The 72089-nt window shown below is 38.4% G+C and overlaps 2 protein-coding genes and 1 pseudogene across 4 annotated transcripts; all 3 read left to right on the top strand.

Moving 5' to 3' along the window:
* The first annotated feature begins 24356 nt into the window (after nucleotides 1-24356).
* Nucleotides 24357-29484, top strand: LOC146367921 (alpha-amylase-like). Of its 2 annotated transcripts, XM_084912370.1 has the most exons (10): nucleotides 24357-24693; nucleotides 24847-25090; nucleotides 25378-25524; nucleotides 25793-25990; nucleotides 26830-27060; nucleotides 27347-27480; nucleotides 27832-28054; nucleotides 28138-28259; nucleotides 28386-28511; nucleotides 29231-29484. In XM_084912370.1, the coding sequence occupies exons 2-10, from the start codon at nucleotides 24923-24925 to the stop codon at nucleotides 29418-29420; spliced, it is 1539 nt and encodes a 512-aa protein (XP_084768496.1). In that variant the 5' UTR covers nucleotides 24357-24693; nucleotides 24847-24922; the 3' UTR covers nucleotides 29421-29484. The 2 variants fall into 2 exon arrangements, with proteins under 2 accessions (XP_084768496.1, XP_084768495.1); XM_084912369.1 differs by having other exon boundaries at nucleotides 24357-25090.
* A 9104-nt stretch (nucleotides 29485-38588) lies between these two features.
* Nucleotides 38589-43325, top strand: LOC146367920 (alpha-amylase). Its single transcript, XM_084912371.1, has 9 exons — nucleotides 38589-38775; nucleotides 39384-39530; nucleotides 39838-40035; nucleotides 40916-41146; nucleotides 41618-41751; nucleotides 42037-42259; nucleotides 42346-42467; nucleotides 42601-42726; nucleotides 43073-43325. Exons 1-9 carry the CDS (start codon nucleotides 38608-38610, stop codon nucleotides 43260-43262), a joined length of 1539 nt encoding a protein of 512 aa, XP_084768497.1. The 5' UTR covers nucleotides 38589-38607; the 3' UTR covers nucleotides 43263-43325.
* A 3398-nt stretch (nucleotides 43326-46723) lies between these two features.
* Nucleotides 46724-52188, top strand: LOC146367919 (alpha-amylase-like; annotated as a pseudogene). The gene is made up of 8 exons (XR_014797564.1): nucleotides 46724-46891; nucleotides 47486-47628; nucleotides 47911-48108; nucleotides 49007-49237; nucleotides 51053-51186; nucleotides 51539-51761; nucleotides 51844-51932; nucleotides 52059-52188. The product of XR_014797564.1 is annotated as an alpha-amylase-like (transcript).
* The last annotated feature ends 19901 nt before the right edge of the window (nucleotides 52189-72089 follow it).

Genomic DNA, 72089 nt, shown 5'->3' with positions numbered 1-72089 from the left:
GCTTGAGACAGGAGACTATCAAAATAAAACAGGAAGTAACACACACACACACTGAGCGACTTAGACACAAGAGCTTGAAAAACACAGGGATGATCTCTGATGACAAGACATAGAGACGAGACTAGGAACATACTGGACATGAAAGGGAACTAACATAAAAACCAGAAATAACAAACTCAGATGCACTAGAGAATACAAAACCTGAAACTAATTAATGCAAAACTTGAATATAAGTATTTTATAAGTTTATGAAAATGAGTAAAGAGTACAGAGCAATCTCAAACCATGATGGTGGATGTACAGTACAGACAGCTACTCTAATACAGAAACTCTTAAAACCGCATGGTTCTGTATACGTACGCTCTAAACCAGTTCTAATTTAACTACTAAATACTTTAGTAACTTCGTCTACCTCCTGTTTAGTCCTTGGAAATTAGCTAGTGGAAATACCAGAACGAGCACAAAAATGCTAAAATATCCCAGAGCTAAGGCAAACTGCAGGTTTTAGACATAATTCTCACTGGATTTGTTGCTACCACTAACCGCTGTCATGTACTCAGTTATATGCAAAAACTCTGTTTGACTTTAAGCCACTTCAAATACGATTTTTCATGTTTTTATTCAACACATCAACAACATCTGGCTGTCTAAGAATGCCAACTCATTGGTTTAAGAGCAGGAGGCTGCTGGGTGGACATACAATGACATAAAAGACCAGTATGAAGATATTTGAGTGATGCTGATCCAGCGCTTTTCCAGAGGAGGTACTTATACTTTGAGCAGAAGGGACAGAACAGCTGGGTGTTTGTTTGATTATTCGTATGCTATATCTGATGTATCTTTCTGTGTAGAGGGTGGGTGAGATGGGAGCATTCATGCTTCTGTATATTTTTTGATATACTCCTGCACGTGCTTGCTTGCTCCCTGTGCATCCAAGTCAATCTGATAAGAAAAGCAACATGTCTGGAATCATTTAACCAGAGCGAGAACTCACTCCCACATGTGGAATCACTCCTTCCAACAGGACTGTCATTGTTTCCAAAGCCTTCTTCCACTATGATTCAGGTAGCATTTTTTCACTGTTTTCATACTTCCTATCAGTTATGCAGGCCACAAAAATGCAAGGATAGGATCCACGTTGAAGATATAACTATTGTGATGACCCAGTTTGATGAAACTGAGAAAGAAAAACATAATCCAATGTTTTGTAGGTTAATAGAAATTTTGATAACATGACACAGTTTAATAAACAGATAAAATTTAAGCAACAGCTCTGCAACTGATCAATAAATGGTAAATGGCCTGCATTTGTATAGTGCTTTTCTAGTCCCTAAGGACCCCAAAGCGCTTCACACTATATTCAGTCATTCACCCATTCACACACAGGCGATGGCAAGCTACACTGTAGCCATAGCTGCCCTGGGGCGCACTGACAGAGGCGAGGCTGCCGGACACTGGCGCCACCGGGCCCTCTGACCACCACCAGTAGGCAAACATGGGGTTAGTATCTTACCCAAGGATATTGGGCATGCAGCCAGGAGGCAGCCTGGGATCGAACCACCGACTTTCTGATTAGTGGCTGACCTGCTCTGCCACCTGAGCTACAGCCACCCCCATACAACAATACAACAATGAATGCTGATATTTTCTGAATTATTAGATCACTTTTCATTTTGTTACTCATAAAAAACATCCCATGTCAGAACCTCTGAACACCTTATCAACCAATGCTAGATTTCCTTTGAGGATCCTTTTTTTTTAGTTCAATATTTTAATCCTAAAAAGTTTTGCAATAATGTGTGAATTTGTCTAACAGTACTTTTGGTGATGGATTTGATGTTCTAGTGAGCATTTACAACTCCAGGATATGTATGTGTATCTGACTTGAAGTAAACCGCATGTGTTTATTGTAACAAATCTGTCATTCAGTACAGCATTGTACTCTCTCCTAAAAATTGGGATCAGTACACTTCTTCATTCCTCAGGTTTCCTCTCACTCTGGTTCACTGGGAACTGCCAATAACTATCAGCAGAAATGATCCATGTTGGTAGGATCATGTCATAGTTAGTATATTTCTCTTATTCATAAAAAGACTAATACCATGTTCAATATTCCAATATCAGGACTACTTTCAATCTATCTTCAGACAGTCAAAGCTCAGTAACATGCATGTGCATACAAACGAATCCTCTGCTTTTATATATATAGGACATATCGAAGAAATAATGTTCTGTTTTTCGGCAAGGAAAACATACTTGGTTCATCTTATTCTTTTGGCTGGTCCCTTTAATGGGTTGCCACAACAAATCATCAGCCTCTATTTTACCCTACACCCAGCAGCTTCCCCTGTCACACCAGCCTCTGCAGGTTCCCTTTCACTACATCCATGAATCATCTCTGTGATCGTATACATTTCCTCCTGCCTGGCAGCTGCATATTCAACATCTTTTGTCCAGTGTATCCACTATCCCTACTCTGCACATATTCAAACTATGTCAGCCTTGGCTCTTCAACATTGTCTCCAAAACGCCAACCTGAGCTGTCCCTCTGTTGTACTCATTTCTAATCCTGTCCATTCTGGCTACTCCAAGTAAAAAAAAAAAACCTTAACATCTTCAGCTCTGCCACTTCCACTTCTGCCTCTGATATTTTTTCAGCATCACCATCTCCAAACCACACATCATATTCGATATTACTACAATCTTATAAACCTTCTATTTTGACTCTTGTTCCTATCCTTCTGTCACAAATCACCCCTGACACTCATCTCCACCCACTCTACCCTGACTACACTCTCTTTTTCATGGCTTTTGTGCATCTGTAGTGCTCTTTCTCTCCTTGAAATCATACTGCTGCTCATTGATTATCACCTCTTTTCCTAATATAGTTTCAACAGCTATTTTCCATATCTTTGTGGTATGGCTCATCAACTTTATCTCCCAGTAGTTACTTCAACTCTGCACATCACCCTTGTTCTTAAAAATCGGTACCACTACATTTCTTCATTCTTCAGGCCTCCTCTCACTCTCCAAGACTGTATTAAACAATACCTTTAAAACATCCACTGCCCTCTTATAGACATTTCCATACCTCCACAGGTCATCTTGACAGTTCCCTTCTTCCTCTTATTAGTTCTCTGCACTTCCTGACTCACTAACTGTCATCTCTCTCATTTTCTTTATTTATTAGCTCCTCAATGTACTCTTTCCACCTTCTCAACGCACTTTCTTCACTCATTAGCACATTTCCATCTCAATTCTTAATCACTCTAACTTGCTGCACAAAAGTTCAAGCTCAATCTCTCTCCCTAGCCAATAGATACAAGTTTTTAACGTCCAGCCTCACATACGACTCACTATAAGCCTTTGTCTCTGACACCTCTCTCTTTGCCATATGCATAGCCTCCCAATACTCCTATCTACATTACTTATCTTTCTGCCTATGTTTCCCTCACCACTTAAATATATTACTTACTCTAAAGAAGCTTTGAAAAACAAAATCTAAATTCCTAACTTATTCAGTGTCTGATCTAATCGAGGATGATATTACACTAGACTTGCCCTCTATGAACCCTATGGATCTCTGTTCAGTAACATCATATTATATTATTAAGGTTTGTGAAAGATATGGCTTTAACTTAAAACCACCTCCACTTAAAACCCAAATTTGCTTTGAAGCTTGACAACCTGATGCACCCCTTTGTGGCCCTGTGTCTGAGAGTTGCAGTTGATTCATACCAGTCAAATCCATGGCTCCCCTTGTGGTGCCATGGGCGGCTAGCCACATAGTTGCCTGTGGTGAACACCACTGCACAGGCAGCACGGGAATAGAAGCTTATTGCTGGCCACCAAGTCAAGCCCTGCTCACCAAATTGATACTTTGGAACAAATATAACATAGAAAATCACATATACGCGTAAACTATGAAGCACACCCATGTGCTACTACATTTGCGGAGGGAGATGCACACGTGACACACATACATATACACACAAAGTTACAGGCTATACTTTCAAAGTTCCTGTTTAGGTGTAAGTGGGTGAGAAATGTGGGCACTTTGTTCAGTCTCTAAGAAAAGTTTGTGAGGAGAAAAAGCTAAAATAAGATTCGAAGATTGAGGGCTTTCTAAAACATTGAAATGACGGAAAAGGGCACTTGCACACACAAAAAAGTGATGTACATACAAAGAATCCTCTGCTTTTATATATAGGACATATCAAATAAATAATGTTCTGTTTGCCAGCAAGGAAAAAATAGTTTCATAGAAAGCTCTTACTGCTTTGAAAAATGTGACAAGTGGACTCTTCAGCCCCTCATATTGTCAGTAAAATTGAAAACTTCACGTCACATCAGTGTCTTATAGCTGCAGCTGTTTAACAGAAGTTGCTGTCACCCACATTTCCTTATATTGGGTGGTTTTGTTTGACAAGCTCTAGATGTGTGCTACACATACACTTAATAATCGTCCGGGCTTAAGTTTGGCTCCAGACATTTGGCTGAAGCTTGATCACACTCAATAAAGCAGCAAATACAACTAACTGACAGACCGCTTTTATTGCAATGTTTTATTGCGCTTCTAACAACACGGAAGTTATGATGAGTTGAACATTGATAAGTGACTGTGAAGTTTTGCACAACAACCTCAGCGCGAAATGAGCTCTCTCATAAAAAGGTTCTGTAAAGTTTTGTGTTTTGGCTTGACCTATTGAAGTATTCATGAGGCTTTGATTGTGCCAGCATTAATTCTGGTGCTTTTAATCTTTGACACAAGAATTGCTGTGGTGGAAGAAGTATGCTATGTAGGTTTAAAGCAAAGCACTGTGAAATTCAGCATTTTGGGCCAGCAGTGTTCGCAATTTACCACCACACAAAACTTAGTTATAACTCCATCTATCTTCTCTACAGTATCAAAAGGTTGGATTTAAATTTTTTGGATGAAATGTTTCGTTAAATATTGGTTCATAGTCATGAAATTAGGTGCAGCTATAAATGTGCAGTCTTCAAATTCAGTTTCCATAATAGTGTCAGCAGGTCAAAATGTCACTTATACTCTCTATATCCTGGATGCTCTAATAAGACCAAAAGTCTACAGCTGTTAGCTTTGAGCAGCTACATATTTGCCAATGTCAAGTCAGGCTGCTGGTGTTAAGGCCTAATTTAGCCTGATATCATTTGCTTTTAGCACCAAGCAACAATGACCAGCTGATGATGATGGAATTGATTTATCTGCTTGGGTCATAAACCAAATCAGTGAAAATAATGAAAATTTGACCTGCAGAATTCCAAAGCCTTTGCTCACATAATTTATAGTACATATTTTATCTTTTGTATGGGAAATATTAAAGTGAATTGTAAATTACAAAGTAAATATAGTTCAGTATTTCATTTTGAAACAAAGTGAAGTGTAGCTGAAAAGTGTATATAGATCAGGTGTGAGTCCTGATCAAATACATTCCCACTAATCTTTAGAATTTTTCTTGTTATTTATTTTCTTTTTTAGTAGCCTTTATATTTCCTTAATACATGTTTGCACCATTTTTCAAAATATAAGCTGGCAAAAAACAAACAAACAACAGAAACAGAGCAAGGAGAAAGAAGAGAGAAAAGGGATAATCTCAATGTAAGTCTCCATTGTAAGTTTAAAGAGTCATTAAATCTGCTTCCCACTTCCAAGCTGCACTGATGGAGTCATGGGTGCTAGATTAGCTACTTGCCCTGCCAGTGCTTGATGAGGTGAGCTTAATTTGGAACCAAGGGGTTTTCTAATTGTGGGTTTGTTTACTGAGCAATTTCGCTCTCATTCAGCAAATCCTAAGACAGACCCCTAGTGTTAGAAACTTCTATGTACACTCAGACATGATGATCTCCTTTTACTGAAACTGTTCTAATGCACACCAAGAGACAAGTCATACGGGGTGAATCTCATTCAGCTGTAAACACTCACAAATCTGGAGCTTCTAATTTGATTTGACTGGTGGTGAATCTTTCCAGAACGCCTCATGGAAGTTCTCCAAAATTAACTTCCTGAATGATCTACACAACCTCTGTGTCTATAGCTATTCTCATACCAGAATAGTACCTGGGCCAACTTTATGATGGCTCTGTGTGGAAAGATATTTGTCCCAGTTTTTAGAAAAAAGAGAAAGAGAAATCCATGTTGAAAACAGAAAAGGGGGATTAGAAAGCATGTATTAACAATAAGGTAGCAACCGGGTAACATGTTAGAAGTAACAAAAACTGTGGGAGTTGCAAGATGTGAAATATGCACAAAAGTATGTAAAAAGCACATTTCTGAGACTAAAAATTAAACTTGTGTTTTTTGGGGATTTCTCTGAACTGTAGTTTATCTTGTAAAGTACTTCTCCATGACTCCAAACGTGTATGAAGAGAAAAGCAAGAAAAGCAAATCAGTATAAGCAAACCATGACAAGTGGTCCTACGTACAAACGTATACTTTTTAGAAATGCATAAGCCCAAACTCTTGTGAACCAGTACATGCACACACTGTTAGTGCCTAAACTGTTAACTTTCTGCAAACTTGTTTGAGAAAAATAGCCTTGTTTTCAGCCTTGTAATTATGTTTTGTTTTGTTTTTACAAAGTCCAACGGGTTTTATAATACTTTGTGTGCAGAAGAAAAAAACTATAGTATTTCCTCAGTTTATAATGAATTTACCAGAAGCATCAAATGATCCTCAAATTTGAAAAGCTGTATATGTGGCTAACACTGAATGATAGGAAATTCAGGATAGAGCGTATTTAAATGCATACCTTAATACAGCGGTCCCCAACCTTTTTTGTGCAACGGACCGGTTTATGCCCGACAATATTTTCATGGACCGGCCTTTAAGGTGTCGCGGATAAATACAACAAAATAAAACTAGTACCAGTACCGAAAAAAAGAAAATTTATTCATAACACACGTGAAAAGACCAAGGAAAACCGAGTAAACGATAAAAACGATAACAAAATAACGCTGAAAACCGATAAAAACCCTGAAAACTATACATTTCACACCTGAGCCTCAACTCTCGCGGCCCGGTACCAAACGACTCACGGACCGGTACCGGTCCGAGGCCCGGGGGTTGGGGACCGCTGCCTTAATACATTTAAATGATTGAAAACTGGTCCACAAGCAGTTTTAAACAAGTAGTTGCCTTATAATTACCTTTCTTTAACTTAACAAACGCCATTTAAACACCCAAGAGAAAGTCATTGGGTTTTCACTTTAAAATACAAGCAGGCTGATCAATTAAATATATAACGTACGAAAAGAAAAAAGCTAAATTTAGTGTCTTAAAAAACAGAACAGCTTCAATTTTTCTTGTCATAAATTCCCATTGCTATGCAGTTCTTCACCATTCTTCTAAGATACATTCCCATATTTTTAAGGTTTTGATTATGGTGGTGGAGAGAGCTGACATCCTTCCAAAACCTCCCGCTGGTGTTCAGTTGAGTTGAGAGTTAGTGATTGCCAAGGCCATGAAAAGATGTTCATTGAATTTTCATACTGATTAAACTTTGTTCTTTGTGGAAGCACATACATTTATTCACTTGCAGTTTTAAGTGTACCATACTCATTCAAACAGTGTTTGACGACATTACAATATGAAGCAACGATGTGCTTTATCACTTTAATACTCCACCCTCTTTCTATCAACCTCCTCTCTCTGAAAAGGAGGGCATTGAGTGATTAATACACCATGTGTTCAGAGCACAGACGACTAAAGGAGGTGCAGTGTAGGGAAGATTAATATCTGAAGATATCCCCCACATAGGACATTAATTACAAGTATTTACACTTTGAAAATATCCAGGGGTGTTCTGTGTGAAGTAGATGGTTATATAGTCACTTTTGAAGAATACTCAGTTAACACATGGGTTAATATGGATCTAAGAGGGGAAATAATGAAAATGCTATCTATCTATCTCTCTGTTCCTGTGTGATGTTTGAAAGCGATACCTTTGTGAAATATCAGACCCACACCATCTACCTGCAATCTCCCACTCCACAGTCAGTCTATCTATGCCAGTGCCTTGCATAGAGGTAATACTTTGCTACTGTTATGGCAGTGCGTACAAAAGCAGCCAGGTGAAGACAGGAACTTGGACAGATCTTGTAAACCCGGATCCAAAGTTTACAACTGAAAACAATTAAAGGCTGTACATAACAAATAACCGGTGCTTGGTGTCTTTATACAAAACCTCATTAGCATTAGATCGGGTTGAGATTTACAGCCAGCTTCATGCCAGCAACACAGCCTGTGATTATTCCTCTGTAAATATGTGCCTGAGACCTACAGCACAGCATCTTTTCCTTTTAAGACTTGTTACTATTTTTGAGGGAAAGGATTGAAGTGTTTAAAAAAGATCATTGCGGTGCTCTAATCCGCGTCCCGTGCCACAGAAGGACATCTGTCCCACACATTGTTGCAAAGGCGTTCATCACGTGGTGAGCATTTAGAGGTGCTTCCTAGTTGCCAGCACCTTTTATTTCCATTCACCTAAATGTTTGCAAATATCACAGCAGTGCCGCTTTGCTCTCAACCTAATTTAAATCAATTTCGCTGTCTGATAAAATTAAACTGGCAAAAAACAAATAAACAGATAAGCAACAGCGAAAGAACGAAGACATATTTGAGGATTTATTCAGCACAGGTCTGATAAAAAAAGGAAAAAAATGAAAGTGTGATACTATGTTCTTTGATAGATGCTTGCCTTTTCTACTCCCCCACTAAGTCTCCTCACATATTTTTCTCTTCTTGCTTTAGGAGAGCAGGTCTTTAGAAAACAAAGGATCCTCTCTATATCTTAAAGCCTGCAGTGACATCATGGAAAAGCTTGAACGTTAGCCAAGAGTGGAAAACACTCAAAGGGATTCCTGCAGCTATTAGAATTCCTGGAGTTTTACCAATACTGATATATCTTAAGGGTGAATTCATATAAAATTCTCTCTGTATCTTTCCCTGATAAATTGTTCATAAAATCAATAACCTTGTTTCATCACAGTGTTGTATTGCCCAGGTATTGCATTTCTTAAGATGTCATTAAATACCAGACGAAAAAAATAAAAATCACAGAAATGAAGGCAAAAGAGCATTCAAGTGTTTCCCAAAAACCATGGACCTGAAAGTTTGCACACCTAAATTCCCTGTTATTGTAGTATAAAAGGTAACAAATGTCTATTGAGGGTAAACTACAAACATTTCAACAAAGTGACTAAAGGGAAGCTCAGGAATTTTCTTCTCAGTAAAACTGTTGCTCAGCTTATGAGCATGAAAGCAAAGCTCTGATTTCCTGCTGACTACTGGAAAAGAGGATCCTAAAATTGACTCCATCTGTAATTTTTATGGTGAACTTTCCAGTCACCGGCAGCTCGAGAAGATTAAGTTCTATTAAAATTCACTTAAAGGCATGCATTGCATAGCATACCACTGAGAAGCTTTTCATGAATAGTCTCATATATGCGATTTTTTGGAAGTTTTAAAGGAGTCAGTTTGGCCACATTGGACAAAGGTGGAGGGATATATGTAAAACCATGGTATACGTGAGATCTGAATTCACTTCACCATGATTGCTGCGTTTAACCAATCTTCCTAATCTATGCATAAAACAAATAAGTGTTAATTAATTAATTAAGTGTTAATTAATTATATATGAAGAAGAACACTACTCACTGTGTGAAAACAGTTTGTCCTTTGTGCATCTAGAGTAAAATAACATTTCCTCTCTAATATAAAATGTATATTATATATTAACTGAAACCCTAATACAGTTATGTAAGAGTTAACTGGCAGCATGGAGACACATTGGATACACATTGGAGGTGTTGTGTTTAAAGGACATGAACATACAGGCAGGGGGGCAGGGAGGATCTGAAGACAGGATGCTGGTGGTTGTTATGGGAAATGTAAGACCCAACATGTGGCTGAAATTGCTAAAAAGTCAGTCACTGCTCACTGTTTCAATTTGATGAACTTTTTGGTAAATTTGTAAACTTGGTCTGAAGCATTGTCCCCGTTGTTTTTTTCCACAACAACAGCTAAAGAATGCTTTAAAAGAATCATTAGTTCAACCTTGAAATCTTGTTATGTTGGCACAATGTTCTGAAACATAAAGAAATAAGTTTTGTGCTTGTATGCACACTCACATTAAGGTGCTGACGTGTTTGGGTGTCTGTGCATTTTAGCAAGTTTTAGTACGTGAATCTCTCCTGGGGGACTTCCGTCGCTGCTGTTATTCTTTGATGGAAAGAGATTTTCTCAACATCTGCACAACATATCATCATGGGGAAAAAAGGATACTAGACTGAAAGTTTCCATTGGAAGAACATGTGGATTTTTAATTTATAGGGCTTTTTCCTTTATGGAATGTGCACTTCTAGTTGAGGACACCTACATTTCATTCACTGAAAAAATTTAAGCGATAATGCGGGACAATGCGGTGACATATATCTTGTCAGAGCAGAAACGCTTGTTGTAACACATGATGGCATTGGTGGATAATTAAGAAACCATGTACAGTAAGGCATGGCCCGTAGATGCTTTCCATCAGAATACTTATCTATGTGTACATATGTTACGGCCCTAGCAGGGCCTCTTCTTGAAATTGCCCTTGTGGGGGTGTGGTCTCTCTCCACCTCCTCCTCTCTTGCTCCACCCCTCTGTCTCTCTCTCACTCTTTTCTCTCCCCAGGACACAGGGGACACAATGCTGTTCATTGGCCTCATTTACCACCTGGGCCCAGTCAGCAATAACCTCTCTGAGGTCATATAAGCTAGGGATGAACTGAGAGGGTGGTTTTCTCTGGTGTCTCCAGATTGTGTGCTAGATGTCGGAAGAGGTCCTATGGTGTGGAGTTGTGGAAGCAGTGGGGAGCTGCTTCATGTGAGTAGTGTGGGCTTGTGGGACTCAGCAGCAGTAAAGCTAGCTGCTGCTAGTGACAGGGTTGGCCTGTGGGCCCCTGGAAGTGCCTCCTCGTGGTGTGGAGTTTTTTGTTTGTTGTTGCGACCTTTTTCTTTTTCTAGTGTTATTGGAAAAACGCAGTTGCTGGCTCTTTATGTTAAGATTATCTATAATAAAAACTATTTTATTTACTAAATACCTCCGTCTGTTTTCCTTTCATTCCGTTCTGGACCTATTTGTTACCAGTCCCCACAGACACTCCTCGTGGGGATGTAACAACATATCAACCAGCATCTGCGTGTGGACATCAGAGAAAGAATTTCATTGTACAGAGAAATAATTTTCTTTGTACACATGGCAATAAACGCTTTGAATCTTGAATCTTGAATCAGAATACTGCGCTATAAATGTGGTTAAAATGTCATCTGACACCTCTTCATCCAGCATGGTGGAGTTTTTTATGCTTCTAACATCAGCGAATGCTGCCCACAAGTTTTGTTTTAAATGTAATCTCGCAGAATTATTTGAATCAGTGGACTGGACTATTTCAACCAATAAGCTATGTGGTATGCATTTACCAACGCCATGGCTGTTAAACTGAGCTGTCTAGCTAAAAGAGAAACTTGAAGTGTAAGAAGATGAGACAAATACATCTTACCCTTTCCTCAACTTTTTTGTGCTTTATGCTTCCCTTCTCTTTTTCCACTCACCCCCTCTGCATTTTTCCTCATTTGCCCCGAACCGCAGCGGCAGCCCCTTCACTGTCTCATACACTCTCACTCCTCTTTCTTTGTTCATTTATCGTTGATTTCAAGACCACGCAACCACCTTTCACTTATCGCTCTCTTTTTCCCTTTCTCACGTAACCTGTTGACACCATTCCCTCCCTCTTTCTTTGTCTAAGTCTTGGCAACACCGTTCATTTCTTCCACTTTCCCATGACAAAACCAAGGGTGGGAATCAAATGACCAACTTCTCTCCCTTCACCTGGTTTCTCAGCTTGAGCACTGAAAGAAAGCTTTGTCCACCAAACCCTTCATCCTCTCCAGAGGTATGTCCTGTGTTGTCTATACAGGAAAAGTATTTTGGTCTTGATGGAATTTTGGGGGCTCATGGGAAAATGTGAGTGACTTTGGGCCTTAACCAGCCCTCTGAAATCTCCTCCCTCTGAGTATAAGGTACAACCACATGGTAGTAATTCAAAGAAAATGTGGCTTTAATTTTTATGATAACATATCCAACAACAAAAGGATGAAGATTACTGGCACAGTAAACCCATGTTTTTATCTAACCTGAAGCCTAAAGCTGAAGCTAAAGAGCTACAATACTAAACAAGAGACATACAAGGGGAGTGTCAAGCCTGTGGAAATATTTTAAAAAATTAGAAACTAAACAGTCAAACCCAGGAGCTGGTTAAGACTGGTGTTTCATCTGGTCATACATCTGTTTTCAAACTGTTTCATGACAAGTTCTGACGATGTTGTGTGACATTTTTCTTTTTACTGCCCTCAAGTGGCTGGTTTTAATTTTGACCCAAACAGCTGAAAATAAATAAATCAATAAACAAACTAATTTGAAAGGTATTAAATTAATTAATTAAGAGAAACAAAGAGCTCTTATTTAGGCTATAAACAAACAGCTTTACCTCACCACACATATAAAGACATTCCTATATTTTATATTTAATGATTCACAGAGGTGCAGCTCAATAAGATTAATAGTATAACAAATCCATTCAATTTCTCTGCAATTACTGCAGTTTTGGCTAATACCAGAAAAATACAAACAGAGGTCATCACAGTATGAGAACTAAAATATGCACTGAAAAATTTGATCTTCATACTCAAGTCCTTATGTGTCAGCAAAATGAGTTATTAGGGTGCGTTTACACCACACACATGCTAGGGCCTTTTCATTTTTACATGCCTGTGACCCACAGTCTCGTCGGGAGGAGTGACCCAGAACGAAACTCAGATGTCTGTTTGACACACTCTCTGCAGGTGGGGGCAGAAAGGCCAGGAGCTGGGTCAGACAGTAAGCAGGTGCGATGAGGAAAAGAGAAGCATGCCTTATTTACAAAAGCTTTAACACACAATAATGCCTAACTTCCTTTTTTTTTAATGAAAAGCACCTGCTGTGTAATAGGTACACACATTTTATTTGGATTTAGGGGCTAAACTTTATGGATACACACTCACTGCTCTCTTCTGCAGCTGAATCTAATACAGTAACTAGATGTGCAAATGTGTACAAAACGTGTGTTTTTGATGATGATTCTCTTCCTTCTATGATACTTTAACCTTAAATCAGTTGATGTTAGTATATATGTATGTGTTGGCAGTTCTCACAGACAGCTGCAACATTGTTTCAGTGAATTTAAACTTTTCTTGTAGCTTTTGTGTATTATGCTTTTTTGAGGCCTTGCTCACAGGCCACTGTGTGGCAGCATAATAGCAGGTCAATATACCCTAAGTGTGCCTCTTGATTATGTATTTGATCACCACTCTGATGAAGAGGAGAGAGGCCAGGAAACTGGACTAGATGAGGAAGTGTCAGAAGCTCAAGATGGCATAGAAAATAATCCAGACCAAGATATGACTGATGAAGAGGAATCCAGTGATGAAGAGTATGGCCAATCTGAGGCTGCTCTTGAATTCTAGTCAAAACATGGAAACCTATTCCCACCTGAGAATCTAGGTAGGCTTTCAGCTGAAACTACTATCAGGATGATCATGGGGCCTACAAAATGTTCCCTGTCCTGGACTGATGACATCAAATCCTGCTTTGAACTGTTGTTGACTGAGTCAATCAAAACCATAGTGGTAAACTTGACCCACTTGGAGGGGAGACTTACAAAGACAATTGGAAGGAGCTAACTGAGAAAGACATCAAAGCATACATGAGTCTTTTGATTTAAGTGGTGTGTACAGTTCCAGAAATGGATTTACCAAATCAGTTCATGGGATGCAGTCTGGTCAGCTGATTTTTTGGGCCGTCGTTTCACTCCAGAAATGTTATATGTTGTTACAGGTGATTCGCTTTAACAACTGTAATACAAGACAATGCCATTGTCAACAAGCCAAATTGATCAGTGATCAATGGATGAGCACCTGGTTGCCTTAAGAGATACTGTCCGTTCAGATAGTATATCCCAAGCAAGCAGTCTAAATATAGCATAAAGATATGGGCAACATGTGATCCCAGGACAAGTTCTGCCTGGAACATTCAGGTTTATACTGGGAAACCTGCAGACGGTGTTCCTAAAAAGAACCAAGCAAAGTTTGTGGTTCTGGAGATTGATGGTGAAGTCTCAGGGACATAAGGAGATAAGTTCTTTATCTTCAACACTCTTGGTCAGGAGTTGTGCCAGAAACAAGAGTAGTTTTGGAATAATTTCCTCTTTACACAGATAAAATATTCCAGGCCAGTTTTGACGAGGAACACAAAAACTTAAGTTATGTGGACTGTCTAAAAATTTTAAATTGCTTGAAAACAAATGTTCATGGTGACTTTGGCCCTAAGTAGTCTGTAATAAACAGTATACTATGCTTCATCATATTATTTCTTATAGTCAAAATAATCCAGAAATTATGTTTTCAGAACTCATAATCCAGGCATATAAACTCAAATATCACAATTAATGGATGAGAAGATTTGATGTCCTGCACGGGAATAACTGTGCCATAAAACAGCCATGCAGAGCGCCTCATTCCTTGGGCAAGAAGGCCAATCAATTTCACATTTTTTTGAAATCCATAGTTCTCCCCGGCTTGCTGCTAAAGACTCTAAACTGAACTTCATTCCCCCTCACTACCTCTCAGACACACACAGAGTTAAATCTGGTTAAAGACGGAGTAAAGTGACACAGAAGATCAGTACTTTTGTTAACCATGAATGGACCCAAACAGTAAAAGTGTTATATAAATTCATATGTTGCTCCTAGAAAATGACTTAAAAGCAAGGAATCTGAGGTTGAAATAATGACAAACATTACAATTATTCTTTTGATAAACACTGAAAATGGCTGCAACAGGCTTGAACACCACACAAGTCTTATGTTTTTACTGTATTGCAAAGAAATTTGAATTTATTGCAACACATTGCAATCATTATGGCACATTTGAGTGTGTTTTTATGATTAAGAAATGATGTGAACCTTTGATAAAAGGTTTGATAAAAAGAAAAGGCACAAAACTGTGATTAAAGTGCACCTGTTTGGTTTCCACGCTGATATATGTCAGTCTCTCATTGACTTGTAAGAAGAAAAACTACATATAAATATTGTACACCAAACTGGCAGAGTGTGCCTGTTTTTTGTTTTCTCATTGATTGAGAGCATGAAGTTGTTCATCCTAGTGGCTCTGTTTGGGCTTCTCCTTACCCAACACAACCCTCCCTTTAAGTATGGAAGGACATCCATCGTCCACCTGTTTGAATAGCGTTGGGCTGACATTGCTTGCATCGTTTCTTGGGTCCTAAAGGCTTTGGTGGTGTTCAGGTATGTTTAGCTGAATGTCTTATGTAGCTTCTGCTAAGGAGAATAATGCAGGCAATATATGCTCACAATGCTTTAAGATAAAACAATAAAACATATATATAACAAGTATATAATGTTAGCAATGTGACATGATTCATGGGAATAACTTGAAAGGCTACAGTTTCAAATCCCACATCACATTACAAACAATTTCATTTTCTTAGTTCGCTTACAGTCACTTTTTTAATGTTTGTCTTGCTTGTTGCTATTGACATATTTTGTCTTAAAACATATGCATTATCACATGAAAAAAGAAGATAATAATAACAATTTGTATCTTTAAACATAACTTTGTAGCTCACACATGGACCTCAGATTAAGTGACATGCCCAGGGTTATCACTTCAAACTTTACGAAGTTTCGTGTTATGTCCCTCAACAGTACAATCAATATAACCTGTTTAGCAACAATCTCCCATGTACATAAATTCCGCGCTGTGTTAACGTCTTTTTTGCCCTAGATTCTGAGCAGCTCTTGTCTCTCTCCAACCAAAATTCACTGAACCAGCAGCAAAAGAAGCAGCAAACTACGCTTCACATTTGATAAATGTCGTCATGAATTCCCTTACTTTTGCTGTTTTGCTTCCACCACGATAAAAATCACACTTCATGCACTGCTCTGTGTGTGTGTGTGTGTGTGTACTTCAAGAACAGTTTCCTGTCTGACATCTCTGTTTCTGCATTATTCATTTGCTTATTACCCACCAGTCTACCGTTGTTTGCAGCGCTATCGCCCGTTGTCTTTTTTCTTTTTCTTTTTCTTTTTTTTTTTACTTAACCTCCTAGGACCTGGTGCCCACATATGTTGACATCACATTTTGGGTTATTTAGACTAAAATACTCAATTTTGATCTAAATGGGCCTGATATCCACCTACGAGGACATTATACTGCCACTGTTCTATCAAAATTTTAAACGAATATCCTCATATGTGGCTCTCATTTTTCTTAGAAACAAAAATAAGGTTAAAAAAAATCTGGTAATTCTTTGTTTTTACATTCATCGGGTCCCAATGTGACCAAATATCAAAGAGAAATTAAAAATGCATGCCGTGGAAGAGTTCGGGTCTTAGGAGGTTAAATGACCTCGGACAGGAAAGCCTAATTTCTGCTATTCAATACTGAAGAAATTTAAACTTTATATTGCAGAATATTTTTAAGGTTATCTGCTATAAAAAGCCAGGCCAGGAAAATGAAAATGAAAATGAAGTCTCACATGTATCAGTACATGATAAATTTCTGACTGTCTGAGGCAAAATTGAGTGAGTAGCCTAGGCCCGACAGAAGTGGATGTAACTGTGGGTAATGAGAAAAGATGACAAGAACTATTGATAACTTTTTTGTTAAGTTAAGGCCCGATCTGTCTGAAATTCATAGCCGGAGCCATCAATCTTTATATTGAGTGAACAAGACCCCGAGATACTTAAACTCCTCCACTTGGGGCAGGGTCTCATTCCTGACCCAGAGTGGGCACTCTACCCGGAGTAGTCCAGCCTCCATTAAATTCCTTCTGAGTCAAATAGCCCTTACACAACCTGGAGGCGTGTTTGGGGTCATTGTCCTGTTGAAAAATAAATGATGGTCCGACTAAATGCAAACCGGATGGGATGGCATGCCACTGCAGGATGTTCTGGCAGTTCTTAAAGTAATGGTGAACTGTCATTTCTCTTTACTTTGCTGATTGGCATTCTTGCCATAGTATGAATTCTTACAATTGTCAAATAGGGTTGTCAGCTGTGTATCAACCTGATTTCTGCACAACACAACTGGTCCCAACTCCATTAAAAAGACAAGAAATTGCACAAATGAACACAAATGAAGGCACACATGTGAAGTGAAAACCATTTCAGGTGACTACATCATGAAGCTCATTGAGAGATGGGTTTGCAGTGCTATCAACAAAGCAAAGGGTGTCTACTTGCAGGATTCTAAAATATAAGACATATTTGGAGTTATTTATCAGTTTTTTCTTTGCTACATAATTCCATATACCTTGCTTCATAAATTTGATGCCTTCAGTATCTACAATGTAGAAAGTAGTAAACATAAAGAAAATCCATTAAATGAGAAGGTGTGTCCAAACTTTTGACTGGGAGTGAGTAATTTCAAACTGAATTTCTATTAGTACTGTGCCTGTAGTATCTTAATGGCCCACCAGGGGGCCTTAGCCCACACTTTGGAATCACATAAACTGGATTACTGTGCGTTGTGTATGCGTTTCATTATACTACCACAAAGTAGGCAGTGAGATATCTTTAGTTTCATGCAACACTGCAATAGCCCATAAACTTTAATATACTCTAGTACAGCACTAATCAAGATTTTGACTTTATCTCTGTTACCAAATATTACAAATCCTTGACTATCATTTTGTCAAAATTCATCATCAATGAATTCATGACCAATGAACCATGAATTTGTGTAATCAAATAGATAAATAAATAAAAATGACAAAGTAACAGGAATTCTGGATTACTTCATGAGAAATCTTTATTTTTTTGTAGATACTAAAAGATTTTACATTTATGTAAAATGTACCTCTAATACTACTAAACTACTTGCATAGTCTATAGTTTCTACAATCTTTCTAAACATGGGGAAGTAGAGGAATTTATTTTTAGCTGGATAACAGATATTTCCTTCAACTATTCATTTATTGTTTTCATTTTTCTTGAAAATATATCCATTTAGAGTGACTCCAGATATGTGTCTCTGGTGGTTAAACTTTTCAGCAATGTCTAATTTATTTATTTTTTTAATTAGAAACTTTAACAAAAACAAAGTAAAAATTCTATGGATAATATCTCAAACTGTATTATATGTGCAGGTACGTGGGTCTGCTGCCGTCTGGTGGATCTTGCCCTGGAGAAAGACTATGTTAGGGGCAAAGTGGCCAAGTACATGAATAAGCTGATTAACATGGGTGTGGCTGGATTCAGAGTGGATGGCTGCAAACACATGTGGCTTGGTGATCTGAGTGCTGTCTATGGTCGTCTGAACAACCTTAACACCCAGTGGTTCCCCGGTGGCTCCAGACCTTTCATCTATCAGGAGGTAGGCTTTCAAACATTCAAGCAGAATATGTGAACATTAAAGCAACAAAGCAAAACAAAAGTACATAATAGTATAAAATATTGAAGATTAAGGTATGCAACAAACAAAACAGTAAAGAAAGTTTCAGTAACAGATGTCACCTAGACATACTTTAGTATCATGTTATTTCTTTCTAAAACACATGAAATTCAACAGCATATATACACTACAGCATCAAACAGGAAAGTGATTTGATTTATTTAAAACCTTCTTTTTTACAGACACTGGATGGTATGAATGTAGTAGTGAATCAGCTTTTTATGGTAGGAATTTTGATCTTTTCACTCTAGGTTATTGATAGGTGAGCCCATTACAGCTAATGAGTACGTCGGCCTTGGAAGAGTGACTGAGTTTAAATATGTTGCCAAACTGGGAACTGTCTTCAGAAAGTGGAACAACGAGAAGATTTCCTACACTAAGTATGTGTTATTTCTACTAGTGTGCGTAAATATTGTATATGATGTGTACAATATGTCATTGCTACGTTCCCCTCAAAACGGTCCAGGCGATTAGGGAAAATAACAAAAAGTGTCTGGGTCAGATAAAGGAGACAGAGAGGCAAAATGGTTAAATGAAAGAGTTTTATTAAAGCTTCTATTAATAACTCAAATAAAGAGATGGACAAGCTGCCATCATCATTTAAAGAAACAAAACAAAACTCAAGCATTGGTCAGTGAACTGAAAAGTACGTCAAAAAGAGATTAGTGACCAAACACATTCCTCTCCACCGAGAAGGAGCAAACAATCACAAAACACAGCTCACTACCTGCAACCACCAAACACGCACGCACACACACACACACACACACACACACACACACACACACACACACACACACAGCTCACTAGCTGCAACCACCAACATGGCTCTGTGGCACCAGAGCTCATCCTTCTCTGGCCGTAAATACCTTTAAATGCTGATGGGAGTCAGCTGTTCAAAAGAAAAAGGTGGCACCTAAGGCAGGAGAGACGATAGGACACGCCCACACATGCAACTTCAGGAGGAGGCCCTGCTAGGGCCGTAACACCCCCTTCCATAAATACAAACCCATGGCTTGTAAAGCACACTGACCTTATCCAAATTAAAATCATAAAGTTCTGCTTTGTCATCTGGATCATAAAAACTGTGAACAGCACGTTTTATGACTGTAATTTGTCCTTTCTTCTATTTAGTAACATGGTCATTTTCCGTAATGTGGTAATCGTGGTTTCATCGTTTTTAACAATGAGGACTGGTAAGGATTATGTTCTCCTTGTTTGTGTGTGTTTGCTGCCGAATACAATATTGTTTTACAATAAAAATAACTTCACCAATCTAAATAAAGCAGTTGCTTAAATATCTTAGAAGCAGGCACATATCAAAATAGAGCTAATAAGTGTATCTCTCTCTCTTTTTATTTTTCTTGCCAAATATGTATTTGTTTGCCAACATGTTATTTTAATGCTTTACGTTTGTAGCAAACAGAATTAAAAATGAGATGGGATTGCAGTTTAATTGTGGCACTGTTGTGGCTTTGTGGCTTTAACATTTGGTTGATCTTTATTTTTCATCTCAGGGATCTGGATGTCATCCTGAATACAGGCATGGCTGGTGGCACCTACTGTGACATCATTTCTGGTCAGAAGGAAGGAAGCAGATGCACTGGGAAGCAGGTCACTGAAGGCAGTGATGGCCGTGCCCACTTCTGGATAAGCAGCAAAGATGAGGACCCCTTCATCGCTATTCATGCTGATTCTAAGCTGTAAATCCATGAATTATTTCTTCAAATAAATCTTTAAAATTCAAATGAAGATTTTTTTTTTTTATATTTTATTTTATTTTTTTCATAATTTTTGACCTGCTCATATTATTTGATCAAGGAGATTCAGCACTCTATCCATAACTTTACTGTGGCCCGACAAAGTCGAGTCCACGAGTCCAAACTCATCTGAGATTTTTAGTAGCGACACCTATGGGATCAAATTGAAAATCCTATATTGCCTCAGGGATGAAAGTATTGTTAGTACTATTGACAGTGCTATTAGTCTGGACCCTTAAAGTGTGATCACCATTTATTCGCGGTTTACATTTAAATTTTTTCATTTTTTCTTTGCAAGAAAATCAAGGCACTGTGCTAATTATCAGACATATCATACATAAATTCAGACACTGGGTTGTGAGAAAATTACAACCTGCTATTTTCCTGCTAGACACAACTAAATAACTCTATCACATTTTAGCGATAGTGACACTATTACACAGCATGTAACTTCCTGTGCATAAGCTTATGTGTAAGGTTAATAAGGAAGATCTGTAGTCACTCATCTGTCTGCTTCCCAAGTGTTGGCATCACTTCCACCCTCCCATGCTGTCAAGCTGATTGTGACATCATGGGTCTAGTCCAATCATTGGCCTTCTTCAAGCCAATCAGCCTTCACCTGGCATACTTTAAATCTCACTGCACATCTGTCATTCTTCCGTGCAGTTGCCTTCCTGCAAACCACCTCTTCCCCACTCACATCACTCATGCTCCATTCAAGCCTCCATCTTCATGTCAGGACTGAAATGCCTCATCTTTGTCTAATGTGACTATTTCAGAGATGGCATGAAAGTGTTTTCTGATAAAACATGAAAACTATTGAAAATAATAATTTATATTGTGGATACAGAGACTTAAGTTCCAAGCTGCACCTTTAAAGTACGGTGACAAAATTCCTCTTTAATATTATATATTTTTTTGTGTGTGAGAAATGTAAGACACTCTTCTATTTGAATCCATACAGTTCGATTTTATATAAAAAGAAGATGTGAACATAATGCAACCTGCTATTTGAACACAGCTAAATAAGTTTACTAAATTGTCAAGGACAGTGAAGCTATTACCCAGATGTTTACTTTTCCACTTTTTAAACTCAAAGTAAATAGTGCTCAGTGTGATTTGTTTCCCACAAATATCTGCCATTACAACACACACACACACACACACACACACACACACACACACACACACACACACACACACACACACACACACACACACACACTAAATACAACCTATACCTATCTGGGCTTTTTACTTTCTTGATCCGGAAAGAGATTCCAGATTGGTAATCAAAATTAAATTTGTGTATATGGCATCTGGTTATTGAAGCGACTGAAAAAGAAGCTTTTAAAAAATTAATTTCCTTTGTCACACACATAAATGTGTATGTTATGTGTTTGTGTCTGTTAATTGTTTCTCTAATAGTTAATCCATCAGTATTCTGGCTATTGTTAATGCTAAAATACATTTATTGTTTATACATAAAATACATTAATGGATAAAGGTTATGCTTGCTAAATTTCTGATTTCTCAGAGAAGCCCAGTGTGATGACTCAAGGATGGGTAGAAAAAGGTGAGTTAAGTGATTTTATAGTAATTTTTAATTTGTTGTTCGCAGATTTAAATAATATTTGCATCGTCAGTGTCTAAGTATATATAAATAAGAAAATAAAATGCAACCTACCATTGGAGATGCTGGCAGTGTTGCCTCTGGCATGACATTTACAGGACTTACTTAATATGTAAATCTAATCACACTGCTCATTCAGTATTCTAAGAAATTATGTTTAACTATAAGTATACTAACTCTTTTAACTTTTACTAATGTTTTGACTCACTAATACTGACTTCTATTTTTAAAAAAATGCTGACTGTCACAAGAGAAAAAGTATTTAAAAGTCTTTAAAAACATTCTTTGTCTTTAAGTAAAAACTTACACCTTAAGGACAATGTTAAGTCACATAGCCAAGGTTACCATTTCCAAACTTTTAAAACGAAAAGCCCAAAGCACTTTTTATAGTAAATTCTGTAAACTAACTTGATTTCCCCCTAATAGTAGAATCAGTATTTATTTTTCCCTGTGTGCTCCTCAGATCTCTCCTCCAAATGAACACATTCTGGTGAACAATCCCTTCAGGCCCTGGTGGCAGAGATACCAGCCAATCAGCTACAAGCTCTGCTCAAGCTCTGGCAGTGAGGCAGAACTGAAAGACGTGATCACCTGATGCAAAAACGTTGGGGTAAACTAAATTACAGTTGCCATTTAATGATTTTAACGATTTTTTAAAATGATTTTCATGAGCATAGATGCTGTCCTCAGAAATCAAGAGAAAACATGCTGATTTTATCCAAATTAAAATCACAGAGTTCTTCATGTGTCAGCTGAATTATTAAAACTACAGATATCATGTGTTATGTTTGCAATTTGTCCTATCCCCCTGTCTAACATTTTATGTAATGTAGTTAATGGACAGCCTCATTCCAACTGATGGAACAACCAGAGCAACCTTTGGACGAGGAAAAGGTGGTTTTATAATTTTTAACATTGATGACTGATAAGGATTTTGTTCTCTAAGGACTTTGTGTCTGACTGCTTCCGAATATTTTACTGCTTTACAATAAAAATAATTTCACCGATCTAAATAAAGCAATTGCTTAAATGTCTTAGAAGAAGACTGTTTGAGAACATATCAAAATATAGTTGATATGCAGATAATCTACCAAAAAGACAAACAATTTCCAAATCAAACTTATTCTACAATTATGAAAAAGTGTAAAAAGAAAAACATCTATATTTTTAAGCATTTAGTTTTTCATTACTCAGAAAGTGAAAACTGTTTCACAAAGAGCACTATTAACTGTATTTTATTATTTTTGCTACTATATAATGCAAAAAAGACATCTGCAAATGCCACAAACTGCAGTTTTGCTGTTACTCCCAAAGAAACCACACTCTATTGGTAACTCCTTCAGATAAGACTGCTGAGTTTGTAAAACACTTTGTTACTGTGGAAAACTTACTGTATATCTAGGCAATTCGACCAATCTGCATTTTCCATTCACCTTTCCACACACCTTTCTGCGCTTTTTATTTGCTTGATCCCGAAAGAGATTCCAGATTGAAAACCAAAATTAAATTTGTGGATATGACATCTGGTTATTGACCTGAGTGAAGAAAAATCGAAGTTTTAAAAATACAATTTCTTTGTCACCATATTTTAGCAAATGCAAGATAAATCTCACAAAATCACTTGAGCTAGAATAAGTGGTTAAAAAAAATCTTTAATGGACTATAATGCTGTGGCTATATTTGAAGTGCATGTTAGTCACATTTGGAAATCAACACACACACACGCACACACACACTGCTTTTTATTTGCTTGATCTCAAACGTGACTCCACATTCATTTTCCTGCTAAATACTAATAATATCAAACTGTCAAGGACAGTCATAGTATTTTATTACCAAAAAACCTTTTCTGTGCTTTTTTTTGCTTCATCCCAAGATTCCAGATTGGTAAGCAAAATTAGATTTCCGTATGCAGCATGGTTACTGAACTGGGTGAACAACTACTAAAAAAAATAATCAAAAACTATTTTTGCACTAAGTTTTACAATAGAGTATATATGCATAAATGTTTGAAGTATCTACTTACAAATGATACTGCTACCTTACCTCATCTACATTTAATCTGACTGTTTTACAGATGGCATCAAAGTATTTTTTGATAAAACATCACAACTACTGAGTAATATCCATCTTTAAATATTATATTTTTCTTAATGTTTTGAGAAAAGCAAAGCACTCTTCTAATTTTCATAGTAAAATTCATACATTTTCATTCCTTTTAAAAGGGGATGTGAGCAAAATACAGTCTGCTATTTTTCCTGCTGAACACAGCTAAACATGTCTATCGAATTGTCAAGGACAGTGGCGCTATTATCCCTGTTTACTTTTCCACTGCGTTACTGCGTTACTAAAACCATGATTTTTTGCGAGAATGTCTCATGACAGTGACGTAAGCGAGTGCGACGTTGGTGACAACAGCTGTCTGCAGATCAACAACGGATCATATATCGAGTACGGAGAGAGTATGAGCGTGCAGCGTTTAAAGCTTGGAAGTACTGACCTTACTTTGAGTTTGATTCCATAAAAAGTGACAAAAACATTAGCGTCAGTTGTGCGTGGGAAGAAAACTTCTTTTTACACCGAAAAAAACCCTAAACAAGCTCCGAGTGCGCAACGACGTAATGGGAAATTCACAGAGAAACTCGCGGATTCTTCACTGACCGCTCACTCTACAGGCTCCAGCACCACCTGTGACCCTGACTTAGATAAGTGGAAAAAAATGGGTGGATGGTGGGATATTATGTTCCTTATGTTTGTGTTTCTAATCTTGCCTCAAGGATTTTCCCCCTTTTTGCTTGTTTTACAAAAGCAAGAAAGTGTGATAAAAATGCACCTGTTTCGTTTCCACACCCAATGATATATGCCATTCTCTCATTGGTTCAGGAAAAAGTGAGTATAAATACTTTGAAAACACGGCGGCAGAGTGTGACTGCTTTTGGTTTTCTCATCGATCAAAAGCATGAAGTTGTTCATCTTGGTGGCTCTGTTCGGGCTTGGCTTGGCCCAGCACAACCCCCAATTTAAGCATGGAAGGACTGCCATCGTCCACCTGTTTGAGTGGCGTTGGGCTGACATTGCTCAAGAGTGTGAACGCTTCTTGGGTCCCAAAGGCTTTGGTGGAGTTCAGGTCTGTATAGCTGAGCATTGGACAATCCTTTCTTTTCCTGTTTCATACACAGACACATGTGTGTGTTATGTGTTTGTGTGTGTTTATTTTTGCTATTATTATCAAAACTATTATCAATATCATCAAACTATGTTTTTTACTTTCTCATTAGAATGACGTCTAAACTATCTTTTACTAATGTTTTGACTCACTAGCACTGAGATTTTTTTTTTTTTTGCAAGGAAGTCCTGACTGTAGTGCCAAATAACAACACTTGTTTGTTTTGTTTTCTCCTTTGCGCTCCTCAGATCTCTCCTCCAAATGAACACATTCTGGTGAACAATCCCTTCAGGCCCTGGTGGCAGAGATACCAGCCAATCAGCTACAACCTCTGCTCAAGATCTGGCAGTGAGGCAGAACTGAAAGACATGATCTCCCGCTGCAACAAAGTTGGGGTAAACTAAATTACAGTTGACATTTAATGTTAGGTATTGCAGACTTCAGACTTCTTCATTTGACAGACGTCTGGACATGTGGAGCCTCGTACAGAACAACAAGTTAATACCAGATTCTGTTTATGACACTTTTAGAACAACATTATAGAAACAGTACCTGGTGGGTTAGAATAAATTCATGAAGATCAACAATTTAGCAAATTAGTATGATTTGAAATGACCATGCAAAGAAAATGAATAAAACTGACCTAGTTATGTTAACTAACAGGTTAACATCTATGTGGATGCTGTTATCAACCACATGTGTGGATCGGGTGGTGGAGCAGGAACCCACTCTTCATGTGGAAGCTGGTTTGATGCTGGCAAAAAAGATTTCCCCAGTGTCCCATATTCTTACTTGGACTTCAATGACAATAAATGCAAGACTGGGAGTGGTGAAATTGAGAACTATGGTGATATATATCAGGTAAGAAATGTCACACAGACAAGTCAAACTTTATTTTAAAAGTTTACTCTTTTAAACATTGACTTAAGCTCTTCATACTGATTTCTATTATTTTGACCTTTCTGGCTGTTTTACACCAAATTCCTTTTTTGACTGTTGGCAAAGTCTACCTACAGAATCAGGAGAGGAGGAAGTAAATTATATACACTGATACATCTTAAACTCTTGAAATTTTCTTATTTTGTTTTTCTTATTTCTTACTTTTGACATGACCAGACCAAGGAAAACTATTGCATGATGAATAATGATACATTTCTAAAAATGTATTTGTAAGATAAGTCTTAAAATACAAATACTGTTATGATAGCATTTTAATTTTAGTCATTAGTCACAGTTTTTAAAAATATCGACTCAAATGAAAAAAAGGTACTAAACAAAACCAGGAAGACTGAAGCTTTAGTTTATTAAACATGCTGTTTTGAAATAGCAAATCTTATTAAGATCAAATAAGTTGTGAAATTTTAAAGCATATATTTTACACTTGATTTTTCTATTACCAAATATTCTAATAATATAGTCTATACTTTCAGATGCTGAACACAACCAGAGTATAATCCTTGTTGTTCATTGAATTTCCTAATTTGAATAGAATTTTCAAAAACAGGCGAAGCTGAAAAAAAAAGTAATCTTTAGAGAAGAGACAATTGTCTCTACCTTCTCATGTTTCTTTTAGAATGACTACATTGATTCCACTAAACGTTCTAATTTAGAATACTATAGTAGAAACATATCAATTCCAGCACAGTGTACAATGTCTTGCTTCTTAGCTCCACGATCTGAATAAATATGAACTGTTGTAGGTACGTGACTGCCGTCTGGTGGGTCTGCTGGATCTTGCCCTGGAGAAGGACTATGTTAGGGGCAAAGTGGTCGAGTACATGAATAAGCTGATTAACATGGGTGTGGCTGGATTCAGAGTGGATGCCTGCAAGCACATGTGGCCTGGTGATCTGAGTGCTGTCTATGGCCGTCTGAACAATCTTAACACCCAGTGGTTCCCCGGTGGCGCCAGACCTTTCATCTATCAGGAGGTCAGTTTTTCTGGACAAACTGTATCTAGAGCAGCCATCAAACAGGATGGAAGAGAAGCATTTACAAATACAAACATTCAAGGAGAACATTAAAGTAACTACTATTTGGAAAGAAAACAAAAGCACATAATAGTATACAAAATTGAAGATTAGGGTAATAACAGAAAGAAACAGAAGCAAAGTGATTTTATTTATTTAAACCCTTTCTAATTTACAGATTATGGATGATATACATTTTGAACTGAATCAGCTTCCTGGGGTATGAATTTCGCTCTTTTCACTCTAGGTTATTGATCTGGGAGGTGAGGCCATTTCAGCTAATGAGTACGTCGCCCTTGGAAGAGTGACTGAGTTTAAATATGGTGCCAAACTGGGAGAGGTCTTCAGAAAGTGGAACAACCAGAAGCTTTCCTACACTAAGTATGTGTTGTTTCTACTAGTGTATCTGAGGAAAATATTACACAATTTAATATAAAAGGTTTTTTTAAAGACATAACAGAGATATGTCATTGTTAACAATACTCTTTGTAAAGGAAAAACAAACAGGTAAAAACTACTATAAAGGTGCAGGGGCCAACCAATTGGTTGTCAAAGTCAAATTCACATCCATCATATGTTGACTTTTTGAGAAGCAGAATTTTACAGGAGTGTAGTTAGAGCAACCAGTGCAAACTCTATCTTAAGTACTGGTCTGAACAAAGACTTAGTAATGATCAGCTATAATAAAAAAAATAAAATAAAATACATTTCTTTTTTCTTTGCTGTATTTAGGAACTGGGGAGAAGGATGGGGTTTCATGGCTAATGGGAATGCTCTCGTCTTCACTGACAACCATGATAACCAGAGAGGCCATGGTGCTGGCGGTGCATCCATCCTTACATTCTGGGACCCCAGGCTCTACAAGATGGCTGTTGCTTACATGCTTGCCCACCCTTACGGTGTAACCAGGGTCATGTCTAGCTATCGGTGGGACCGCAACATTGTAAACGGACAAGTATGTTCACAAGTATAATGCAATATCTAGTGTGTATTAGACGTTTTTTTTGTTGAATTCGTTCATTAACGCTTGTATAATAGGATAAGAATGACTGGATTGGACCCCCCAGCAATGGTAATGGGTCAACCAAGCCTGTTACTATCAACTCTGACCAGACCTGTGGGAATGGATGGGTTTGTGAGCATAGATGGCGTCAGATCACGTAAGTCGATGGACTAGTAAGCACACTGACCTTATGCAAATTCACATTGTTCTGCTTTGTCAGCTACACCATCAAAACTGTAGACATCATGTATTATGATTGTAATTTGTCCTTTCTCCTATTTAGTAACATGGTCACTTTCCGTAATGTGGTCAATGGACAGCCTCACTCCAACTGGTGGGACAACCAGGGCAACCAGGTTGCCTTTGGGCGTGGTAACCGTGGTTTCATCGTTTTTAACAATGAGAACTGGTAAGGATTATGTTCTCCTTGTTTTTCTGTGACAGCTTCCTAATACTTCATTTTAAATTAAAACAAATAATTTCACCATTAAAATAAAACATTTGCTTAAATGTTTGAGAAAGAGACTGCTTGGCCACATATCAAAATAGAGCTAATATGACCGTAATTCACCAAAAAGATTGACAATTTCTACATTAAATTTATTGTAATTAAAAAAAGCTTAGTTAAAAAAATGTCTGTAGTTTTTTAAGCCTTTATTTCTTTTATTAGAAATTGAATTCTGTTTTATATAGAGCAATATTAATTGTATATAAAAATAAATAAATAAATACTATGACAATATACTACTACTAGTAGTAATAATAACAAGTATTAATATATAATTATTAGTTATTATATAATTATTATTATAGGATAGATAGAATGTTATCATATAATCCACAAAAGACATCTGGAAATGAAATGTCTACAAAGTACACTTTTGGTGTTATTCCATGATTGCTGAGTCAGTAAAACTCTCTCAACAGAGAATGAGAAAAATGAACTGCATCCCTTTTCATTTATTACCAGATATGTAATGCCTTCCTTTGCCCAAGTGGTATTTGATTGCTTTACATTTGTTTTATTGTCTTGAAAGCAGAATAAATACGAGAGGGCAATGGAGTTTAATTGAAGTTATGACTTCAACACTGGGTTGTGGTAATTGTGATCTTTATTTTCCATTTCAGGGACCTGACTATCACCCTGAACACAGGCTTGCCTGGCGGCACCTACTGTGACGTCATCTCTGGTCAGAAAGAAGGAAGCAGATGCACTGGGAAGCAGGTCAGTGTTGGTGGTGGTGGCCGTGCCACCTTCTCGATCAGTGGCAAAGATGAGGACCCCTTCATCGCCATCCATGCAAATTCTAAGCTGTAAATCCAGGAATTATGACTTCAAATGAATCTTTAAAATTCAAATAAAGCTTATTTTAAAAACTGAAGATGCTCTTTGTCATTTTTGACTTTTGACTTTTTTTTATATTCAAATAATAGACTGACATGTAAATATGTTCATGAATATGTTCATTTATAATAAATACTCTTCAGGGTGTGAAATGAAAACCCACTCATAATATTTAGTCACAATGTATTTAAAAAAATACATCTCATAGTAATGGTGGTCCTAAAATAAAGTAATGACACATTTTTATTGTTTCTTTCCCTGGTGGGTGGGATGGGCTCAGAAAAGAATTAAAGGGTGAGCTGCAGTATGGGGGGGAATTATATTAATTATATTATATTATTATATTAATATAATTATTATTAATATAATTAATTAATATATATTATATTAATTATAATGGAATTATATCCATTGAGTACAGTAACATAGACAATGTTATCCATTGAGTACAGTAACATAGACAATATTGCACCCTGAAAAGGGGATAAATCAATCAATCTCAGACACAATGCTTCTCTTTCAGCAGCTTCATTGCTAATGATCTAGAAATATAGACATACAAATTTATTAAACAACACTGCACATTCTCTGGTAGTTCTAAGGGAACATCTCAAGACAGTTTTCTTTCCTCTCTTTTCACTTACAGGTGAGTAAAGAATATTCACTATTTACAGTGTTTCTAGTACACTTTGGCCTTTCCTCCTTTACAGATGACATTAAACGTAAGAATTTACAAAAACGTCTTATGAATCAATAAGCATAAACCTAGATCATTAAAGTTAAATATACTGAAAATAAACAAAGCATTCATATAAAAATATTAATAGAATTTTTCACTTCATACAAAATAAAACAAGCTTTAACCAAATCAAATCCGAAATGCACACAAAGCTGTATGTCTTATAGACACTCTTGAAGGATGGTGCTCCATGTTAACTACCAACAGAGCGCTTAGCTAGCTGCTTAATAGTATCCTAACAGTACAGTGAAACATGAATCACCTAAACATTCCTAGTATTCTAGTGGTACAGATTTGCAGATATAGTCAGTACAGCTCAACATATATATTTGTGCAGTTCAAAAGCAAAAATACTCAACTTTTTTCTTTTTCTTTTTTTTTTTGCCTGTCCTGTCCGGCACTGTAGCATTCATAATTGTTGTTTGAAAGCCAAGAGCAGATTTATTTTCCCGAGTGGACCTTATGCTATACTGGTGTACTTAATTGTCGTAGTTTATTAGTTATTACAATCAAAATGGACAGGATTGCAGGATGGGAAAGAGAAAGAAGAAAGAAAGAGAAGTTGGGAAGACAGTAAAAATATAGGAGAAATGGGGTAGAGAGATAGAGAGAGAAAAGACACTGGAAATCTGCTTAACCACCTGCTTAAGAAGAAAATAACACAGTAAGGAAATCACAGTAACAACCAACATGCTATAACTACCGCATGTTGTTGAATGCTACTGCGCAGCATCACAACTAATAATGCATGATATGTTTAGAGGCAGCACCCAACCAAGACAGTGTGTGTCTGTTTGTACACCTGTGTGAACATTTGTGTGTACACCTGTGTGTTAAGGTACCTGGGTCATTGACACAGTGTTTTGAGTTTTGCATTATTATTGAACTTTGATTTTGTTATTATCTATAATTTCTAGTCGTTTGGTTTCTGCGTTAGAGATCTTATTCTTCTGATTTCTGTCTATGTTCCATAGTTGCTCTGTCTCCCCTGTCAGCTGTATCACCTTGCCAAGTCTGCGTCTCTGTGTTATGTTTCCTGTTTTACTTTGAAAGTCCATGTCTCTGCTTCCCTTGTCTCCTTAGGCCTGATTTGTCCCAGCTGTGTTTCCCTCCTGTCTCCCATTTCCTGATTGCTCCATCTGTCTATTTAAGCCCTGTGTTTTCCTTTGGTCTGTGTTGCGATCAGTGTTGGGCAAGTTACTTTGAAAAAGTAATTAATTATAGTTACTAGTTACTTCTTCAAAGTTACTGAGTTAGTAACTGAGTAACACGATTCGAAAAGTAATTAATTACTTGAAAAGTAACTATTGCGCTACTTTAAAAAAAATGTTTAACCCTCTGGGGTCCAGGGTATAACTGGCCATTTTTCACTACTTTTGATTTTCCCTCTACATTTCACCTTTAAAAACTATTTACTTTGCCTTGTTTGGTATCATTCTTTTCAGCACAACCTCATGTGTCTGAATTTAAACTTATGTTTTCATTTTGACATACTGTATTAACACAATTGATCTAAAATCAGACAAAAAACATAAAATCTGAGTAGAAAAAGTTATATTTTTTACTGTAACAACCACAAACATGTTTAATGAATCATATTTCATAACTTTAAATGCAAATATAAAATGTCAATTTTCAAATCATATGCACAAGTTTTGCAAACAAAGTTATTTGCAGCTATTTACTTTTTACCCTTTTTTAAATAACCATTTCAAACTATTTACAGAACAATCACGTGTTCTGCATTCAATAAGATGCCACACAAATTATTTGTGCCACTCCAAATATTTCTGTCCACTATAAAGGAGAACATCACAGCCTAATACCTGCAGGTCTGACAGCAGCAGGTGTATCACTCCTGTTCTCTACCTGGAGACAGCAGTCGCCTCATTGTTCTGATACACAACACAAAACTATCCACAACACTACACACTAACTACACAAGACAACACATTAACTACACACTTCACAGACACTGTGCTAGGCAGCTCTGTAGCTGCCTTGAGGGAGCAAGTCAAGGCTGGCGAGCTTGCTCTTTCTATCTCTACCTCCACTTCTTCGCCGCTGCTGCAGCAGACTGAGCTTTCCACGGCACCACTGCAGCAGCTGCATTTGCAGCATCAGAATCCCTCTTCCTTCACGTCCTGTTCTGACCACTCCTCCCCTGGCTCATGCTTGGCATAAATGTGGTCAGGGTATGAGGAGCCAGTCACCGCTGCTCCGGCACTTTCTGTTTCCTTCACCACTCCTGCTTCCAGGAGGAAGCGTCGTCCGACAGCGCTCCTCACCACGCTTGGAACCTCTGACTTCCTTGGAGCAGCAGGCCGAGACAGTTAATGAGGATTCACCACCCACTGAACAAAGCGTGGTGCCAGGATCTACGATTCCACTAGTGTCTGTTGAGACACTTTCCGTCTCGGTGAGTGAGATTGACTGTCTGGCGCGAGCTCTTACTAAGTCTGGAACAACAAGAACAGACACGGATGTTTCCAGTTCAGAAGAATTGAAGACAGTTTCCTGTGTTTTAAACTACTGAACGTAGGACTCTTCATGTTACCCCACCTGTGTTTACCAAGGCTGTTGTATGTAGTTCTGAGCCTATTATTTCCAGCTCTCCAGATTTTAAAGACTGTTTTTCACCTGCTCAGTTATTAGCTCAGCATTCAGCTCAATCATTAGCTCCGCCGCCTGCTCAGCTATCTGTTCAGCTCTGTACCTCCTGACCCCGTGTCTGTCTCTGCTGGAGGGTCCGAGGGACTCGTCCAGCTGTCTGTTCCCACTGGGGGTTCTGGAGAACCGCTCCACCCGTCTGTCTCTGCTGGAGGGTCAGAGGAGTCGCTCCAGCCGTCTGCCTCCATTGGAGGATCCGCTGACGGCTCTGGTGAGTCCATTCAGCCACCACCTGCACTTTCTATGCTGTCGCCTGCAGCGCCACCACCTGCTCCTTAGTTATTTTGTTGTGTTTAGTAATAAAGCTGTGTTGAGCACACTTTTTTGCCTCTGTGAGTCTGCACTTTGGGTCCACCATTCCTGCCTACTGCACACAGTACATGACACTGTGTGTGTCAGCATGCTAGTATTCATAAGGTTGGTCCATGTAAATATCTAATAGTGGGTGTGGTGAGCCATAGCCCTGCCCCCCATGACATGAAGCATGCATGGAGGAGATCCAGGCATCACCTAGCAGCCATGGTGCAGAAGCCAACGTGGGCTACAGCGACAAGCAGGTGGGCGCACCTGCCCACCCCCTAAGTGGTATCCAAAATACTGTACCTCCCTCCATCCAACCACACACTTCTTCAGGTCAGCTGTGACCTCACCTGCCTCAGGGACTCAAGAACCATGGTAGATGGCAGTATATGCAGCATGTAGATGCAGCACCAGGTCTAGGAGGTGCTGGAAAATGGCTGGGGTTCTGAACAAGCAGAACGAAAATGTGACAAATAGGTATATCCCATACGGAGTGAAGAAGGCCATTTTGTCCTTGGACTCTGCAGACAAGAGAATCAACCAGTCTTGGTTAAAATTGGTGTTGTGAAAAATTGAGCCATGCCAAACCAGTCCAGGAGCTCATCAACCTGGGGAATGGGGTAGGCATCTCAATCACCTTGTGGTCATCGATACAGAACCATATAGACCCATCTCTCTTCACTACAAGAACTATGGGGCTATACCACAAGCTGTACGACCCTTCTATTACCTCTATTTTCAGACAATTTTCAGACAATTCTCTCTGAACAATTTGTCTCTTATGTTCAGGTAACCTGTATGGCTGTCAATGCACCATCATGCATACTGTGTTTCAAAATGGTACTCTATGAGAGTAGGCAGGAGGGAGAACACATCTACAAATCACTGTTGCAATGCAGCAACATCTGCTCTCTGGGCCTGTCTCAGATGGTTATCCCAATGGAGAGAGGCAGGAATGGGAATGGAATTTGGGACTTCCAGCCCCAACTCATCTCTTCCCTTAACCAGACTCAACAGAGAAGCGTTTTCAGCCATTGAGGAGATTGAGGTGTTATACTTGTTTTGGCTCCAACTGTCCAACTGTACCACCATAGTCATCCCACTCGCCATGTGACCACAAAGTCTCCTTGCCACTTGGCAAGTAACTTTAAGCTTAAGGATGGGAGTAATACAATACCTTGTCTCCCGTTGAAAATTTCCTGTCTATCCCCTCTGTTGTACAGGCGTTGTTGACGTTCCTGGGCCTAAAGCAAATTTTCCTGTGACAACTCCCCTGTGCAGCTTTGCTCTTAGGTCCAGGACGTGCTGAATCTAATTTTTAGCTGGGTTTGGATCTTCCACCCAGTTTTCCTCAATTAGGTCTAACGAGGTCTAAAGTGTGCGAGACATGAACAATGTGCCCGAGTCAGTCAATATTGCTTTCGGGATGCCGACTCTGGAGATGACCTGAAACAATGCCTGCACCACACTCTTGGCAGAAATGGTGCACAGCAGCACTTCTTCGGGAAATTGCGTTGTATAATCCACCAGAACTAATACAAAACAATATCGTACTCTGTTGAAATGACCGACAAGCCATTGCCAGTGTGTTCAAATGGGACCTCCATTACCAGTAAAGGGCACATCAAGTGACCATTATTTTATTTTTTTTACCAAACTGTTCTAGTGGTAAATCCTCCATGGAGTGAATCACTGGAGCTGACGGGGTCATCTCCTCCTCCCTATGTGATCATGACCTGCTATTAAAGGTCATGATCACATCCCAACATACCGCCCCAAAAGGTTATAAAACCCCGGCCAATTTGTTCCTAGAATTAGGGGATGCAACAGGTGGGACCTAACTGCAGCCTTTACTCTATACATTTAACCTTAAATTTAATATGCAGTGGCATAATGGGATACTTGAGAACATCCCCATGAACACATATGACCTCCACCTACTAAAACCTCCAACAATGCCCTGGGTTGACACCTTACCGGAATGCTGTACGTCCATCCTGGATCAGGGGACGTTCCCAGAGACCCGGTGATGTGGAACACCTGCCCCACCTTCATCAATGGACACTCCCATCTCAGGTGTCCCAGTCCAGCACTCCTGCCCTGGCGTTTGTGCCAGCCTCCATGGTTCAAGTACTGTGGCTGCCCTGTCCAGGCCACAGGGAAGCAGATTGGCCAAAAAAGGGGTTTGTGGGCCATGGCTGTGGTGACCGCTCTGTTGGGGAGCCTCTTCCTCAGTGCTGGCATTAGCTGCAGTTTACTGGCTGCAGTTTACTGGCTGCAGTTTGCTGAGCGGCTGGCTGTGGCTCTCCGCACCCTCAGTCTGCGCAGCCATGTGGTCCTCTGTGAGGGTGACGGCTGCCTTCAGGTTTTCCGGCTGATGGCAGCGGACCCGTCACTCTAAACTGCTCTAGTGCCACCAGTGCCAGTATCTGCGCTTCTCCCTCCGATGGCCCAGTCTACACAGCTCTTGCGCTGACTCCACACCTCTCCAGATCCTGGTATCACAGATGAGCTACAGCTGCCTCATCATCCTCGTTGGCACTGCCCCTTGAGCCTGCTGCAGCAGAGGCATAGACCACAGCCCTGCCAAAATTATATTTATTAATCATGTAAATTGGACCAGAATTGGACATGACCTGCATGTCTATTCAACGTCCAATGTTTAGTTGGGCCTGATTATTCAGGACCTTGTATGAATTGTGTCGACAGAGGTGGGACAGAGAGCGATTGAAGTCAACCCAGCTTCCCCTGTCATCATTCTGAGACGGCATAAAAAGTCTTAACATCCAGCGTTATGTGTTAAAAATGATCAGAGTGAACAAACAGAGCTTTCCTTTATTTGCTAATAGTAGATCATTTTTATCAATTAAACATGTAATCGATAGTTCTGATCAGTATGTTAAATGAGAAATGTAGTTTGAATATTAAAAAGGACTGTTCTAATGTCTGAATTTTGTCTGTGTACATAATCCTGCTTTGAACTTGGCAGGTTAGCGTGTCCCTATACGAATGTGGAAAGATAAGCAACGTATGCAAATTCCATGATTTTGGATATCATAAAGGTTGAACAAGGAACCATATTTAATATGTGATTTTTCTGATATTTAATTATACTTAACACTGATATGAATAGAATCAGGTATATAAAAAAAGTATGTGTACGTTTAACCGGTATAATAAATAAGAAAATATCTATGCAATGATTCTGAAGACAGGCCTCACACTGAGAGTTTGACCTTGGTGTGTTTGAGTGTGTGTGTGTGTGTGTAACATGGGAGGGAGTGAGCAATTGCTAGCATGACGGAGTTTCTATACAGCTGGGTGGGTGCTATGTTACTGATGTTGAACTTTATTTTGTTCATACGGTTAATTATTAGAGTTGCCAACCATCCCGTAAAAAACAGAATCGTCTGTATTCAGAGAAAATATTACGGGTTTCATATTGAGGTGAAAAGGAACATTTTGTCCCGGACTTCAGCTACAATGAAAAATACACAAAGCTGGATTTATTCTGTGTTTACGCCGCACAGCTGCCTCTTCTTCTCTCATTCTCTCACCCTCCCTCTCCTGTTTCTACTTCAATCATAAAACTGATCAATGATCAGCTGATCGGCTTTTCTCTTTTGTTTATTTATTGCCCACTTTGCGCCAGAAAGAGGAAACCAGCGGATGTCGCGCTAAACAACAGCAGCACGTTTAAGCTTGATCAGCTGTTGTTACAATTTATTTAATATTACTTTCTACTATCAGCTGATGTTTGCTGGAGCCACAGCTGTAAAGCTGCTGGTCAGGATGTCGGTTTGGATATGTGGTGAGAGGGAAACATGAAGATGAAACCAGGAGATGTCCTTACTGAATCATCAGAGCTGAACAGGTGATGGAGAAACAGGTTTACCTTTTAGGTGACATGAATGAGTTGAAGGGAAGTTATGAACTGTTTCTGAGAGACAAATAACACCAGGATCCTTTTTTTACTTAGCTGACAGCTGGTAACTGTGCAGGGGCGGGTCTAGCAAACTGTTGCCAGGGGGGCAGGTAGGGCATTAACAGGGAGAGGGGAAATACTTTTCTTTCTTATTCTCATTTAAAATTTCTCGCTTTTAAAAAAATAATTATCTGAGTCTTACAACAAACGATTGATAGATTAATGCATATATACCATCAGAACAGTGTACATCACTGTCACAACAGCGTTTGTTTTCATTCAAAGGCTTTATGATTTTTCCTATAATGGCGGGCCGGTCTCTAGTCAAATTCCCCGGAACGATTTGTTTTTGTCCCAGTCCAGCCCTGTAAGCAGCTCATCTGCAGTCGTCTGTTACCAAACATCTTCCTATTCAGAAGGCAGAATTTCCGAGTTCTGAGTACAATCGAAAGCACCACGACTGCAGTTTTTGTGTTGGATGTAAAAAGCAGGCTAGAATCATGGCGGCGGTCAACGACGGTCCAGGCGTGGGATTTCTCTCGTGGAAATGTGCACATTATTTTTTTCCTTTCTATTGGTAGGTGGCACAGTGCACTTGTGGCAAGTAAGCAAGCTAGAAGACTGGCAGTCTGGCTGGGTATCCAGTTACGGAAGCAACACATTAACAAGAGAATTCTGAGTAAAACCAAAGTTACTTTCCTTAGTAACTATTTACTCTGAAAGTAACGAGTAACTTGAAGTAACTGAGTTACTTTTGATGGAAGTAACTAGTAATGTAACTAAGTTACTAATTTAAAGTAACTTACCCAACACTGCTCAACACAGAGTTTTAACCTTATAAGAGCCTGTTCAGCCAAATGGTCAAGCACATTTTGAGTCACTATATTTCAATAAGAAGAATAAAAAAATATAAATGAATAAAGAAAATATTAGAAAGTAACATACATTTACAAAAATCACTTGACCTTGCATCTGAGTGTCCTATTATGTAGGGGCCATGGTGGTGTGGGAGCACTGTAATCTGATAGCAAGAAAAGTAAAATCCAGTATTGGGCCTCCAGGATCCTCCCATAACTCAAAGACATGTATAGGGTTATGTTAATTGGTACTGACCTGGACCTGAATGTGGGCATGAATGGTTGTCTGTCTGTATGAGTCAGCCCAAAGACAAACTAGTGACCTGTCCAGTGTGCACCGTACCCCTGGCCCTATGACAGTTTGGCTAGGCTCCAGCACCCTGTGACCCTGAATTGGATAAGAAAGAGAAAATTGTGTTAAATGGACAGATTTTATGTGCGCCTTGTGTTTGCCTTTCTAATCTTGCCTCAAGGATTAACCCACCCCACCCCCCTTTTTTTCCTTGCTTTAAAATATGCAGGAAAGTGTGATAAAAACGCACCTGTTTGATTTTCACATTGATATATGACAGTCTTTCATTGGCCTAGAAAAGGAAAAAGCCAGTATAAATACTTTAAATGCACTTTGGCAGAGTGTGACTGTTTTTTGTTTTCTCATCGATCGAAGGCATGAAGTTGTTCATCCTGGTGGCTCTGTTCGGGCTTGGCCTTGCCCAGCACAACCCCCAATTTAAGAATGGAAGGACTTCCATCGTCCACCTGTTTGAATGGCGTTGGGCTGACATTGCTCAAGAGTGTGAACGCTTCTTGGGTCCCAAAGGCTTTGGCGGAGTTCAGGTATGTATAGCTATATATCACATGTAGCTTCTAGATAGGTAGGATAATCCTCTGTCTTCCTGCATTCTTTTACTACTTGAAAACAATGTGAATGAATGAATGAAACAATGAATGCATTAATGCATTATCACACTGATTACACAATACAGCCTACCTTTTGAGGTGTTGGAAGTTCAGCACAAACACTTCATGGAACTTGTATTTTCCGTTCTCATTAGTATTATATCTAAAATTCTATTTTCACACACTTTACTCAATTCAGTTTTTACTCACTACTATTGACACATTATGTCTTTAGAAAAGTATTGATTGACAAAAAAACTAAATTTGTATCATTAGACACAGATTTGGCGCTTCCACACCAGTTTCAATAGCATGGCCAGGTTTATAATTTTAAACTTTAGAAAGCTTTTCCAGCTCATGATTTTGTCACAAGAAAAATCAAAACCACTTTTTGTGATAAACTGTGTGCTGACCATCAACAGTAGAATCAGATTAATCTATTTAACACAAGCCTCCACCTACATAATTCTATTTAATACAATTATAACATGGTTTTTGTTTCTTGTGGGGTTTGTTTGTTTGTTTGTTTTTTCTATGCTCCGCAGATCTCTCCTCCAAATGAACACATTGTGTTGGGCATTCCCTGGAGGCCCTGGTATCAAAGATATCAGCCAGTCAGCTACAACCTCTGCTCAAGATCTGGCAGTGAGGCAGAACTAAAAGACATGATCACCCGATGCAACAAAGTTGGGGTAAACTAAATTACAGCTGTCATTTGATGATAAGCATTGCAGACTTCAGGTTTCTTAATTTTACAGAATTGTGGTCATCTGCAACCTCTTGCATAACAAAAAGTTATTACCAGTTTTTGTTATGACACTTTTTGGAACATTATAGAAACAGTACCTGGCAGTTTAGGTGATATAATAAATATCAACAATTTAACAAATGTATTTTATTTGAACCTAACATGTAAAAAAAATCACTGAAAATGATGAGGTTTCGAAACAGAATTTGATTTTGTGCACTGCACCCTCAACAATATATATATCCCAAAAGGTTAACATCTATGTGGATGCTGTCATCAACCACATGTGTGGATCTGGTGGTGGAACAGGAACCCACTCTTCATGTGGAAGCTGGTTTGACGCTAGCAATGAAGACTTCCCCAGTGTCCCGTATTCTTACTTGGACTTCAATGACTATAAATGCAAGACTGGGAGTGGTGAAATTGAGAACTATGGTGATATATATCAGGTAAGAAATGTCACTCAACAAAACAAAATTTTTGTTGCTTCTGACACCACTGGCAAGAGCTTACTTACTATCTTATTATAATACATAAAATCTCTGCCTTTCTCTTGTCTATCACTGGTTTTATACCATATTGCAATAGCTTTAAATATTTTTTTCTTATGTTGTTAAGATATGTCATCCACAGTGTATATTTTGTGGTCACTTATCATGCCCATGTACATCTATATTCTCTTTCTATTACAGCATCATTCATCAATTTTGACTTCATCTTTTATTTGTCTGTTACCAAATATTCCAATTTTTGTTTGGCTATAACTTTCCCAAAATATATCACCAATTTCTTTTAATCTATCATTTTGCTTCTATTCAGGAACCACCTCTTTTCCCATTTAATCAAAAACAAAACAAACACTACTAACAGTTTAGGTCCTATCGCTGAATCCTGTAGTACCATATAAGAAACCTTTCATAAATCAGAGATCTCCTTATTTCTTTGTAGGTACTTATCATTAATGTAAATATTTTTATCCCCCCACAGTCTACTATAATCAATCACGGCATATAACATGTTGTTTGTTGCTTTTCATGTTTCTCCTTCAACTTATCTAACTGCTGCTGAAATGGATCTTTTTTATTCTGAAGCCATACTCATAGTCACTCAGTAATTTGTATTCCTTTTACTTTTTTATCAAATTATCTACCTAATTATACATAGATTCCAGTCCAGTGTCAACAATTTTATTCTTCAGCTTTTCAACAGTATTTCATTTTCATTAGCAGCTTGAAATAGAAAGCAGTGCAAATTTGTGTGGATAATATCTCCATGCATACTATAGTTGCTTCTTAGCTCCACAATCTGAATAAATATTAACTGCTGTAAGTACGTGACTGCCGTCTGGTGGGTCTGCTGGATCTTGCCCTGGAGAAAGACTATGTTAGGGGCAAAGTGGCCGAGTACATGAACAAGCTGATTAACATGGGTGTGGCTGGATTCAGAGTGGATGGCTGCAAACACATGTGGCCTGGTGATCTGAGTGCTGTCTATGGTCGTCTGAACAACCTTAACACCCAGTGGTTCCCCGGTGGCTCCAGACCTTTCATCTATCAGGAGGTAAGTTTTTCTGGACAAACTGTATCTAGGGCAGCCATCAGACAGGATGGAATAACAGCATATACAAATCAAACATTCTTGCAAAATACATGAACATTACTATTTAGCAAGCAAAAGAAAAATAGTTAATAGTATAAAATGTTCAAGCTTGTTTTCTTTGTATTATTGTAGGGTCTTTACCTAACAATATAAAATGTCTTGAGGTAACTGTTGTTTCGATTTGGTGCTGTATAAATATAATTTAATTGAACTGAGATGAACTGAAAAGTAAGCTGCAGTTACAGATGCACACTATAAATATCATGTCTTTCTTTCCTACTAAAAGCTGAACAGCATATGCATGTTACTTCATGCTACAAATAGTGTAGAGATTTCATTTATTTACTCCGTTGCTAGTTAAAAACTTTAAATGATATGAATTTTGAACTGAATCAGCTTTCTAAGGTATAAATTTTCCTCTTTTCCCTCTAGGTTATTGATCTGGGCGGTGAGCCTATAACAGCTAATGAGTATGTCCACCTTGGAAGAGTGACTGAGTTTAAATATGGTGCCAAACTGGGAAACATATTCAGAAAGTGGAACAATGAGAAGCTTTGTTATACCAAGTATGTGTCGTTTCCCCTCATGTCACTAAATGAAGTACCCATGTACGCATGTATGTATGTATATATGTGTGTGTGTGTGTGTGTGTGTGCATATATATGTATATATATATATATGTGTATATATATATATATATATATATATATATATATATATATATGCACACACACACACACATATATATATACATATATGTGTGTGTATGTGTGTTTCATTTTTCACATTTATTTTGCTGTAAATTTGCTGTAATAGTAAAATCAATTTCTAATTTGTTTTGATGTATTTAGGAACTGGGGAGAAGGATGGGGTTTCATGGCTAATGGTAATGCTGTCATTTTCACTGACAATCATGATAATCAGAGAGGTAGTGGTGCTGGCGGTGCATCCATCCTTACATTCTGGGATCCCAGGCTCTACAAGATGGCTGTTGGTTTCATGCTTGCCCACCCTTACGGTGTAACTAGGGTCATGTCTAGCTATCGCTGGGACCGCAACTTTGTAAATGGAAAAGTATGTTCACTCTTAATGGAAAAAAATGCAATGCTTAGTATGTATTAGACAGTTTTTTGTTGAATATATCCATCCATGTGGCACAGGATCAGAATTACTGGATTGGACCCCCCAGCAATGGTGATGGATCAACCAAGCCTGTTCTTATCAATCCTGATCAGACCTGTGGGAATGGATGGGTTTGTGAGCATAGATGGCGTCAGATCACGTAAGTCACTCAGAAATTAAGACAAAGCAAGCATCTGACATCATGCAAAACAAAATCCAGTTCTTCTTTGTCATCTGGACTATAACAATCTATAGGCATCACATGATAACATTTTGTCCTGTCTTCTTTCTAGTAACATGGTCATTTTCCGTAATGTGGTCAATGGACAGCCTCACTCGAACTGGTGGGACAACCAGGGCAATCAGGTTGCCTTTGGGCGTGGTAATCGTGGTTTCATCGTTTTTAACAATGATGACTGGTAAGGATGTTTTTCTCCAAAGACTTTGTGTGTGACTGTTTCCTAATACTGTACAGTTTCACAAAAAAGCAGACTATTTGAGAGCACATCAAAATATAGCTAATATGAACATCATTCACCAATAACATTTACAATTTTGACATTAAATGTATTCCAGAACTACAAAAAAGCTTACTTTTTTGTAGTTCTGGAATGAGCAGTATCAGTTGTGTACAGGAAATTACACTATTAATACAGAAAATTACACTAAATTTAATTTTTGGTGTTACTCCCAACCAAGCATTACAGTTTAATTGTGGCACTGTTGTGGCTTTAAAATTAAGCTGGCCTTTATTTTCCATTTCAGGGACCTGAATGTCACCCTGAACACAGGCATGCCTGGTGGCACCTACTGTGATGTAATTTCTGGTCAAAAGGAAGGAAGCAAATGTACTGGGAAGCAGGTTACTGTTGGTAGTGATGGCCGTGCCCACTTTTCGATCAGTAACAAAGATGAGGACCCCTTCATTGCTATACATGCTGATTCTAAACTGTAAATCCATAATAAAATAAATGCATCTTTCAAATAAATATTTCAAATTCAAATAAAGCATACTGTTGAAAGAGAAGATTTTTTTTTGTCATTTTTAACATATTTATTTAAATGAAATAAGCACACACAACAGTTTGAATACATTATCAAATACTGGAAAAACGTATGTGTGACCAAGTTTGCATAATATATAACGTGGCATTGTGTATTTGAATGTATATATAATGTATTTATACATTTAAATTGTATGTCAAAAGAGAAAATAAGAATTTTATGCTTGCAATTTATTTTGGACTCGTATTTTAACAAAATAAGAACAATTAAGAGAAACTTTGTTGAAGCCATGAAGCTAAAGCGCACTTATATGAAAAAAAAAAAAGTAATGAAGCTCGACACAGCTGCATTCACTGACACATTATTTGACTCTGAATAAATAAACTAGAGAGAAACCAGGGCCCCCTTCTGATACGACATGCTTCACCCAGGAGGTGCTGAGGTGGCATTCGAATCAGTGCCCCAACCCCCCCAAAAAACAAGAAAAAAAAAACCAACCCAGTGGAACACCAAACAGAACAGAATGGTACAGACACAAGATAGTATTGGGCGCCGTTTGTAAACATTTTTCCACATTTAGCTCAAAACCTTACAAAAACATGTTTTTTTGAGTCATTTTTTTTTACATTTAGTAAAATATTTGTAACTTTTCATATTTAAAACACAATTTTAAATGTTAAATCTAAATGTTAAATATTAAATCTAAATATTATATTTAAATCTAAATGTTAAATGTTAAATCTAAGTGTTACAGGAAACTAAATATTTAGCTAAATTTATTGTACGGATCAACGGAAATACCAAAATAAAAGCTTTACGAAAACCTCCAGTAGTGATGTGCGATACCGCTGATTTCCATTCCGATCCGACACCAAGTAAAATTCAGGGTGGTATCGACAATACTGATCCGATACCGATACTTTGTACAAAAACTTATTTTATTTATTGTATCTTTTATTGTATCTCAAATTATAGCATCATAATAAATACTGACATCAGATTACTTGTTCTTATCACTTAATAATGCAGAATTCATTATATAGAAATATAAAACTGAAGTTGTGCGCTATTTGAACACCTTGCTGAGCTGCAGCACTAAAGGACTCTGTGAGAGATGTCTGTCTCACCCTAGCAGCACCTATCCCTGTCCACTCCTCCTTTTCAGTTCGCCTCAACATATGCTTGTCATATTCTGTGATATGATTTACTCTGAGGTTTTTGATGAGGTTAGTGGAGCTGCCACAACATCGCACCTTCTTGCCACATGTATCGCAAACCACTCCTCGGCTGTTTGTGGAGGTAAAATACGTCCACACATGACTCCACTTGAGCTCAGCCATTGTTGTGAGTGCGCACACCAGGGGCTGCGACATGTTTATACAGCCATATTTTGCACATCACTATGAAAGGCGGAAGAGGAAGTAGTTCCTTCCAATGTAGACAATCCGAATGATATAGTGTCTTTCCACTGTGTTCCTGTTAATGATAAACTACAAATTTACCCTAAATTACTAAAATATCGATATTTTAATATGAGAATCGATTCTAGAACATAAATGACTGGTATCAGAGGAATCCGCACATCACTAACCTACAGTGCAAAAAGTGTGCCGGTAGTGGTCAGATTGTGTCTGCTCTCCCCTGATGGTCAATTCTCACCGCCATGAGCTGCTTCACTTCTTGCCTATCAGCACGTCCAGCACTTTAGCTGAAAACATCGGAAGGTCCATTTTTTCAGCCATCCAAAGGTTCAGCAGTAGTGGACTCAAAGCATGTCCAGCTGGACATTGGCTGGACGCACATGTCCAGCCAAATCGCTGGGCATGCTTGTAGGCAAATTGTGCCTCAAGTCCCTGCTTAAAATAAGTAGGGACTTGACTAGACACTAGTAAACCAATAATTTAATTAATTGCATAGGGACCAATAGAGTAAAAGACATTTTTGAACAAAAAGACATGTTTAATTGTCACGAGAGCAGGAAAATGGACTGCTAAATAATTTGTAAAGTACAAACAAATTCAAATTCAAAAATATGTATAAAAGTGTGATTAAAAAAACCCCAGTGTAAATATAATGTTGTCACATTGTTGAAATGAATTCATACAAAAAGTGTTGCTGTACACAGCTAAATAACCGGATAACATGTTATTTAATTGTGTACCTGAATAGTAAGAACAGTAAATAGTTCTGTACACAACTGTCAAAGACTATCATGCTATTATGTAATTATGCACATTTCCATGTTTTATATTTTGCTTAAAATAAATACTGTTATTTTCAAAAAGCAATAATCACACACTAGAAACACATAATAAAGAAAAACAAAAGAAAATCAAGACACACATAAGAAGTCTGAGACTCCCAAGTTCTTTGGAGAAGTCTTTGGAATACTGTGTGCACATTATATTTCTGTGGTTCCAGTCTGAAAAAATGCATACAAAATCAATTCATAGGAAATGGAGTGTCTCTATTATTTTTCTTTTGGACACAGCTGCATACCCTGTTAGGTTAATAGGTTTTGTAGCTAATTAATGTGTTAGGTTATTTGAGTGCACTGCAGTAGCTGTACAGCTACTGTAATATCTCTCTGGCCCGGTGTTTCCCAACCACTGTGCTGCGGCACATAGGTGTGCCATGAGAAATGATCAGCTGTGCCGTCAAAGATTATCTGCAATAGACAAATATTTGAAATGAAATAGTCTGACCTGGGTCCTGGAGAAAATTCCGACCCAGATGAGGGCCCGGGCATGAGTAGTGGTCAGAAGAAAGCAAAAAACGTATACTGGGGACAAACTGAACTATTTCCGCTATACCTAGAGCACGGGAAAAAATTATCAATATGCTTTTTGTGACTTTTTTTTTTTTTTTTGTGGTGTGGAAATTTTGTGGGTGATTTTTCCAAATTGGAAATATGTGCCGTGGCTGGGAAGGTTGGGAAACACTGCTCTAGCCAACTGTCAAGGACGGTCATACCATTATGTAATTACCTACATGTTTACGTTTCCATATTTTAGATTTTCAAATAAAATAAATGGTGTTCAGTGTGTTTACTTGGGAGTTAACAAATAACTCCCATCGTCACACACTAAAAACATACAATTAAAGAAAAACTAAACAAAAACAAACTACACAAAAACAGTGTGAGAATATCAAGGTATCTCCACAGTCCTTGTTTGAATAACCTTTTGGGTACTATGTGCCCTTTATATTTTTGTGGTTCCAGTCACAGAATTGTGTCACATCTTCTTCCATTCAGCTGATTAAAATGGAACCAGGGAATTGTGATAAAAATGCACCTGTTTTGTTTCCATGTTGATTTACCAGTCTCTCATTGGCCTGGGTGGGTATAAATACAGTTAATACACTGTGACACAGCGTGACTGTGTTTTGATTTTTTTGTCCACTGAAAGCATGAAGTTGTTCATCCTGGTAGCTCTCTTTGGGCTCAGCCTTGCCCAGCACAACCCAAACTTTAAGCATGGAAGGACTTCCATTGTCCACCTGTTTGAGTGGCGTTGGGCTGACATTGCTCAAGAGTGTGAACGCTTCTTGGGTCCCAAAGGTTTTGGTGGAGTTCAGGTATGTATAGCTGATATATAACTAAATGAAAGGTGTCTTATTTTCAAAAATGTATATTATTATTATTTTTAAACTTATTTTCAAAAGAGTCCACCCCTTTGGACAAGATGCAGGAAATGGTTGCAAAATTACTACAGATGCAACTATAAAGATTACGAAAGATGAAAGAATTGACAATGAAACAGTGAACAAAGCGATAACTACCACATACTAGAATTATCCAACCAGTAGAATTTACCCTGTTTGATTGTCACATGGACTAATTTGCATATTGTGATTGGAAGTGAACTGGAAATAGTGAGGGGTTTTTTGTTTTTTTGTTTTTTTAAAGAGGCAGGTTTGGTGAGATTTGACCACAGGAGTTAAGATTTAAAACTTACTAAGTTCCTTAAAATCAAATCTGTTTGAACATGGCAAGTCAAATGTATTTTTCTGTTGTGTAACAGTTTATGTTATATCAACTGATTTTTCCACTTATACTAGTATCAGTATAACGTCTTTAGTGACAATTTTAGTAACAATCTTCTATCAACATAATTAATTAATAAAATTATCATTCAGACTGTATTATGTTTGTGCTGATCTATTGCTCAGATCTCTCCTCCACATGAGCACGTTCTAGTGAGCGATCCATGGAGGCCCTGGTGGCAGCGATACCAGCCAGTTAGCTGCTCTGCTCAAGATCTGGCAGTGAGGCAGAACTGAGAGACATGATCACCAGATGCAACAAAGTTGGGGTAAACTAAATTACAGTTGTGACCGAGTCATAAGCATGAAAGACCTATCTGCATTTGATTGCACATTGTAAATGTGTATGATTATATAAAACAACAAGTTGGAAAATGAATATTGTAAAAACACTGACTGGCAATTAATAACAAAATAATAAAGATTGACAATTTACAAGACTGACTGTATTTGAACATATTACGCAAGAAAAGTCAAGGAAACTGCTAAGTTATTGGACACAAATTTTGATGTGGTGAACTGCATCCTCACCAATTATTATATCACAACAGGTTAACGTCTACGTAGACACCCTTATCAACCACATGTGTAAAACCTTCAGTGGAACGGGAACCCACTCTTCATGTGGAAGCTGGTTTGATGCTGGGAACAGAGACTTCCCCAGTGTTCCTTATTCCTCCTTGGACTTCAATGACCAAAAATGCAAAACTTCGAGTGGCAATATTGAGAACTATGGTGACAAATATCAGGTAAGAAATGTTATCAAGAAACAATGTGAGACATTTTTTTAGTAGAGGATATCCATCAATACTTATCCAAAAGTTTAATCTTTTACCAACTGTCTGAGTTAATCATTACTTCTTTCTGTTATTTTTTCAGTGGTATGATAGTGGGGGGTGGTAATGTACAGAAAGGGTGTAGAGTTCAACACAATGCTTTTAAAACGACATTTCACTAAGCAAAGAAACTTTTCTTTCTAATTCCAAACAACCTCTGAATACAGTTTTGAAATAGATTATTACTTGCTTTGTACATGATAAGTGTAGTGTTAAGATCGATACATCTGGAACATTTTTAGGTGAGTAGTTTAATAAATATTAAAATGGTTTACTACTTTTGTTGCTGTTTGTTTTTATTTTTATTATTATTTTTATTTTAATTTTTTGGGGGGTCTTCAAAAACCCCACAAGGTGAGTGATATGAGGAGCTATTTGGCAACAAAACAATATAATTCTTTTTGGTGATATAATTTTTTCTGCGTAATTTGAGATCAGTTGTTGTGACAAAATGTATTTCCAGTCATTTATTTCTTTTACAGATTACACTGGTGATCTGAGATCTATAGGTTTTGTTTTGTTTTTTTGTTTTTTACAAAACACCTTTTATTCCTTGTCATACTTCACATATGATATGCACTATACTGCCAAAAGTAATTACTCACGGATCCAAATCATTAAATTCAGATGTTCCTATCACTTCCATGGCCACAGGTATTTAAAATCAGGCACATAGTCATACAGAATGGTTGCATTCTGGAGCTCAGTGAATCCAGCGTGGTACCAAGATTGGATGCCACCAGTGCGCCAAGTTCCACTGGTAAAATTTCTTCTTGGGTCCAAATGCTGAATAAAATATTAACTGTTACAGGTATGTGACTGCCGTCTGGATAATTTGCTGGATCTTGCCCTGGAGAAAGAATATGTTAGGGGTAAGGTGGCCGAGTACATGAACAAGCTTATTGACATAGGCGTGGCTGGATTCAGAATGGATGCCTGCAAACACATGTGGCCTGGTGATCTGAGCGTTGTCTATGGTCGTCTGAAAAACCTTAACACCCAGTGGTTCCCCAGTGGCTCCAGACCTTTCATCTATCAGGAGGTAAGTTTTAAAAAAAAACGTTTTGGTGAAATAAATAAATACTTTAGCATGTTTTTCAGTTTTCATGAAATCGTGGGATTTGATAAGTCTTAGAGTTTACATGTCCTTTATATGTGACTGAAATGTAGAACAGATCTTGGTTCATATTTTATCTTGCAGGACTGGAAAAGATGTAAACAAATAAGAACACTCTAGGTCCAGATGTAAACATTAATGTAATTATTATTTTGCAGAGACCAGAATAGCACTGTAACATGGTGAATGGCCTGTATTTGTATAGCGCTTTACTTAGTCCCTGTGGACCCCAAAGCGCTTTACACTGCATTCAGTCATCCACCCATTCACACAGACATTCACACACTGGTGATGGCAGCTTTCCAGTTGCCAGCCGAACACATACCAACAACAACAATAACCCAGGAGTTAGCCCACACTTTAAGTCAGCAAGGCATAATCAGGTGCATCCACCTCCCCTGCAGTGGCACCGCAGACCCCTGTGAGTGGGAGGGGGAATCGGCCTGGACCGATGCCCCTGCCCCAGCGACAGGGAGGTGTCCATTCAAATGGCCGCCCGCGTATTCAGTGGCAGCAGTGACAAGGTGGGTCTGAGGGCTGCGCTCATATGTCCAGCGATAGCCCTGGAGATGGTCTGGGGACCACCCATATGGCAAGCGGCGGCAGATACGAGCCAAGGCTCACTGGCAGCTCGACAGGAGGAATACACGCAGGACCTAACCACGTGCTCGCCTCTAGTGGAGATAGGACAGGTCCAGCCAGTGTGCTGGCCTCTGGTGTGGACCAGCCAGCACAGGTGACCACAGGCATAGCAGGACCCTCGCGCACCTCCACCTTCGGCTGCCGAGGTCACCTGGGCGCCTCGTCTTACACCTCCAGCTGCCGAGGTCCTCCATGGACCTTGTCCTCCATCTCTCACTTGTCCTGTATGTCTGGCTGCCGAGGTGCCACGCACGCCTCGACGTCCATCTCTGGCAGGGCAGGTGCGTGAGCCGGCGGTTGCTCGGTGGCTCTCCTCCGGGGAACAGGAACAGGTGCAGGCCACAGCAAGGCACCTGCCGCTCTCTCCCGAGGAATGGTGACGGGTGCGGAGGCAGGCTGTGTCCTGGCTGGCCTCACCCTGGGGGCCTGCATGGGCGCTGGAACAGTCCGGACCTACGTTCCCATACCGTCACGGGTCGTGGATAGGGCTGGCGGCGGTGTTGACCAGGGACCAACACCTGGTCCTGCAGTTCTTCCCACCGCCGTCTGCTTCCATTGCGTGGCCACCAGCTCGGCTACCATTTGGGTCAGCTTCTTCCCTTGCTGGCCCAGTCCTGGTCTGCTGCGGCCCCTTCCTGGGTTTTGGCACCACTGTAACATAACCAATGCAGATCCGATGATGTTCGCATGCTTTTCAGCATCTCGATATTAACACTCAAGTTGCTGCTGGCTGTTGCAAACACACACAGCTACAGCTTTCCAGTTGCCAGCTGAAGACATACCAACTACAACAATAACGCAGGAGTTAGCCCACACTTTAAACCGGTGAGGGGTAATTGGGGATGCCACTCAGGTGAGTCTGCCTAAACTGCAGCGGCACCGCAGCCCATGCTTCACCACAAGCACAAAATAAGAATCTGTACAAATAGATGCCATCATCTGGCATTGTTCTTTTTTTTTTTTTTTTTTTTACTAAAATATGTGACGGTTTGAAACATATATGGTTCTTGCAATAACATCATTAGATAATTTAGTACTACTTATTTAAACCCTTCTCACTTTTCAGACTATAGTATCAGTTTTTTCTTTTCGCTCTAGGTTATTGATCTGGGAGGTGAGGCTATTTCAGCTAATGAGTACGTCAGCCTTGGAAGAGTGACTGAGTTTAAATATGGTGCCAAACTGGGAGAGGTCTTCAGAAAGTGGAACAACCAGAAGCTTTCCTACACTAAGTATGTGTTGTTTCTACTGGTATATCTAAGGAAAATATTACACAATTTAATAGAAAAGGTTTTTTTTAAAGACATAACAGATATATGTCATTGTTAACAATACTCTTTGTAAAGGAAAAATAAACAGATAAAAACTACTATAAAGGTGCAGGGGCCGACCAATTGGTTGTCAAAGTCAAATTCACATCCATCATATGTTGACTTTTTGAGAAGCAGAATTTTACAGGAGTGTAGTTAGAGCAACCAGTGCAAACTCTATCTTAAGTACTGGTCTGAACAAAGACTTAGTAATGATCAGCTATAATAAAAAAAATAAAATAAAATACATTTCTTTTTTCTTTGCTGTATTTAGGAACTGGGGAGAAGGATGGGGTTTCATGGCTAATGGGAATGCTCTCGTCTTCACTGACAACCATGATAACCAGAGAGGCCATGGTGCTGGCGGTGCATCCATCCTTACATTCTGGGACCCCAGGCTCTACAAGATGGCTGTTGCTTACATGCTTGCCCACCCTTACGGTGTAACCAGGGTCATGTCTAGCTATCGGTGGGACCACAACATTGTAAACGGACAAGTATGTTCACAAGTATAATGCAATATCTAGTGTGTATTAGACGTTTTTTTGTTGAATTCGTTCATTAACGCTTGTATTATAGGATCAGAATGACTGGATTGGACCCCCCAGCAATGGTGATGGGTCAACCAAGCCTGTTACTATCAACTCTGACCAGACCTGTCAGATCACGTAAGTCGACGGACTGGTAAGCACACTGACCTTATGCAAATTCACATTGTTCTGCTTTGTCAGCTACACCATCAAAACTGTAGACATCATGTATTATGATTGTAATTTGTCCTTTCTCCTATTTAGTAATATGGTCACTTTCCGTAATGTGGTCAATGGACAGCCTCACTCCAACTGGTGGGACAACCAGGGCAACCAGGTTGCCTTTGGGCGTGGTAACCGTGGTTTCATCGTTTTTAACAATGAGGACTGGTAAGGATTATGTTCTCTTTGTTTGTGTGTGACAGCTTCCTAATATTTCATTTTAAATGAAAACAAATAATTTCACCATTAAAGTAAAACATTTGCTTAAATGTTTGAGAAAGAGACTGCTCGGCCACATATCAAAATAGAGCTAATATGACCGTAATTCACCAAAAAGATTGACAATTTCTACATTACATTTATTGTAATTAAAAAAAGCTTAGTTAAAAAATGTCTGTAGTTTTTCAAGCCTTTATTTCTTTTATCAGAAATGGAATTCTGTTTTATAAAGAGCACTATTAATTGTATATAAAAATAAATAAAAATCACTACAACAACTACTACACTACTACTACTACAACAACAACAACAACAACAACAATAATAATAATAATAATAATAATAATAATAATAATAAGTGTTATTATAAAATTATTAGTTACTATATAATTATCATATAATCCACAAAAGTAAATCCCGGAAATATGACTTCAAATTAATCTTTAAAATTCAAATAAAGCTTATTTTAAAAACTGAAAATGTTCTTTGTCATTTTTGACATAATATTTTGTATATAATTAAATAATAGATTGACATGTAAATACACTTCACACGTCATCTGAATACTTGCAACTTAAAGTGTAATGTACTCTACACACAGAATATGTTCTTTTGTAATAAATAGTCATTACCCACTCATAATATTTAGTCACAATGTATTAAATAAATACATCTCATAATAATGGTGGTCCTAAGATAAAGTAATGATACATTTTTATTTTTTCTTTCCCTTGTGGGTGGGATGAGCTGCAGTACTTCACTCACATTTCATAATTATTGGGGGGGTTATATCCATTGAGTACAATAGCATAGACAATGTTAAACCCTAAAAAAGGGGATACATCAATCAGTCTCAGACACGATCTCTTCTCTTTCAGCAGCTTCATTCCGAATGATGTAGAAATATAGACATACAAATTCCCAAACTGGGAACTGTCTTCAGAAAGTGGAACAATGAGAAAATGTCTTTCACCAAGTATGTGTCGTTTCTACTGGTGTGCCTAAATTAAGTGTCAGATTGTTCTAATTATTTAGATAAGGTGATAAGAACATCCTATTTTCTAAGTAGAAAACTGATTTAAATACCACGGTAATAATGCATGAACCAGTGTTGGACTGGTAATCTGGGCTGATGGGTCAATATAATTTTTGTCTTTTTTTTGTCTGTTTGTTTGTTTGGTTTTTAAATAATCACGGTTTGTCACCTGGATCAACAATACCAGGGCCACTTTTTTTAGGCCCATTCCAGGCCTGGCATGGACTTTGCAACAACAGGTCTTATACCTTGTTGTAGATAAGTTTAAGATAAGATAAGATGACTTTAATTTAAAGTCTAGGCTAGTTTCATTATGGGAACCATCTTATTGGCATCAACTATGGCATTATGATGCCACTTATCCATCCATCCATCCATCTTCATCCGCTTTATCCGGGGCCGGGTCGCGGGGGCAGCAGCCTAAGCAGAGAAGCCCAGACCTCTCTGGGCTTCTCTCTAATCTCTCCAGCGTGTCCTGTGTCTGCCCCGGGGCCTCCTCCCGGTGGGACATGCCCAGAACACCAACCCCAGGAGGCGCCCAGGAGGCATCCTTGTCAGATAGCCAAACCACCTCAGCTGGCTCCTTTCAATGTGGAGGAGCAGCAGCTCTACTCTGAGCCCCTCCCGGATGGCCGAACTTCTCACCCTATCGCTAAGGGAGAGGCCAGCCATCCTTCGGAGGAAGCTCATTTCCGCCGCTTGTATGCGCAATCTCGTTCTTTCGGTCACTACCCACAGCTCGTGGCTATAGGTGAGGGTAGGGACGTAGATCGGTAAATTGAGAGCTTCGCTTTTACACTCAGCTCCCTCTTCACCACGACGGACCAGTGCAGCGTCCGCATCACTGCAGCCGCTGCACCAATCCGTCTGTCGATCTCCGGCTCCCTTCTCCTATCACTCGCGAACAAGACCCCGAGATACTTGAACTCCTCCACTTGGGGCGGGAACTCATCCCCGACCCGGAGTGGGCACTCCACCCTTTTCCGGCTGAGAACCATGGCCTCAGATTTGGAGGTGCTAATCCTCATTCCCGCTGCTTCACACTCGGCTGCGAACCACTCCAGTGCGAGCTGGAGGCCTTCACCCGATGAAGCCAACAGAACCACATCATCCGCGAAAAGCAGAGATGAGATTCTGAGGCCACTGAAGTGAAAGCCCTCCGCCACTTGGCTGCGCCTAGAAATCCTGTCCATAAAAATTATGAACAGAATCGGTGACAAAGGGCAGCCCTGGCGGAGCCCATCACCCACCGGGAACGAGTCCGACTTATTGCCGGCAATGCGAACCAAGCTCTTGCAACGGTTGTATAGGGATCGAATGGCCCGTAGCAATGGGCCAGACACCCCATACTCCAGTAGCACCTCCCACAGGACACCCCGAGGGACACAGTCGAATGCCTTCTCCAAGTCCACAAAACACATGTAGACTGGCTGGGCAAACTCCCATGCACCCTTGAATATCCTTGAGAGGATAAAGAGCTGGTCCAGTGTTCCATTGCTCCTCTTAAAAACTGCATTGTTCCTCTTAAAAACTGCTTTGTTCCTCCTAAATCTTTTTAAACAAGGAAACCACCACCACCCCACCACCCCAGTCTGCCAGTGCTCCAGACCTCAGTGCAACTTTGCAGAGACATGTCAGTTAGGACAGCCCTACAACATTAAGAACTTTCAGGAACTCAAGGCAAATCTGATCCATCCTAGGGGCCCTGCCACTGTGTAGTTGTTTAACCACATTAGTGACTTTGCAACCAGTGATGGGAGAGTAATCCCCCTTCCTTCCCATGCTCTGCTTTGCTTCCATGATAGAAGGTTTCAGTATGGGACTGAGGAGATCCTCAAAGAGTTCCACCGCCTTACTGTATCCTCAGTCGAGGTCAGCAGCGTCCCACTGCAGCTGTAGACAGTGTGTGTGGAATACTTCTTCCCCCTCATAAGTTGTCTGACGGTTCGGTAGAACCACTTTCAGGCTGACCAAAATTCCTGTTCCATGGGCTCTTCCCACACCCGTGTTTATGTTTCACCCACTGCCAGAGCAACATTGTGCTTGCCCTGCCTTTACCTGTCAGCTGCCTCTTGAGTCCCACAGGCTAACCAAGCCTGATAAAACTCCTGACAACTCCCTCTGGTCTTTAGCAACTGGTTCTGTATTTTTGGCCAGAACAGGCACCAACAACCTTGCAGCCACAGCTCCTTGCAACAGTCTCATCGATGGAGGTGCAAAACATGGTCCACTTGGACTAAATTTCTCAGACCTCCCTTGGAATGCAGTTGAAGCTCTGGCAGAGGTGGAAGTTGCCACAGGTTCCCAGTGCACCCTCACTATACATTTAGGTGTGCTAGTTCTGTCCATCATCCTCCCGCCCCCTCATCCCTGACAGGACCATGATGGAATCCTGATCAATAACTGGCTTATAGATAACAGTAATGGAGGCGCATTCATTCATTCTGCCAGAAATATGTGGTACTTTGTTCTTTATATTTCAGATGATTAATAAGGTCAGTAAAATGCTCCTGTAGAAGTGAACCACAAAGCTCTGGCATTGTGCTTAAAACTGTTAGTAATTCTGGCCTTTCCAAATAAATTAACAGTCACAGCACTAATGACATGGCTTCTTACTCAACTTGTCTGCCACGAATCTTAGTATAGCCCCTTTGCAATTTATGCAAAGGGGATATACTGGTTTATTTGTGCGGGGAAAGGGACACTCCAAATCCAACAACTGGTATATGTCAAATAGGTGTCCTACTTGAAGTATTTTTTTATTTAGCTATAGGTGGAAAAACACAATGTGCTGACAGGTTGGAGAGAACAGTTATTACTGTTCAGCATGATCTTTATGAGCGACTATACAAACAGCACTCACAGCCCCCACAAGTACGAGTACAGCCCTCACAACAGCTATGCAATTGGGAAATTATTAACAGCTGATATCTATTTTATGCATCATCTCTTGGAATTGTGCAATCAAAGCTTCATCATCATCATCATATGACCCCTCAACCTGAGTGTAGGGAATAAACCAACTAAATTTATGGGAAACTGCAGGAACAGTCTGAATCCTTACGATGAATAAACACTTTAATAACACAATTTGTAAAAATACATTCCTCTTTCAGCACTTCGCACATCTCTGATAAGTTGCTGCAGTAATTATAAGGCCAAAACCAACTCTTACAGAAGGGTAAGAGCGCACAGAGTATCATTACCATCACAGCAGATTCCTTTGTGACACATTAGGTGATCATTCAAAAGCTCTCCTATCCCCCACAGAAGGCCAACAACTTCCAAATCCTGGCCCAAATATCCTTTTTATGCCAGCTGTGATTTTAACTCATGTAAACGGTATTCTGGGAATCACTGACAGAAAGTATATACATAACACTGGTGGCATCTCTCATTAGGGCAGCTCCAGGTCCTAGAGGGCCAGTGAGTTGGCCCACCATTCTTATTTTCTCCATCTCATGTCCTCTTTTGTTCCCCTCACTTTCAACCCATTGCCATCTTCCCAGTCGAGTTACTGTTCCAGTCAGAAGATATGGACCAGTGACACTTTAATGACAGCAAAGGTGATACATGCCAGAAAACTTGGTTCACCTTGGTTGCTATGGCAACAGAGCACATGAGCAGAGAAAATGCAGAATTCTCGAAGATTTTAAATAAAACGAGCCGGTAAGTGATGACTTTACAATATATAGACAGTGAAACCACTTTTTAAATTACGTATATTAAATATTATAATATATATTATTATATTGCATACCTTAATTTTCCTGACATCTAAAAGTGTTACATTGTTTGCAGCCTAACAAAGGAGTAGTTCCCATCCCCTTTTGACTGATGTACCCCCACAGCCGCATCAGATTATCTTGAGTACACCTCCAGTGGCAACACCACATGTTTAATAAATGTTCTTATAAACAGATTCTAAACTCCAATAACTATTGGTTATTGTTACAAACAACCACTAACTATATCATTATTTGAATTTGGCTGTTTTAATCAAATATTTACGGACATTTACAAATAGTTGTCATGTACCTGTAAAATCATGCTAATATTGATTTTCTGGTTACTGTACTAAAGAATAGTTATAAATTATTAGATTTTTATAACGTATAAAATTTCCACATAACCACAGGCTAAGGTAGGAGTATGACCCTGGGTACTAGAATTGCTTTATGAGAATCAAGTTCTAAACCTGTGACATGCTGTTTAATGTAAAGCTCTACATGGCAGGTGATGAATCTTTGTTCACAAAATGTGCCAAAATGTCAGTGAGACAGTGAGTGCAGGAGAAGGATATGGCGACCTTAGCGGTAGACTAGCCTCAACATATTGCACCTGTTAAATTATTGACCCACTCTCCATCTTTTGGTCCGGCAGCTGCGAGGACCTGTACCTTCCGATTAGCTGCAGAGCTGTCAGCATAGTAGACCAGGGTCTTTGGTGCTGTCATCCTCACTGATACTTTGTGACATGGCTGTCAACGGTGTCCCCATCCTGTTTTATATTTTATATGGTGCACCAGACCTGCCTGTCACATCACCCAAGGAGAAAGGCAGTCATCAACTTAAAGATGAAGCAGCTGAGTTTTGGATCTACAGTGTGCAGGTCTCTCTGAGAACATTAAATACAGTGTAGTTGATGTCCATCTTTTACTCTAATAAAGAAAATGAAACAGACTTTTAACAATGTAAATTTTAAAATCAGAAAAAGAAAAATCTACATTTTGAATTTTGAATAGCATGCTCTGTTTCTACTCTTTTGCTTAGGTTTAGGTGCTCAATTGAAATTTTCTATTTCCATAGCAAACTCTTCACTTGTGAAAAGAAAACAAAGGCTTCTCTGAGCAGTTTGGTACCTAATACTATTCTGTCTCCTATCACTTGGGGGCAGTGTTGAAGCAAAAACTATGAGACACAGTTTTCCAAAACAAGATTGAAAAGGTCCAGGAGACATTTTGCTCTCTGTGCGATTTATCTCATAATTTCATGAAATGCAGTGCAGAATTATTCAACATGGAAAAAAATATCCATGATGAATCATATAAATTGAACATGAATTATATACACTGTCAATGGCCAAGTAAAAGAAGTGAGTGGTATATAATGGCATTGCTCATTTGTTCATACAAACTTAAAACGCACAAAACAGCATAACTCCTCCTGTAGTATTAATTCATGTAAGAGATCAATTATGTGAATTGGTGTGACATTAATACCAGTGTTTTCCACTAATCGCTCTGTTTAAGAGCTGTAGAAAGCTAATGATCTCAAGCACTTTAATCTTCTATCATCGGCAACCATATTCTGATCACTGCTGGATCATTATAGTCAGCTAATATCTGACATTCCATATTTCTGCGTAGTATCAGCATACAATGGTAATGTGTACATTCAAATTTGCCATATTATTTGATAATACAATAGTATATAGGTAAAAACCATGACATTTATCATATACAAGTGTGCCTTTTTGTATTCATTCAACATCTCAGCAGGTATGTTTTATATCATTCTTACTCCTGGGAAAGACGAGTCAATATATTTTAAACCACTTTTTAATGATATGACAGTTTTATTATCTTATAAATGCAAAAATGATTTTTGTCTACCACCTTTGTCTTAAAAAATGCAAATTTGAATCCCAATGAGACCTTTGAACAACAAGAAACAAGTAAATGAATTGAATAAGCATACATTCATTAGTAATGCTTCATGTTGTCATTACTGACACATTACTGCTGACTTATAGGTGTTCTACCCAAAATTCACATATGATAAAAACTGTAATAAGCATACAATTACAATAAAAGTTAAACTTGCTTATTTTTAAGAAGTATGCTTAAATATATCTATGCAGTACTTGTATAAGACAGGTCTTTATTTATACATTTATGCATATTATATTGTTTTTACATCAAATATACATTAATAATTTAACCATATAAAATCGCATCGATCAAATGTTTTTCTGTGTGCAAAGAAATCAAAAACACTTGACAGTTATTGCTTTAAATCTATAATATCCATTAGTACATGGATGTGTGTCACAGTTACCCTTTTCCAACACCTTTGCCGTCCTTGCAGTGAGCTTATTCATACCCCCCACCAACAGATTATGCAGCAGCACACAGAGCAATGTGAAGGTTGGCCTTTTGTGTCCTCATGCATTTTCTGCTTTAGTCTTTAATGATATCATTGCCTAGCTAAGTCATCTTTTATAGCTGACACCCCACAGGGTGGCCAATATTTAGTCTGTGTGGTGCGTGTATGTGTGTGTGGTCTGTACCCCAGGCTTCCCAAATGTAGAGCCTGACAAGCCCTATTTAGCCTTGAATTTTAGACCGAAACTCTAATATGAAGCTAAAATACCACTACGTGAAACAGGCGCCCAGCACAACTTTGAAATAATTGAGACAAACTCATTCAGTCATGGCTCATTTAATATAATGAGCAAAGTGAGCTGTTCAATTTGCATACTGATAAGATGCCGCCATCAGATTAAATAGCTCTGGCTCATAGATACTCATTGTGGATATTACGTTTAATCAGAGCATGGATTTACTTTACAAACATACTCGGAGAAGTGCAAACTAAGGCTTTCAATTAAGCCATTGCCAGGTCTTAATCATCTTCACAACAAATTTGGTCAGCAGCTTCCTGAGTCATGTTGCCATAAGACATGACTTATATTAAAGTTTAACACTGAATTAACACAATAGACATTTGGTCATTGCCAATTAATTCCAAGAAGAAATCAGGTCTTTTTCAGTACTATACATATTTCTTGTGTTGGCTTTGGGAACTTACATTATGACCCTTTTGGCCCTTCTTTATAGTTAATTCTATGGAAGTCTCCTGCTGCATAAGTTAACTCCTTTCTCTCCCTGTTCCAGCAGATTCCCACACACGGGTGTTCTTCCTGACTGTTTGTATTGCAGTAGTATAGCTGACACCAAAACAATGAGGGCAACAGCACTGGCTGGTCTAAATCACATGTTTGTGCAGTGGCTCCAAGCCTGATTCTAGAGCCCACAGACCTGTAGAGCAAGACTTTGTGAAAGGAAGCAGATGGTGACATGAATAGTGCAGCAGGTCTCGTCCACCCCCGCCCATTGCCTTGCGTGCAGCACATTACCTCAACAAATGCTTCACATAATTGATGTGCTGGAATGGCCCCCATCATCACTGGATTTTGCAGAGAGGCAGAATCATCAAGGTCGCCTCTGCTACTCTGACATACTAACCACAGAGTAATACTGGGACAATGACTTCTTAAAGAGCGCAGACATTCTTAAAACTTTGAATACCACTATATACATGTTAAAAATCAGTTATCTGACCACATACAAACTGTAGTTTATTTCATAAATTCCAATACGTTTGTTTTATCATTGTTTGCCTCCTATCAGAACACATTTCCATTTTTACAGAAAAACACTCTATCATCCTAAATACCTATCTGTCTACCAGGTACTGGATATTTTTGGAGTGGGTGGGGGACACACAGAAACAGCTTAATTATACATGGTAGCCCTTGGCAACATACAACATTAAACTTGTATGATTTGGTTTAGACAGGAGTTGCCAGAATCTGTTATGTGACCCTGCCAGCCCAGTGATATGCCACCGTGCTACCAGTTTAATTCATAAAACCATAAACTAAGTGGTTTTCTGTTAAAATAATTTGGAAAAGATTAACCTGTTTCTATCAATTTCTCTAGTTTCTACATCAATATTTAACACTCGGCATGCTTAACGATCAGCTTACAACAACTGCTTCTGCACCACCACCGCATATGTTTAATGTTTAAAAAGTTTAATGATCTGAAAAAACATGAGCCATCTGTCAAAACTAGCTCATAGAATGTTGATAATTTAGAGAATGCAAATCATCTGTGTTTTTCAAATACTGAAAGTGGAAATAAGGCAAATAACACTTTTTATTATAGCTTACTTCACAAATTGCAACATATCACACAGGTCCCCTATGTGTAAATATATAATTCTTTAAAGTCCGTTTTTGGCGTTGAGAACAAACCTGAGGTTGACACTTTTATTTTTATTTAGATGTTTTGGCAGATTGGTGTGGAACTGACATTAATGCCTCAATTTAATTCATTCTAATAACTTTAATTATCTTTAACAGCAAAGAGTAACATTCTATTAGACTCAGCGATACTTCGGTTTAGTGCTAATTATCATATTGATAGTGAACATGCTATCAGGTTTATGCTAGCATTTGCATGGCGATTAGTTTGAATGCCCCTTTGCTCTCTGTGATTGCCATGAAAATTCAATTAGCAAGCTTCCATGTGAACTGTGAAAAATGCTACCAATTAGAAGTTAATAACTTGTCAGTCACAATGCAAAACTTCTAAACATTGACCAAAACATGGTTTGAAGACATGTAAGCCCAAGGGAGGATGTCACATTTCCTCTGGATATTCATTTTTTTTGGACTTAAATCTGCATAGCGGAAAACAACAACAGGCAACTGGCCTCGTCAAGGTGAAACACAAGTGTTATTTTATTTATGCCCTAACCAACTCCCACACCCCCACCCCCCTTGGTCTGCTGTGTCTCCCCTCCCTGGGGAGCCAGGCTGCTCTGCCCCAGAAAGTTGACATGCCCAGGCAGAGGGAAGCAGAAGCAGTAGGGGGAGATGGGCAGCTTGGTGGTCACCCAGACAGAGCTGGCATTGAACACATGCAGCAGTTCTCCTCTGATGCACCAACACAGACATTCCCAAACACTTGCTCGACCTTGGGTGACAACAGGGGTTGGTAGGTGAGACAAAAAAGAAGGAAAAGGATCAACTTTTTATTTCACTTGTGTGTCAAAAGCTGTGTTGAGATACATTTAGCTTTGGTCTAGAGCTAAGCCTTATCTTTGTGTTTTAAAAGTAAATGTAAATAAAGTTTATTTTAGAAATTGATAGTATTTTAAACATGCATAATTGGATCAGTGGCAGATTGCTTTTGCAGTTTCTTCTTTACCCCACTATTCTGCTTTCTGTTAAAGATTGATTGGTTGAGAGAAAGATTGACATGTCAACGACAGCTGCCCGGCACACCATCGCCTGTTAGGCCAATGCACCCTGACAGCTAGCTGACACCCCAATTTCCTGCATGCTGTCTTTTAAGGAAAGCTTAGGAAATCTTCTCCACCACCCTCCCTGTTCCTCCTGCTTAATTTCTTTCCATCACTTGTCATCTGATTATGGGGTTGTTCACTTTCTTATGTCAGCAGATGGAAAGGGGGTTAATGACGGTGGTTGAGAGTGCTTCGATATACCCCTTCTGAGTGTGTATAATGGATTAAAAGGAGGGTGGACTGAGTGCTATATGTCCACGAGTGACTTTCTTTAATTTGTTTACACACATGTTGCAAGTATATGTTTTACTTAAGAATGTAAGTAAATAATGTAAATATACTGTTAGATTACAACCACAGTTCTAGAAAAGCTGGAAAGCTGTATAAAATATGGGTAAAACAGAATGCAATGATTTGCAATTGTCAAAAGCCCATATTTGATTAACAATAGAACATAGTAAACATATGAAATGTTTAAAGTGGCATTTTGAATTTGATAGTAGTGAGAGATCTCAAAGAAGTTGGGCAAGAAAAGGTAAAGTGACTGGAGCTATACAAAGACTTTAAATAAGACTTTAAATATCTCATAATCAAAGGCTTCAGTTAATCTGAAGAAATCTCTGTGTACAAGGATCAAGTCCAAAGATCTTGACAAAGGTAGGATGGATGTGATCTTCAGAACCATTTGGCCTGTTTTCAGCACCACATTTCTCTTGCAAGTCCAGCAACTTGTCTTCTCAGTTTCCAGACATTTACCAAATGTTAAAGATGAGGACCTATTCTGTTGATCGATTGTATAAGGTAGGTAGGTAGGTAGGTAGGTAGGTAGGTAGGTAGGTAGATAGATAGATAGATAGATAGATAGATAGATAGATAGATAGATAGATAGATAGATAGATAGATAGATAGATAGATAGATAGATAGATAGATAGATAGATAGATAGATAGATAGATAGATAGATAGATAGATAGATAGATAGATAGATAGATAGATAGATAGATAGATCATAATATTAGTTTGAACCCTTGCATGATTTTGCCTGGGAAAAATTAAATTGAATTTAAGGCGATTTATGCTTGATGGGTTTGCTTGTTTTTTGTCCTTTTTTGTCTAGTTTTTTTTAGAGCTCCTTTGTTTAAATTGAGACCACAAGCAAAATGTTGTTGTTTCTTCAGTCATGATATTCATGTCAACAGTGAAAGCGGTACTGAAATTTCCACCATTAACAACTCCCAGTGCAGAATATTGTAACGCAATAGAATAACCTAATAACGGTTACTTTGTGTGGCTCTAGTGTAAGGTAATCTGTGCCTCCATACATTCCACCTCCCTATAATAAGAAATACCATCCTCTTTTTAGACGTGAATTAATGAGCCAGCATAACAGCCTTTCCATCCGCAGATTTGGATCAGATTATAAACATGGCACCCTAACCACACAAACACTTCTGCCCCTTCCTTGTCTTCCTGGGAATGAATTCACTTCATGTCGTATAATGAGAGTCAGTATGGGGTCCATATGGTTACAGCAGGGTTGGGTAGGAGTGGAGAAAAGAAGACAGGAAGGGGGTAATGCACGTTTTAATGAGATGTGAGTCTCTGTGGCACACCTGCACTCCAGCGATCTGTGAAGATTGCTCACTAGAGCCTAGAGAGGTATAAGGCCTTAGTTAAGTGTTAGAGAAAAGCCTTCCAGTGCTTAAAATGCAGCACTGGCTTCATCAACTATAGCAAATCCACTAACCTAATTGATTTAGGCATAACTCCTGAAAATTAGCACTTCCAGATTTTCCCTTTTGCACAATAAACAACAACAACAACAAAAAAAAGTTAATCAGGTATAACCCCTAATTTATTAGCATGTGTTTGTTGGTCATTTTGGCTTTCTGTCCAAACTCGATATGGTTCAAAGTGGATTGTGACTCACAGTGCACAGTGTCTGTAACTCAGCCTATGCTTTCTTTTCTGTTGCATCTAGTTAGGCATTTGCCTACCACATGGCAGAATCTGAGCAATTCATTTGTGCCATGTGTTTGCTGCTTGGCATAGCTGCTGTTGGATTGTCTGTGTCACATGATAAAGAGATGGCAGCCAGGAACTGTTGGGAGGTACAGTACAAGAGATGCTGAACAGTTTAAATGGAGGTTTAAACGATTCTGTATATGTTAATGAAGGAATGTTTGTTTGATAAAAAAAGAATAATTCATATAATTGGTGCAAACAAAAACAGACAGAGTGAGACACACACACTGCATATCATATCATAGCTATTGTAGTTATATATATATATATATATATATATATATATATGTATATATATGTGTGTGTGTGTGTGTGTTTTCTTGTCCTTGATGTCTTGAAGGAAAAGGAACAAAGTTCCTCTGCAACATGGCATTCAGCTCATTTAGTAATACAATACAATAGAAAACTGCTGTAGCTTTTACTGTCATTCAAAACTCTCTGTGATTTCACATAGCAGTCCAACTGGGCTAAATTATCGTGGTTTGACTGAGAAACAGCTGCTCAAGGTCAAACTAAGACAAACAGCATGTTATCCTGAGCCAGAGGGGGACAGAGTCGACTCATCTCACACAAGAAGACCACACCAAGACCACTGGGGGCCTATTAGGGGCTACAGATTGTAGGGCCTTGTCATGCATCCACTCTATTTATGCCTCTCAGTTGTCTTTTAAATAATGCATCTCTGTTTAAGCAGAGTGATGCTTTTTTAAATGCTGCACCTGGCACACTTTGGTATTCTGCAGTTTGCTCTCTCCCGGGGCACAGATTTTTATAAGGCTTTTTGAGGAGGCTTTGGTTTGGAGATGTGAGGAGAGAATATGACTGAACTGGGAACTGCTGCGTGACAATAATGTTAGTTGAGGGAAGGGTCGGTTTGTATTGTGTAGTCAATGGAATGCACAGTGCATAATGAAACAGGAGAGGGGGGGATAGGATAGAGAAATAAAAGTACAGAGATCCTGCAATTACAATTCTGCATGGATTTCTGTCACTCTAGACATTGAAATTCAACTTAATTTTGGAACTTTAATTAAAAAGGAAGAATGCACTTCCGCTATGTCCCGCCAAATTAAATAAATTATTGTTTTATTTGAGTAAATAAATAGTAATATTTTGGTATACCTATGAATATTTCTACTAACACGGGATCATTACAATTTATTTCAAATTTGCTTCCATTTCCATTCGATTTGCGCACATTTCTGAGTTGGATACAGTTCAAAGTTATAAAGCTAAAAAGGCGTCTCAAAGGCTTAGTAGAAAAAGTACTGCCACACTGATCTGGGTGGTTAGTGTGCATTTTTTGGCAGACTTTTGATTCTGACCCATTTAGAAAAATCGAGTTGACTGAAGGCTCCATTCGCTAAATCTTGATTACCTGAATTATTTTGTTCTCTTCAGTAGAATTTGTCTTCTCTTTTTGTTCACCATTAACACAGTTAATACTGCAGTGGGTAGCTTAATGTAACTGTTGAGTTTATGTTTACGTTTTTTTAATCTCAGTGCTCCAATCAGCTAACATATAACCTACAATGACTCAATAGTTAGGACATCTATGTTCTTGATAACAGGATATGTTTCCAATTGCATATTTAGTTGTGCTTTACAAAAGGGGTAAAGCTGAAATCCTTCAGATTTCATTGGCTTTCTTAAATATGGATGTGACTTTGTGAATACTGTAAAGTAAATGACAAAACCTTTTCTCGCATTCCTGGTGTGCACTTCCTTCAGGAAGTAGCTATAGTCATTTAATCTTAACTCTGATTCTGACAAAAGTTTTTCCTACCGCCTGCCTATCTGGCTTTTATATGTTACTAAACAAGCTCATAAAAATTAAGGCAATAAAGCTTTAAAAGTCCAGTTCATTTCTTTTAAAGATGCATATTCTTAATAAGAATTTGAATAATTTCAAAAATATGATTTTTTTTTACTTATTTATATAATTTTGGAAGTGAAAATCTACCCAAGGTCATCTCAGTCTTGGCCAAAACTGTTAGATGCCTTTTGTGTTTCCCTATTCTGCTCATAGCACACTCTGGAGCCTGTACCTTGATACACCGGCCGCAGCAATATCAGCCACTGGGAGGCAAGATTAGAGTCCCACAAAGTCTGCATAGAAGACTGAAAGTGTAGACATGGCATAAATTCTAGTTTGTAATCCAGGAGATACTGTTTTGCTACCTGTTGAATTTTTTTGTCTGTTAATTTCATTTCTTTTGTAATTTGTTTGTCTATTTCTAAATGTTTTTTTCTTTTCATTCACTTTTAATATGCTGTAAAAAGAATGATAAACCAATTGGTGGGGATTTAACCTTAATCTCAAAGCCACATTGGCCAATCTGAAGCACTTTCTTTAAAGGATTCAGATGAAACTGGAGGTAACTTAATTGATATTAAAGACATTTGATTTCACACTCCTGGATCTTGAGGAACATTTTTGCTCTGACTTCAGACAAATCTCTGGCTACAGAGTTGGCAACACCAAAATCAACAAGCAACAAGTCTAACATCAGTTATAGAAAAGCTACCTGCAGAGCTTTTGACTAGTGAAAAGAGTCCATATTGCTAAAACACAATGCTTGTTGTCTAAAAAAAAGGAATCATTCACTGTTTAACACTCTTTAACGTCAGTTTTTATACATTTTGCCGATACAACAGGATTGACAGCTGGAACAGGTGCTTTTGGAAGAGCCAAACATTTGCTCGATGGATTTATGTACATATACCTCTCACCCACAAGTTATGTGCTATACAAAACGTAAAATGCTAAGTAAAGTTTTCTATGCTGCTAAAAATCTACAAGTTCAGAAGTCAGAGATTTAAAAAAAAAAAGAAAAAAAGGAGAAGAATCTCATGTTTAAAAAGGATGTGATGATGTGTGTGTGTGTGTGTGTGTGCGCGTGTGTGAAGGATGCGTGTACACATATATTCACTCTGAGGAGATTACATGTCTCAGCGAGAAATGGAGAAAAGCCATTCTAAAACCTGCTCAGTACAAAAGCAAACATTAATAATAAGGGAATTAAAAATTTTAATCATGGACTTATTTAACATGGTAATTGCTTGTGGCAAAAGTAAAGGACCAAATGATTAAATGCTTGATTATAAAAATTCTGCATCCTTTATTACAAGTATAATTTAATGCTGTCCCCTACAGATCGAGTCCTGGTATTCTGGGGAGCTACCGTCACCAATTTCAAAACACCTCTGTTAGACAAATGTTTAGCATATTCAGCATACCAAGATCAATATGTTGTCCAGGAATAGCATCTCTCGCACCCTGCAATTAATTCACTGATGTCGACCTCTGGCTTGAGTTTTAGTGAAGCCAACATCAAACCCCTGCAAATGGGACAGAAAGGGACATAAAACAAATGACCTGTTTTAGTACTCCTCATCAAAGCCAACAATAAAAAATCAAATAGGGCAGCAGCAACCAGGATCTTTTGCAATTGCCTTAAAGTAAGACACTAAATGACAAAGGTCAGCTTGCCATTGATCTGTCTACAGCAAATCAACATTTACGTTCACACTTTGGATGGAAAAGTATTTGGAGGATTTAAGCAGTTTATACAGTCTATTTCATACACAGTTTTAAATGTTGAAATAATTGTTGTTAAATGAAGAGCAACAAAATATGGACCAAATACAAATGAGGGTTTGTTTTGTACTCTTAGAAGTGATGTAGAAACATACTGGAAAGTACGCAGAAATGCATATCAAGTATTGCAAACACATCTATAGAGGTCTTGTTTAGAATCTCAAAGTGTTTTATGAAGACATAGGTAAATGTGACATGCAGTCTAAAGCAATAAATGGTCAGTAAGACTAAAAAAGTGCTTTATGTAAACCCATTTCCAGTGTATCAAACATCTGTGTTTTTATCAATAAAAACAAAACAAAACATGAAATTGCTTTATTTCCTTTGGGTGTAATTTTAATGAGACCTGCCCCCATCTATTATCTAAGAGTTAAAGAAAATATGTCAGTAGCTATGAGCTTTAAATCTGAAGGTTTTTGTTGTCATTTACAACATCCTACTCAAGGCAAAATGTTTCAGTATACTTTGAAAGGGTTTTATCAGAATAACACAATATACTAAATCAGATTTACTTTTCAATATTGACACAGCATCTGCGCTCCCTGCCTGTCACATCCTTCATCCCTGCAACTTTGATCAAAGAAAAAGTCTGCCTCACCTGCTATTAAACACCATCGTAATAATGTTTGCCAGACATTTTCACTAATTCATTTGCACTCCATTTATAATTACAATATTTTCAGCCACACTTTGACTTACAAAAGCTGGGTACTCATTAGTGACATTATGCTTTCACATGATGTAAAGATAAGTCGTGCTGGTTTCTAGTTTTAACACCATCAATTTACAATAATTTATTCACTGGAATTTTGTCTTTGAATGATTTTGTTATGGTTTTTAGCCACATTATAAGAGTTTTATGCTATTTTATGTTGTTTTTTTTTAATTTATCAACTATGAAGTAATCTGTATTTTTTTGTAGCTCATCTCTTGCCTACATGCTTTTTGTTTGTTTGTTTGTTTTGTTTGCTTGTTTTGTTTTGTCCTACATTTTACTAGTTTGCACAAATGTGTGACTGAAACCACATTGATTGAAAATCATATTGACTGTAAGTACTCATTATAGGTAAAATATATTTAAACATTGTTAAATGCACCCAAAAATTCTTTCAACTCCATTACATGTTGAAACTCTTATTTATCAACCAGCTTGTTAAGGTAAGAGCCTTTGAACACTTTTTGAACTTTAATTGGATTGGCCACTAATGGATGCTGGGCACCTTGCACCCCTCCAGCAGCTTGCAACCCTGGGGTCCCAGTTTATGAAGTCCTCAGTTACACTACGCCTGTATGACACCCTATTAGAAAGCAAAACTTGGAGCAAGTAGATCTGGCAATGAAACTCAAATAAGCAGTATTGACTTAAAAATACAGGTAAAATAAATAGGTGATAAAGTAATATTTAATATAAAATATAGCAATAATAAAAAAAAAAGATTTCTCTTTTTACACGAGAGAGTAAGACCTTCACTATAAACCCAAATCACTGACAACCTATAGTCATCAATAATCTGGAGATTAGCCTCTGTTGGCTATCTGTAGTCACCAATGACAAAGATAGAGAGCTAGGCAGATTAGATGAGAGTGTTATATTTTTGTACTCTGATCAAGTGAAGAAAATGATGGATGGACTAATACCTGTCTGTGTCGCCCTCCACTCCTGGCTTGAGCTTTATTGAGGTCTTTAGATTCACTTATCTGCAGGCCCGCTGGTTATCTCTCTCTTCTCTTTCAATGACAAGTGCCACCTCAGAGAAACACTGCAGATGCTCTTTTCCCTAAACAAAGGAATTCAAACTGCTGCTGCCTCTATGTTCCATAATGCATATCAAGGGTGAAGTAAATGCTCAGTTTCACCACTACCAACAAAATTATTTCATAATATATCCTAATAACTGATTCCAAATTATACTTCCATACATCATCAACATTGGGCTGCTTTTCAAGTGAAAAACCAAAAACTCCTTGAAAGCGTGCTGAAATCTCCACTCTTTTGTTCTGACCATATGACTGGTAAACATTGTTTCCATGTTTTTTTTGTTCCTTATCTAATTCAGCACATTGGATCTCAACCAAATAAGCAGCAATACCTTTGCATGGGTTTGAACATCTGTGTTTGATGATTGTCAATACTGTGCCAGTTGTCCTTGTTTTCTGCTGCCAGCACAAACACACAAAGGGTGGAAAGTGAGGTCGCAATTCAGTTTCGTTTGATTTCAGTTTATCCTTTTGACCAGGCGGTATTTGAACAAGTTTTGTAATCTCACTGACTGGCATCTGAATGGACTGACCCAATACAGTTACTGGTGCTTATATTCCAACTTTTCCTCAGCTAGACTAAGTGCTGCGTACTGAGAAGCATTTGTTTGCTCTGTTTTTGTTTACAAAAAATGTTTTGTTTGAGTTAGTGAGACACACTTTTGAGAAGCAGTTTCTGCATATTCATTACATTTTACAGGCACTTCAAAACACCTTTTTCAATCTGTCTTCAAGCAAAGACAGCTTATTGGTATTAAATATCCTTTGCTATGATCATCCCATTTACTCAGCTGTGAGCAACATAGAGGACGCTTATCTACCTAATACCCTACTGCCTTGAGGCAAACTCTTCTTTTCCCCATCGGGGTGTTGGGTCAAGTCCAAATCTCTATCACCAACATCGGGTATGACTCAGTTGAGTACTGGAAGTATGGACTGCTGTCATTTTATGTTGATCATTAACCAACTGGTTCTTCCTTGTGTAGATCTTATCAGCATATTAAATTAAAAAAAGAAAGCTATGTTAGTGTTGTTACCTTCAGATATGGTGGAACTTACCATTTAACGTGCATTAAGTGTTATTAAAGTATTATTAAATACTATATTAAATGTCCTTATTGCTTGATGCTTTCTTTCAAACAACAGGAACAAATTACTAAAAGTTATAGATTTGCATTTTCTATTTCCAGTATGCAACACACATCTATTTTTCCTATTAAAAAAGACACTGTTGTCATTTACAATAATTAACATAGCTACAATAAAAAGATTCTGCTGTCATGTGGGATACAGAAAGTTCATCAGTGCAAAGAAAAATAAGAAAAAAAATCATATAATCACAGGTAAGAATTTATAATAAAAAGCATGTTCAGCCTTCCACTGCAGCTCTACCTTTAGATTCTTAAACATTTATTTAAGAATACATGTCAAAAAGTTGCAGTTTGCCCGACAGTTAGCAAGTGTGACACTTTGCATTGAAAAGACAGGAACACCATGATGTCACCTAGCCTGCTTTTTTTAGATGCCCTGCCTCTGATGGGGAGTTGTTTCAAGGAACGCCCTAGGGTCTACGGTGTCTCAAAGAACTCTAAGAAATGCCCTTGACTGTCTCAAGAGCACTTCACAATGTAAAGGTAGTCAAACAAAGAGCAATTACATAGCTGATTGTGTGGTATCCACAGTAATGTTAAATATCTATGTATTATTGTAATTATGGCTGTACATAAAGAAAAGCTTAGGTTTTAAAATCTTAAGAAGTACTTGCTCAGAAATAAAAGTAAATAAATAAAATATTTAAAAAATGCATTATATATTTGTTTTCAGCTGAAATCCCCATATAACCCTATCTATCTATCTATCTATCTATCTATCAAATAATCATGTGATATGAGATAGTGTTGAGAGTTAGACAACAGTGAAAAGTATTTGAAAGTAACAAAAAGAAACTGCTGCATCAGCACTGTCATGCATTTAAAGATTAAACTTTCAAGAGGAGGAAAGTATCTGCCAACTTACATCAGTGCAATCTGTGAATCCAATCTAGAGCTAGCAGCCATGGTGACAGTCACTGAAGAGGGGAAAACAATCTTAAACTCAACATAAGCTGTGGAAAGAGTACAGCCTTGTTCTACCAAATGGATCTAATTTATTTAGCAGAACAGGTGTTATAAAAAACAATTATTTTGTAGAGATATTTTTAACAGTAAATACACATTAGGTGCTGAAATCAAAGCAAAATCTAGGAGACGGCTCCTTTAAGCCTTGAAAAGAATACCCAAACTGAAACTTTCAGCCTTAAATCCATCATGAGTTGAAGGACAATGTCAGATGAAACAT

This window comes from Perissodus microlepis, chromosome 18 (genome assembly GCF_051167445.1).
Source record: "Perissodus microlepis isolate ML-2025 ecotype Zambia chromosome 18, ASM5116744v1, whole genome shotgun sequence".
Taxonomy (NCBI): Eukaryota; Metazoa; Chordata; class Actinopteri; order Cichliformes; family Cichlidae; genus Perissodus; species Perissodus microlepis.
The sequence above is the reverse complement of the archived record's forward strand: the minus strand, read 5'-3'. Positions and strand labels throughout refer to the sequence as shown.

Excerpts from the sequence above, each read along its gene's own strand:
- LOC146367921 (XM_084912370.1), top strand. The coding sequence starts at position 24,923 with ATGAAGTTGTTCATCTTGGTGGCTCTGTTCGGGCTTGGCTTGGCCCAG. Across the intron at positions 25,525-25,792 it reads CCCGCTGCAACAAAGTTGGG|GTTAACATCTATGTGGATGC; the intron begins GTAAACTAAATT and ends GTTAACTAACAG. Across the intron at positions 28,512-29,230 it reads GTTTTTAACAATGAGAACTG|GGACCTGACTATCACCCTGA; the intron begins GTAAGGATTATG and ends TTTCCATTTCAG.
- LOC146367920 (XM_084912371.1), top strand. The coding sequence starts at position 38,608 with ATGAAGTTGTTCATCCTGGTGGCTCTGTTCGGGCTTGGCCTTGCCCAG. Across the intron at positions 39,531-39,837 it reads CCCGATGCAACAAAGTTGGG|GTTAACATCTATGTGGATGC; the intron begins GTAAACTAAATT and ends ATATCCCAAAAG. Across the intron at positions 42,260-42,345 it reads GCAACTTTGTAAATGGAAAA|GATCAGAATTACTGGATTGG; the intron begins GTATGTTCACTC and ends CATGTGGCACAG.